General features: G+C 39.0%; 1 protein-coding gene across 3 annotated transcripts; it reads left to right on the forward strand.

Annotated features, from left to right (window-relative positions):
• Window positions 1–377: 377 nt before the first annotated feature.
• Window positions 378–47723, forward strand: sfswap (splicing factor SWAP). 3 transcript variants are annotated; one of them, XM_030742886.1, is made up of 20 exons: window positions 624–742; window positions 1712–1856; window positions 2289–2452; window positions 9911–10042; window positions 11624–11700; window positions 16272–16497; window positions 16696–16796; window positions 17633–17804; window positions 19505–19748; window positions 20008–20160; window positions 20328–20421; window positions 24805–24874; window positions 25694–25797; window positions 25929–26058; window positions 29264–29460; window positions 34264–34712; window positions 37005–37136; window positions 37718–37858; window positions 39792–39864; window positions 47004–47723. In XM_030742886.1, the coding sequence occupies exons 2-20, from the start codon at window positions 1828–1830 to the stop codon at window positions 47067–47069; spliced, it is 2754 nt and encodes a 917-aa protein (XP_030598746.1). In that variant the 5' UTR covers window positions 624–742; window positions 1712–1827; the 3' UTR covers window positions 47070–47723. The 3 variants fall into 3 exon arrangements, with proteins under 3 accessions (XP_030598745.1, XP_030598746.1, XP_030598747.1); XM_030742887.1 differs by having other exon boundaries at window positions 629–742; window positions 1716–1856; XM_030742885.1 differs by lacking the exon at window positions 1712–1856 and having other exon boundaries at window positions 378–742.
• Window positions 47724–72089: the final 24366 nt, after the last annotated feature.

Raw genomic sequence — 72089 nt, forward strand, 5'->3', positions numbered from 1 at the left:
ACAACAGTCTAAATAATTACAAATCTTAACCTTGACCTGTGCTATAAAATCAACCTTAAGATTACAATAAAGACCTGGTCGTATCTTTTAAGGTCACTGACTGCCTAATAACATGATCATAGTAGCCGATCAGTTGAAGAACAGCTTAATTTTAACAGGGGGATTCACTGCAGCACATTCGACAAATTCGGGAACCAATAAAACTGCAAAATGCGATTCATGTACATAATTTATACATTTAAACAAAAAGTATAAAATAGCGGTGGAAATTTTAAATGCACATTAGGAAGATTTCTTATTGAACATGAACATAAGTTGTAAATGTGCGATCGTGAAGTTGCCGAAAGTGCAGACCGGATGTAGAGATATATTCACTGTCTTTTCAACATGGCGGCTCTCAGGGTGCAACGTTTTGTTTTGGTGTAAAACATCTAGGATTAACGTAACATTTGAAGCACCTGGTAGCCACCTGGTTATCAGAAAGCATCACGATACCGTCAGTATTATCCTGTCTTTGAAGCTAATCGATTCCCTCGACTATCTGGGAGATGTATCGTCGCGGAGCTGCAAAGAAAGACAGCAAGCCGGTGAAGAAGGATGTGAGTGACAGCGATAAATACGCCGATCTCTTGGTTTTCGGCTATGCTTGCAAACTCTTCCGAGACGACGAAAGGGGTCTTTACCACGAACACGGAAAGCATCTTATCCCATGGATGGGGGACAAGAGCATCATGATTGATAGGTCGGTTGAACAAACTTAGACCGCAACATTATGCTAACAATCTCTCCTCTCCGTTAGCCTGTCTCAAAATTCAAGGGACCACGTTGGAGTTGTTGCTTGTAGAAGCTTGGAAACACCTGCAACTGGCGGCGATTGTTTTATTTCTTGCCTGCTAACGTGTCTTTGGATGTCCCGAACTAAAAGAAAAAAAAAAGAAAGAAAGAGAAAACACCCGGTTTCTAAAGTTTCTGCGATAACATGCTAACATGCAAATGCCTCAGTCTTCGCTAATGTTAGCCATGACTGGCCTGTCATGTATGCTGCTGCCAGGTTATACACTCCAGCTGCTGTATTATAACACAACACTGAGCAAATGGAGTGAATACATTTATTTAACACACTTTTAAGACCGCTGAGGTCAGTGTAGTTTGCGCTAAATGTAGCACATTGTCCTGATATTTTGCGCCAAATGTACCGCCTAATCTGGCAGTTGAAGCGCAAATTTATATTTCAATATCTACAAGACTACTCAGGTTAACAGTGAAATGGGCTTTGCATCTTACCATGTTATGGGAATTTCCTCTGGAAGCTTTTTTTTCATCCCTTTTATAGTTGGATAATATGGCTGAGCTATGACGTTTTTTCCAGTTCTTTTCAAACTGAATTTTTCCTAATCTAAAGTGGTGAAGTCCCTAGTTAACCTGGTATTTTATGATGCTTTTGTCGTGCCAGAGCAAATTCTAACCAAGACTAAAGTTACTGTCATTAAGGTGATTCAAAGTATCATGCTGACAGGTGGTTTCCACCTTTTCTATAATTTTTTTTTTTTTTTGCTGATTGTGAAGCCATTGTCACCTCCTTATGGAATTTCTTTAAACACATCATGTGCATTTAGTCTTTTGAATCACCTTAGTGTTCAGATTCAACTTATGTTTCATTTGTACAGCCTTTGTTTGTGTGTCTTTATTACATAACCCAATTTTTCCCCAGCAAGGTAGGCTAAGGGGTCCTTCCAAACCCCGAATGCCAACCTCAGCTCCAGATTTCTTTGTCTTCGTGAAGAAAACTGCAAGTGAGAGATGGCGTAGAGGGACGAACCCTGGAAAATGTCGTCCATTTGGGTTCTTACGGATAGGTATTTATGTGCTCGGGTTTGTGTGAATGTAACTTTCTTTGCAGATTTAGAAGTAATGATGAGTGTTACAGGGAATTATTGAACCCTGTAAGGTAAGAGGCGAGTTGCTTTGTTTGTCTTTTTTTTTCAATTTTCTTTTTTTAAATATATATATAATGCTGTTGGCTTGTAAAATTTTCCCAGGAAGAAAATAGAGACAGAAAGCTTGCTAGTTCAGAGCTCTATCAAAAATTATGCCCAATATCTTAATTAGGATCATTATTGCGATTTATGTATTTTGAGAAAACTTTCATGGCAGGCTTACAGAAGTAGACCAATTTTTATATTGTAAATTGTGGGTTTTAGGTTTTGCTTCCTTGGTAAGTAGGTCCATGTTCTGTATGAAAAGCTTGGTCAACTTCCTTTTCTCTAATCCTTTTCATCATCCAACAGATATGATGGGCGTGGTCACTTACATGACCTTTCAGAGTATGACAGCGGGTCATGGAATACATCCTACCAGCTGTCGGAGGAAGAGGCCAGGATCGAGGCGCTCTGCGACGAGGAGAGGTACCTGGCACTACACACTGACCTGCTGGAAGAGGAAGCTAGACAAGGTGAGCAGGATACTGGTTTAAACATTCAGTAATAATGGTTCAATAAAGAGGTAGAAATCTTATGTTTACCCTAAATGTGCTGTCCCTGCTAAATAGAATGTTCATACTTAAGTTTTAGTTTTATTTGTCATGTGTAAGTTAACACAGGGTCAACATTACAATGAAATGAGTTTGACGAGATAAAAAAAACCCAAAACATGATCGGTTTTCAAAAGCTGCTTTCATGCCAGTTCAAAGTTGTTTTCTGTTTGTATTCATGCATTTTTATTCAGTCTGTAGTTGCATGGACTGACATGTCAGGGGGTGCTCACCTAACAGTATATTTACTATCTTCATCTGTTGCTCCAATGGATATTTTACCATAACACCTACTGGTCCCTAAAACGTTCTATATTTAATGTACATGTTGACGTTTCCTTACTGTTGATTCCAGATTGTTGTCAATGTGTAGAGGAGAGATCAGTAGAGAGTTAGAATGCGTACAACACGGTGGAGGCTCTGTCATGGTTTGGGGCTGCTTTCGGCCAGTGGTGTTGGGGATCTTTGATGGAATCATGAATGCAGAACGGTATCTGTAAAACATCTGATTGGCAATGGCTTCATGAGAGTGATCTCAAACAGATTGCCAATGCAGTAAAGCCATATTTGGATAGAAAGCTTGCCTAAGAGAGTTCAGGCTGTGCTGAAGAATAAAGGTGGTCATAACAAATATGGACTTTCAAGCTTGTTTCACCTTATATACAGTATTTCCATGTATGTTTGTGGATGTCTCAATAAATCATTGCACCTGTCCCATTTTGTTTTGGTAGTTAAATATAAAGAAAAAGGAAGGTGCCTCAAAACTTTTGAACAGTACTGGAGATGAATCCCACATGAAATCCTGCAAGCACAGACAATATCATATTTTAGTCCTTTGCAGTTTAACGTAAAGCACATACAGCTGCATGCACTAATGGATGACATTTTGTTTTTAGTTTGACTTAAAGTGGTCAGTTAAAAATGGAGAAATGTGTTGTTATGATGACCTGCTTACCATTTTTAGATTTCTTGACGTAAGGATGGAAAGGTTTAGCCTACTGTGATGAATACAATAGAGTTGAAACTGAAGTGAACTGCTCCTTTGGTCTTTTCTTGTGCTACTTTAACAGAGTGTGACATAAAATATGTATGAAGGAATTGTACAGTTTTTCATTTTATATTCACGTTATATTCACATTGCACAGGTTGGCTACAAAAAATATTACCAAGGGCTGCCATTGTCCCTCAGGCCACAGTGTCCTACTAAAGGAAGTTGCTTTCCAACTTCGATATGTGGTTGCATTCATTGACATTTAATTAATAGTTTTCTAAAGACCACAAATCAACCTGATCTGTTCAGATTCCTTGTTTTGTCTAACCAAGAGTCCAGAATTCAAAGATATTCAGTTTACTCTCATGTGCAGCAGCAAGGAAAGAATTTATTCAGTTTTGGTTGAATTATTACACTGTTCAATATCTATAGTTATATATCTAAAATGCACTATATTGACAAAAGTATTCGCTCGTCTGGCTTCCCATGTGTATGAACTTGAGTGACATCTCATTCTTAATCCATAGAATTTAATATGATGTCAGCCCACCCTTTGCAGCTATAACAGCTTCAGCTCTTCTGGGAAGGCTGTCCACAAGGTTTGGGAGTGTGTTTATAGGACATTTGTGAGGTCAGACACTGATGTTCGATGAGAAGGCCTGGCTTTGCAGTCTCCGCTCTAATTCATCTCAAAGGTGTTCTGTCAGGTTGAGGTCAGGACTCTGTACAGGCCCGTTGCACATCACTGCACAAAGCAAGGTCCACACTTTTATGGACGCAGTCATGTTGGAACAGGAAGTGGCCATTACGACAAAATATGAAATTGTCCAAAATGTCTTGGTATGCTGAAGCATTAAGAGTTCCTTTCACTGGAACTAAGGGGCAGAGCCCAACTCCTGAAAAACAACCCCACACCATAATCCCCCCCCCCCCCCCCCCCCCCCACCACCACCACCACCAAACTTTACACTTGGCACAGTGCAATTAGTCAACTGCCAACCAAGATTTGTCCATAAGATTTCCAGACAGAGAAGCATGAATGATTACTGCAGAGAACACATCTTCACTGCTCTAGAGTCCAGTGGTGGCGTGCTTTACACCACTGCAACCAACGTTTTGCTTGGTGATGTAAGGCTTGGGAAACCTAAAATTTAACTTGATATCCGAGTGTTTCTTAGTTTTAGACTAGTCGTTTTTTTCCCCCTTGTTTAGTCCACTAAGAAATTAGTCACCAGGAACATCCGTACTTTGAACATGACATGGTTGTTAGTGCCAGACAGGTTGGTCTGAGTATTTCACAAACTGTAACTCAAATAAGGATTTGCTACAGCCAAGGTGTGCAGAAGAGCATCTCTCAATGCACAACACATCAAAGATGTGACCACAGATGGACCACAGCAGCAAAACAAAACGCTGGGTGCCACTCCTGTCAGATAAGAACAGGAAATTGAGGCTACGGTTCACACAGGCTCACCAACATTGGACAACAGAAGATTGGAAGAATGTTGCCTGGTCTGATGAATCTCACTTTCTGCTGCTACATTTTGTTGGTAGGGCAGAAACAACATGAAAGCATGGATCCATCCTGCTTTGTTTTAACTGTTCAGGCTGATGGTGTAATGGAGTGGGCGATATATTCTTGGGACACTTTGAGCCCCTTAGTACCAACTGAGCATTGTTTAAACACCACAGCCTACTTATTGTTGCTGACCATGTCCATCTCTTTATGACTGCACCCCTCTTCTGATGGTTGCTTCCAGCAGGATAATGCACCATGACACAAAGCTCAGATCATCTCAGGCTGGTTTGTTGAACATGACAATGAGTTCACTGTACTCAAGTGGCCTCCACAGTCACCAGATCTCAATCCATTAGAGCACCTTTGGGATGTGGTGGAATGGGCGGTTTGCATCACGAAAAACTACTCCAAACTAAGTAGGTTAATGTTTATTGATGCCTCTATCGCGGCTGTCATATTACACTAATGTAATTTATCAGCTTCTCTTTTGAACTCTTGTCATTGCTGTCTTGTTTGTTCACAGTTAAACATTTTCACTCTCTTTAAAGGCAGTGCCAGAGTTTTAATTACTGTGTAGTACATTTTAATTTCAGGCCTGCATCATCTTTTGAGACTTCTGCAGACTGCCGCTGTTCATAAAAACTTGTCATTTTATCCCAACAAAAAATTGGCAAGTCCTATATTTGTTAAACCCCCACCCCCCCACCCACCCCCCCCCCCCCCCCCCCCCGGTCATTCTTCAGAGCAAAATGACCCCACCCCCCACCCTTTTTTTTTTTTTTTTGTTTCAGACTCTAAAAAACACTGGCTTTAGCTCTGAGTTGAAGACCCACAATTTCTATGGAAATCACATTTGGCTCATCCTGGATACTTGTGTCTCGCTCATTTTACATAATATAATGAAACTGGCTGTTTTGATGACAAAGCATCCTTCTAAAAGACAGATGTAATGACTGTAATTGAATTTAATAAGCCACAGTTTTAAGTGAAATATGGTGTCCGATGCTCAAACTGACAGGTCAGAATGAGTCAGCTAATGGTTTGTGTAAAACATACACACACATACTGTAGAAAGTGCATCTCGCAGTTTGGGTTGCCCTTGAATTTGAAGGTCTGACCCCATTTTGCTGAGGCAATTACCCATCTGTCCACTTAAAGGATAGCGACAAGAATAAGAAATATTTATAGAGTTCAATGAATTTCAGTAGAAAACGGTTGGTCACGGGGCCCAGTACGTATAATGTTTAGAAACCAAAAGGTAAGAATCTCCATCCACTTATATACATAACAGTGATAACCATATTGTTATTTGTATATCATAATGATCACAGGTTATTTGAGATTATCTGTGTATTATAATACAGGTGCATAGGGTGAATGCTAATTGGTTGAACATTACCTTCTTGATATTTTAACAGAAAGGATGTCTTCCTATGTATACTTTGTTGCTTTCACCTCAGATACATCTGAGTGGAGTAAATATTGCATTTTAGTTCATGTTCTTATTTTCTGGTTTTCCCTTTTTCCAATGGAAAAATGACAAGTTTAAAAACTCATCCACAGACATTGACCAGAGAAAACAAACATTAGGTTTGAATACGCAATTGTATGAAAAAATTAGTGAGCCTATTACAGTTTTCTATATTTTTGCATGAATATGTCCTAAAACTACATAAACAATTCGGGTGTTGTTATCCAACCTAAATTCTGGAAAAAGTTGGGATGGTGTGTAAAATGTAAATAAAAACAGGATGTTAAGATTTTCAAATTTCATAAATCCAGTTTTATTCACAATAGAACATAAACATCAAATGTATAAAATGAGACAATTGTTAAGACTTTTGCAGTATAATATTAAAAGATTTTCTGAACCTGGAGAAACCTCTGCATGCAAGGGACAGTTGTGAAAGTCAATATCGGATGTCCGTGATCTTTGGCCCTCAGGCAGCACTGGACTAAAAACAGGCATAGGTCTGTCATGGAAATCAATGCATGGGCTCAGGAACGCTTCCAGCAATCACTGCATGTGAACACAGTTCACTGTGCCATCCAAAAATGCAGGTTAAAGCCGTTTAATGCAAAGAAGAAGCCATATGTGAACATGATCCAGAAATGCTCCAGAAATGATCCAGAAATGACCCATTTAAAATAGACTGAGGCAAAGAGGAGAACTGTTCTGTGGTCAGACAAGTTGAAATTCTTTTTGGAAAACGGACACCGCCCTCTCCAGACTCAAGAGGAGAGGGACCATCCGTCTTGTTATCGGCACTCAGTTCAAATGCCTGCATCCAGAGCTTCCACCAGTTGAAACATTTGGTGCATCATGAAATTAAAAATACAACAAAGCAGCTAGAATCCTATATCAGACAAGAATGGGACAAGATTCCTCTCCCAAAAGTCCAGCAGCTGGTCTCCTCATTGCTCAGATGCTTACATACTGTTCTTAAAAGAAGAGGGCATGCTACACAGTGGAAAACCTGCATCTGCCCAGAGCTGTTGCTGCCATCAAATTCAAAATTAGCTGATGTTTTTCTTAAAATGGTACATTTTCTTAGATTAAACATTTAATATTTTATGTTCTACTGTGAATAAAATATGGGTTTATAAGGTTTATAAATCATTGCATTCTGTTTTTATTTATTTATTTTGGAAATGGGGTTGTACTTGGTAATTTATTAATTGAGAAAAATATAATAAAATGACCTACAGGTGCTGGTCATAAAATTAGAATATCATGAAAAGGTTTATTTATTTCAGTAATTCCATTCAAAAAGTGAAACTTGTATATTATGTTCATTCATAGCACACACTGATATATTTGGTTCTTTTAATTTTGATGATTATAACTGAAAACTAATGAAAACCCCAAATTCAGTATCTCAGAAAATTAGAATATTGTGAAAAGGTTCAATATTGAAGACACCCGGTGCCACACTCTAATCAACTAATTAAGTCCAAACACCTGCAAAGACCTTTAAATGGTCTCTCAGTCTAGTTCTGTAGGCTACACAATCATGGGGAAGACTGCTGACTTGACAGTTGTCCAAAAGACAACCTTTGACACCTTGCACAAGGAGGGCAAGACACAAAAGGTCATTGCTAAAGAGGCTGGCTGTTCACAGAGCTCTGTGTCCAAGCACATTAATAGAGAGGCGAAGGGAAGGAAAAGATGTGATAGAAAAAGTGTACAAGCAATAGGGATAACCGCACCCTGGAGAGGATTGTGAAACAAAAGCCATTCAAAAATGTGGGGGGGATTCACAAAGAGTGGACTGCAGCTGGAGTCAGTGCTTCAAGAACCACCACGCACAGAAGTATGCAGACATGGGTTTCAGCTGTCGCAGTCCTTGTGTCAACCCACTCTTGAACAAGAGACGGTGTCAGAAGCGTCTCGCCTGGACTAAAGACAAAAAGAACTGGACTGCTGCTGAGTGCTCCAAAGTTATGTTCTCTGATCAAAGTAAATTTTGCATTTCCTTTGGAAATCAAGGTCCCAGAGTCTGGAGGAAGAGAGGAGAGGCACAGAGTGATCAGTGATGGTTTGGGGTGCCATTTCATCTACTGGTGTTGGTCCACTGTGTTTTCTGAGGTCCAAGGTCAACACAGCCATCTACCAGGAAGTTTTAGTGCACTTCATGCTTCCTGCTGCTGACCAACTTTATGGAGATGCAGATTTCATTTTCCAACAGGACTTGGCACCTGCACACAGTGCCAAAGCTACCAGTACCTGGTTTAAGGACCATGGTATCCCTGCTCTTAATTGGCCAGCAAACTCCCCTGACCTTAACCCCATAGAAAATCTATGGGGTATTGTGAAGAGGAAGATGCGATACGTCCGACCCAACAATTCAGAAGAGCTGTAGGCCACTATCAGAGCAACCTGGGCTCTCATAAAACCTGAGCAGTGCCACAGACTGATCGACTCCACGACACGCAGCATTGCTGCATTAATCCAGGCAAAAGGAGCCCCAACTAAGTATTGAGTGCTGTACATGCTCATACTTTTCATGTTCATACTTTTCAGTTGGCCAACATTTCTAAAAATCCTTTTTTTGTATTGGTCTTGAGTAATATTCTAATTTTCTGAGATCCTGAATTTGTTGTTTTCATTAGTTGTCAGTTATAATCATCAAAAATAAAAGAACTAAACATTTGAAATATATCAGTCTGCGTGTAGTGAATGAATATAATATACAAGTTTCAGTTTTTGAATGGAATTACAGAAATAAATCAACTTTTTCGTGATATTCTAATTTTATGACCAGCACCTGTATATGTGAATAGCAAAAGTAAGATTTTGGATTCATTAACAGCAAAAAGACATTTATGACAATTACTGATTAATTCTGCACATCCTTTTAGAGGAATTTTCACTCAAACCTTTGTGTAGAGCAAACCAGTGTAGTAGTGGGGGTCCCAGGCCCAGGCATCCTGATATTTTTCTTCAGTATTCCTTGGTGATGGGCAGCTGTTCTGGCCCAAATATGAGAAAGGCTCAAACCTTGACACTACCAACACCACCATGTTTCACAGATAAGGTTCTTACACTTGTATACAGTATTTTCTGCAAAGATAATGCTTCTCATTTAAACCAGAATGTTTCATTTGGCCTCATCTGTCAACTAAACAGTTATCTGTTGCAACACACAAGACAGGACTGTCACTGATTTGGCTAATTTCAGAGCTATTGCACCCCTAGATAGTATCTAATTAGCACAACTACAACATCTACTTACTAAGAATGTCAATTATCTTCACAGGCAGGTGTCCTCCATCGAAATCGAAAGTCGTGATCAGTTTGTGCAGTCTGATTTGAAGTGCTCATCAACACTGTAGTCTCTGATTATGTGTGCTTTCTAATCCTTCACAGAGGAAGAGTACAAACGTCTGAGTGAGGCTCTGGCCGATGAAGGCTCTTACAATGCAGTGGCTTTCAAATACAGCGCTGACTACTATGACCCCTCTCAGCCCACTGAGGAGGAGGATGCTAACAAGGAACCTGGTGAGAACTCATCACAACTTGCCAGATAGTTGCCAGCCAGATGTAGTTATGGTGGGCATTGTGCGGTGTCTAGAATTCTAGTTGCTTAAATTTTATTTTGTGTTTTTTGCCTGTTGCAGTCTGCTGTGAAGAACACAGCAGCTCTAATATCTCTTTTTCTTCTTCTCCTTCTTCTTCTCTTTGTCGTCTTCTCCTTCTTCTCCTTCTCCTTCTCCTCCTCCTTCTTCTAATCAACATTTGTTACATCTGTTACTTTTAGTCCTCTATCCATTTCTGACTTCTTACAGATGTTTCCTTTGTGAGGAGCCTCATGGATTGCCTAGTCCCTTGCACAAATCTTTATATCACAACCTTTCCCCTGAATGTCACGTAAACAGATCCTTAGCCCTCAAACAGACCCTTGTCGTGTCATGTCTGAAATGACTTTGAGTTTTCCCCATGTTACTAAAACATCTTCTAAAGCTCCAGATACCTGTAGAGGATGACTTTAAGTCAGCAAGCTCTCACATTTGATCTGCTTTGAGTTGAACTCTATTTAACAGTATCATAAAAATGGTCAACAACTTCTCCCATTTCAATTCACATTCATAGGTACAAAGAGAGCATTTGGGCTGATATCACAATTATTTGCTTCTGATTGATAGCCAAATCAGAAGGTTAATCTCAGCACATTTTATTATGTGGTCTGTCAAAACATGATAAATGCATCTTATTGTTAGTCTCCCTTTTAAACCCCACACCAGTCATTAGCCAGTCATTTTACAGTATACCAATTAATTTCACATCCTGTCAAAATAAGGAGCCTAACTTGAATAAGCAGTATCTCTTTGCTGAAGTTATTTAAATTATCTACTCTGTTTTCACTGAGTAACTACACTGTAAGTAGGAGACTGCCTTCTTTTCTAAGTGTGTGGAGCTGCAGAGTCAATGTGTGAATAAAGATAATGCCGGACTTTCCATTAAAAAATGATCCATTTCAGTGGTTTTTATTGTAATGTGTAATTACCAGTGAGATTTACTTTATTTAACATTTAAGAATTAGTTATATTATCCAATTGCAAGTAGTTTAACCCTGATAATAATGCTATTATATAACTGAAGTGATCCCTAAATTTGAGATACAAGATGGTGTGAGCACACTTTTGGCTTTTTAGCCTGCTGATTTCATATTGCAGGCGAGTGGAGCCCATAGGCATGGCACTTTTTTATTCCATCATAGATGCATTTTATTAAAATAAAGGGCCCTTTATCACTGCAAACTCTCTACAGTGCCACATTAAACATTTAAGATAGTTTCCACCTGACCTGTATGTTGTCATCAAGATGAAGGTAAAGGCTAGAGTGCTATTTTGCTTTGATGTATTTGTGAAGTGTGGGATGGTAGTGGAGGGCATGTGTTTCATCCATTTTTAATATGATTTAGGAATTCAGAATTAATTTTTATTTTGCTGCTCAAATTGGTAGATGTCAGGTAGGGTAGTAGGGTATGGTATGTTAGTTTCTTGCTGCCAATGATTAGCAAAAGTTAATTGTTTTTGTCCTTTTCTTTTTCCCCATCCTCATGCTGCTTCACATGTGTAGAGGAGTCAGAGCCTGAAGAGAGTGAAGAACCATTCGTTGCACCCCCAGGGCTTTCTATCCCTCCTGATGTGGAATTGGTGAGTGTTTGTTAGTTTCTTGAAACTCTTTGTTTTCTATGTCTAACTTTCAGGTGTACTTTTAACCTACTGAGACCTGAGCTCATGTTTGCGATGCAGTTTTAATTTCTCATAGATATTTGTGATTAGATGGACCTGATATGTATATATACTAAGCTTCCTCTTTGAAAAGGAAGTTGTATTTTGTTACATGGTTGTTACATACTTTTGTGGGGAAAAAAAAAAAAAAGTCCTCAGATGTGGAGAATGGGATTATTTTATAGCATAACGCAACAAAAACAACACAACTTAACAAAGTATAAAACATTATTGAGCAAAGTGAAGTATAAGGTGCAGCAAAGCCAAAAATGTAATGTCCCCATATGTGGACGCAGGGTCTCAGGAGGTTTTAAATGGATTTAATTAATTCTTTTTTTCCTTCTCAATTTACACATAATACTCCATAATGACAAACCCCCAAACTGTTTTTTTTAAATTTATTAATATATATAACACATTGTAGGGTCAACTTGAAAGAAAGGCAGATGTGAAATGTAAAAATGAAATGAGAGGTCGACTGTGACCTGATATTTGGCTGCAAACTATAATGTGATATTTAGAATCCCCGTACACCAATATCATTTCCTAAATGTTGCCAGTACATACAAAGGGAGCAGAATTTGAAGCATAGTTTTAAAGATAAGACACTTTAACTATGTTTAACCTGATGAAAGTTTGATTTTATTTGACCTGAAGAAGCGGTAAGCGGTCCAAAGTAACATGATACTTAGAATCCCCATATATCATTTCCTATATAACCATATGTTGTCAATACAGCAATGGCAGGAAGAAACATAGTTTTAAATAGCTCTATTGAGCATTATTATCACTTTGACCTTCAGATCAGTCTATTAACCTTGAAGGAAAGGTCAGAGGTCAAATGTGACATACTTAAAAATTTTATACAATACTTTCTATATGTTGACCACACTTGCAAGAATCTTAGTTTCTAACGCGTAAGGCTTTTTGTCAATTTTTGACCAATAAATGATTAAGGTGACCTTGAAGACCTTGGTGGATGTAAGCCAAATTTTAATGGATTGTTAACATGACCCCACTCTACACCCCTACAAACCTTTATCAGAATTCATTGAAAACTTTTCAAGCTATCATGTTTACAGACAGAATGACAGGCACGCACACACACAAGCACTACCAAAACCTTGTTGGCGGGGTTAACAGTAACAGTGTACATATTTGGCAAATGTTAAAGCTAATGGTCCACATTGTCTAGAGTCAGCTTTGCTCACATGGTAATCTGTCTAGGTTCACAGTTGATGGTATGTCAGAGTGAAAACCAGGCTGTATGGGAATGCAGTGTGGTGGTTCTGCTTTTGGATTTTTAGAAAAGACAACTAATAAGCATGCATATGAGCAACTTATGAGATAAGATGGAAAAACAGAACTGTAATTTATATAATGATTTGCAGCCTTCTGAGACATGATGTCATGGCATTTGTTTGTGGAAATAATCAGGTGATTCACCACTTTGAATTGTGGGTTATCGCCTTTCATTAAAAAATGGTCTTGTGTAGTCTGTGCTAAAGGGGATAATAAAGAAAACACTGAAGCACCTTTCCTTTGTATTCAGAGAATTTAACCATCTTTTATTATTTATTATGGCAGCCACTTACTTACTATTGGGAAACACTTCAAAAAGAAAAGTGGGCCAAGCTTGTAGAATCATTCCCAAGAAGTCTGAAGTCTGTCATTGCTGTCCAGGGTCCTTTAGCTAAGTAATATAAGAATGGTCTGAATACTTCATATAAAGAGAAATTCAGCCATTTATTTTTAATGAATTAACCATCTATGCAGAAATGTGGAAAGCTTAAATGATCTGTAGACTTTCAAAAAGAGCTGCATGTACAGTATGCTCTGTTTAAATGTCACGTGATGACATTCTGCTGTGTATGTCAACTATAGATATGACTGTACGCAGAATTTATGTTGCGGCATCTGCCTTAGTTTTGGAAACACAGATTAATACATTTTCCATATCTATCCATCCTCACGCCTATCCTGTTCTGGGTCACGGGGGGGTTGAGGCGTATCCCAGCTGTCATAGGGCGAGAGGCAGGGTGCATCCTCTACAGGTCGCCATCCTGTCGCAGGGCTAACACAGAAATACAGACAATCATTCACACTCACATCCACACCTATGGGCAATTTAGAATCACCAATTAACCTAACCTCACTAACTGCATGGACTGTGGGAGGAAATCGGAGTACCTGGAGAAAACCCACACTGACACGTGGAGAATATGCAAACTCCACACATAAAGGCCAAGGCCAAGGTGGATTCAAACCCAGAACTTCTAACTGTGAGGCAGCAGTACTAACCGCCACACCACCGTGCTGGCACGTTTCCATGTAACACACAAAACAATAGAAATGACTTGATTAATTGACTCTGCAATCGGTGATTGTCATTTTTAATTTTAGTTGAAAATATTGCAGAGTATTGAGCTGCACAGGGATTTGCTGAAAGGGATTTTTTTTCCCAGCAAAAGTGGAAAGCAGCTGAGATACCAAAATAACTTGTCTAGTGATGATCATATTATTGACATTTGTGTCATTCCCTATGGTGAAAGTTTTTTTTTTTTTTTTTTTTTTATAAATATTTAATTGTATGACTGTCTAACCTTGCACTGAGGCAAAATGCCATATAGTTCTTGTTTGTGAAAAAACACTTCTGTGCTAAAAGCTAACGCGTCACATTGACATACCATCCAAACAGTTGAAGTAATACTGAAATATTTAAATTGCTGTTGCTTTCTTCTGTCTGATGTTCACAACCAGAAGCCTGACGATTCCCTGTAGCCACTTAGTCACTCTCTCCTGTGTTTTTACACGGCTGTTGAGAAGCGATCCATCCCACTAAGGAATTTGTGGGGGTGAATAAGGGGTGGGCGTTAACATTGCTTTATGTTAAAGAAACATAAAGCAATAAGTGCATTTTTGCTGCTTTGCTTCTTTCAAAGATGAATATAAAAGAGTCGTTCTTCCCTGTCATTTTACATGGATTAACACTGGTTGGGAAGCGTAGCACTTCCCTAAGGAATTGCACGTGAAGAAAGGCGAGCTTTAATACCGATGTTATACCATGGTGTGTATAAAAGAGTCAAAACAACTTTGTGTTTGCATACATTGAGATACAACATAACTGCAGTGCATGATTTGCATATATTATCAATTTCTGTTCTTTGGTTTGTAGGGAATACCACCATCTGTATGTAAATCATTGAAATTCCAGGAGATCCTTTTGAATATTGGCTTCAGAACGGAGTCTGATGGGATACTAATAGTTACCTAAAAGTTAGATAAATATGTCATTGACACACTAAAGTAAGAGCATGGCTTAAATTTGACATGCATCGTTTCTCACAGGCTTCTTAATGAAACTACTCAAGGCTCTGGTTCAGAATTATTAAGATGGTAAGATTAAATTATTCATATGCTATGAAGAAACAGCTTTATTATAGCAGATACCAGTCTATTAATTAGGTTTGCCTAATTTTGTTCTGTTTTAGTATTCTTATGGTAGACTTTTTCCATTTTCATTTGCCATTATTATAAAGATTTTTAACCATTATTATTATTATTATTATTATTGTTTGCCCTTATAGCAGAATGATGGGCAGGACTGGGAAAGAGCAGAGCAGGTGCTTGGCCTCAGATGTTTTTGAACATTTTAGATTAACTAAGCCTGTTGAAGTCACATTTTAGCACACCACTAGCAATAGGTCACATAATGTGTAAACTAATCTTTACTCACTAACCTTTCTTTTCCGTAACTGAGAGGTTATAAATGGTACATCTTTCAGAGTGCTCTCGGTATTCTTTGGGCAACACTGTTACAGAATAATAGGTGCGAGGAAGCATTTTTTCCTTGTTTTTATTAAATAAACATAAAATAAGTAAGTAAAGATTTTAGACACCCCTCTCCCCTAATTGTTATGTTCGCAAGTGGAAGTGAGGGGAGTTTTTGTGTGTCAGGAATTTCTTGGCAGCTTAAGAGACAGTAATGGTTTGTTTTTGTTGGACACCGGTCTCTTTTTGGCCGGTGTTCTGAAAGGTAGTATTTATTATGACTTTCAACTTGATGGGATATGTATATTCTTAGGAAGATTGCAGCACTTCTCTGTACTCTCTAGGTATTGCCAATGATTAATCATTGAAAGCACACAAGGCGAACAATAATGAATGAATAATGGACCATTTCTTGTTCCACTGATTTCCACCCATGTGTATTTTCAGAATTAATGTCATCACAATGAGCATAAGAGTGCTGAGCATGAAAATGTTTCTGTAACAAAATTGCTTTTGTCCTTGGTATACTGTGCATTGCATCTTAATGCCCTTTCTATGGTGCTGATGCTTATTTGCCACAAATTTTTCACCATGCTTCAAAAACTATTTGAATGAGATATATTTTCTCCTTTGCAATTTTTTTTTAGAAACTACAACCTAATAATAGAAACAATGTCTACAGTGTAAAAAAAAAAAGTCTTAATTTCTTGACTGTTTTTTAGCCGGCAACCATCAAGACCCACAACATCATTGAGAAGACGGCCAACTTTGTATGTCAGCAGGGGGCTCAGTTTGAGATTGTGCTGAAGGCTAAGCAGGCTGGTAACTCCCAGTTTGACTTTCTTCGATTTGACCATTACCTGAACCCTTATTACAAATACATCCTGCGGTCCATGAAAGAAGGTCGATACAATGTTGCCTCCGACAGCAAGCAAGAGCAGTCACAGGGTGAGTTACAGAAAGCATTCTCTGGATCCACAGCACTCATGTTGACATTAAATTTGCAGAAACAGGAAGTGTCTCTTGATAACACAAAAGCAGTCAAACGGTGTAAAAAATATGCTAAAACCATTAATCATTTGCATTAACTGTAAGGTTAAATATTTTTGTTCAGACGTTCATTCATTATTTTTTCTCTTTCTGCAGAATCTGATTCTGATGATTCAGATGTGGACGGAGATGGGAGCTACCTCCATCCCAGCCTCTTCGCCCCTAAAAAGTGCTCTCGTCTGGAGGAGCTAATGAAGGTACTGTAAACACATATTTTTGTCTCACAGTTCTGTGAAACCTCAAGTTTTCCACAAATGAGCTTGTTACAAGGGCATTTTTTCTCAGCTGGTCCACTGGAATAGTAATAGGAAAACTTCCTCAGCCTAATGTGATGCTGATGTTGAACTTGCTGAAGTTAAACTTTTCCACAGTCTGGCTGAAACGGTTTTGACACGTCATCTTTGTGTTGTGTAAGAGTGCATTTCGAACCAGTAGCACCATCTGGCATCTGAAATTGAATTTACATCGCTTTAATGCTGCCCACGTCTGTTACTGAAACTAATATCTTACAGCTTTATTCTGCTTCCCGGTCTTTATGCTCCTTCAGTTGTTAGTGCTTTCATGTGCCTTGTCATTAGAGCCATTAGTCTTTGTGCAGCAAGAATGGGAGCGTGGCTTTTTAAAGCAACATAATGAGCTCCTTTTAGTAGAAGCTGCCTAACAGTTGTCTCCCATCAAGAGGGATTTTGTTTTCAGATTAGCCGGTGTAATTTTCTACAGAGGACTCATATTTTAATGTTTAATGGGGTTAAAGCTTAAAATCTTGCAGAATTTTAATACTAAGGAAGTATTAAAATAATAATAAGGAAGGTATGTATGAGTTTTAATTTTATTTGAATGTGGCACTATATTTAAATACATGCTATTTTAAAGGGCTTTGAATATTTGTATGAACATATGTATTAATGCATTAAAATGGTCCCGTCTCATATAATACTTGTAAGAGCTCACTTGCTTTAGTATTCCTTTGTAACAAATAACATAATGTGTGCGATATGTTATTTTCACCAGACTGGCCTTTTTTGTCTTATAGCCTCTTAAGGTAATGGACCCAGATCACCCCCTGGCAGCACTAATTCAGAAAGCCCAACAAGAAAGAAATGGGACAGCAGCAGCAGCAGCAGCAGCAGCAACGGCAGCAGCAGCAGTAGCAACAAACCCAGAGGAAGCTCCAGCTAGTCTACCAACACAGTACAGTGCTGACCGTGAGTACAGTCATCCTGATAGAACAACAAATCTGACATTTCTTTTATAGTCTCTTTAGTTGTGGTCATTACTGTTACAATCCATTTTGGGTCCATCTGTATGATTTTGTTCAGCTTCTATCTTAGGCGCTGCCAGTTACTTGACAAAACCCTCTCTGCTAATACTGAGCATAGTCCATCATTGATAAAAAGAGTTTTTCAGCCTTTTAGCAGCAAAGTAATATTGAATTTAGTGGGTTTTTTTTGTTTGTTTGTTTCCTGGAGGAGACCAGGCATCCTAAATGGTGACCCTAACCTGAGCCAGCACTTAGATCCACATACACAGGTCAGGTAGACAGAGCTGAAGGCTTGATAAAATGAGAAACACATAACTGCAGTGCTGGTCAGGATATCAAAACAAAGTATTTGAATGTGTTTAAAATTTTTCATGTGACGTTGAAGGGATTGTTCAGACTTCTTTTCAGTTTTGTATGTCTAAATTGGTATTAAGTATTAACTTGCAGGGATATAAATTTATGAACATTCTCTGAGCTCAAACCACAGCGCTTTAAAACATTAAAGAATACTCAATATAGCCTCTCTCAGGAGTGACACTCGCGTGCTTTGACAAATGCACACAGTAACTGTAAGACAGAGCTCATACAAAACTCTTGAACAATAGTAAATCGTTCAAAATAAAAAAAATGAAAAGGTGTAACATAGTACAGTGCTAGTCTTTGGAACAATTTTTGTACATAACAGCAAACTTTTAATCGTGAAATACCTGTTTACCTAACTTTACCTAAAGAATGAATGCGTGACATGATTTGAGCTGATAGGCTTGCTCATGATAATAATTGGATGTCTCTCTCGAGTGTCTTGAGTTTCTGTTCTCATTAAGAAATTATTTTTTTGGAATATGGCAGTAATGTCAGGGGAAAAAAATCAAGACAGCAACTTTCAGTTTCTAACTCATAGTTTCACTCTACCCAAACTCATTTCAGGAAAACATCAAAACTACTCATGCATATGTTTGTTTTTGCCACACACATCAATGTTTAAGGTCTGAACATCAAAGCCTTTCCACATTTCTGCAGAAAACATCACAACAGTGAGATTGTTGTTATGCCTAGCTACGGTTATTAAAACACGATGTTAAAAAGAGGGGTACCTCTTGGAGTTAATGTGTATGGAGCAGGTCAGCTATCTGATCTGCACTCTCAGCACACACAAACAGGGAGACCCTGCTGGAGACAATGGTAAAGAGAACTAAAGGTTTAAATGTGTGGTTTAAAGTGGAGCAAGAACCCAAACAGTCTATCAAAACTCCTGGCAAGACTTTATATTTTCTTGACTTGAGAAATTTTGATGTGTCATTAAAGCCAACCAGCTTGGTGACTAATGTGTTAATATCACTGTGGCTCCACTTTGACACTGGCCATTTATTTTGTCTTGTCCTTTTATTGCACCTTCTTCTTTCTTTTTCAATAAACACTCTTAGTTTATATCACAACTGTTGATCGAGAAGCTTTTTTTGGACGTGGGACACATGCGGATTTATATAACCCTGTTTCCAAAGCATTTGGAAATCTGTGCAAATGTCAGTTTTTTGTAATGTAACCATATTTACAGAAGTTAATGTCTTCTCATCAGGCACAGTTGAATAATTTGTGGAAGTCACCTGTTGTTGATCTGATTTCTTCCTGAATTGTTTTCAGCAGCAGTGTACTATGGATACTACATGCTACCAGATGGATCGTTCTGCTTAGCTCCGCCTCCCCCAGGTATAGATGCCACCTCATACTATAACAATATGACCTCAACTGTCATGGCGCCACCTGCTTCAACCGAGGTATTGGCTAATTTGGGATCTGCACCTACCCCTGCTGAAACTGTCACAGTAGCATCACCAGCTACAGCCCCCACTCAGGCCTCTGTTCCTCCAGCAAGTGTACCAGAAACCAGGTAGGATGTACCATTGCATTAAGCCTTGATATCATTTTAGTTTAATTTTACCTTAATCAGAAATCATTGTTTTTATTTAGCATATAACTAAAAAGCTAAGTTAGTATCTTTGCTTGCCATGTGTAGGGAATGAGGCCATTTCATTTTAAATAAAATTATTACATGATATATTTAGACACAAGAAAGAACACAACAGTTTAAAAAGGTAAACCTTTAGAAGATAAAATGTCATCACATTTTAAACTTTCCCTTCAAACAGCTCAAAAGCTGAACTTCCAGTTTCTGCACCAGCTGCACCAGCCATCATTCCCCCACCACCTGACATCCAGCCAGTCATAGACAAGCTGGCTGAGTATGTTGCAAGGAACGGTCTGAAGTTTGAGGCGAGTGTCCGTGCCAAGAATGATCCCCGGTAAGTTTTCCTACCAGCAATAAATCTGCTGTTCCAATCACATCTTAGTTTTAGGAACTCTTATCGGTAATTTTGCCATCATACTGCTGAGCCTCTATCATCCTCATCATCATTTGTGAGTGCTCACCTCTCATCGTGGTATGTGTTCTTCTTTCTGTGCACTGTAGGTTTGAATTTCTGCAGTCTTGGCATCAGTACAACACCTATTACGAATTTAAGAAGAAATACTTCATGCAAAAGGAAGGAAAAGGCTTGCCAGAGGTAATATAAGATTTACACTGTATGTTTCTGTGCATATTAATCTAATTCTCTTTAGATTTCTTTGCAGTTTAGCATCACTGTCCCAATTTTGATTCCTTCAGTCAAAAAATTTTTTTTAAGCTGGAAGGTGTTTGATTTAGTGAACAGTACCTTCTTTACAGACATGAAGCTTAGAAGTATCAGAAGTTGTTCCTAGATAATAAATTGTAACAGTTTATAATGACTGTACTGTAGCAGTTTTCTCATTTGCATCACAGCTGCTAGAGATCCATAAATGATTAAGATTACCACATAAAGCCCTTAAGAGCTTAATAAAGCTGTGGCTACAAGGAGCAGTGCTGTCATGGACGTGGGGTACTGGAAGAGTTTTACAAAGATGGTTAAGAACATTTTTCTAATGGAATACTCAGTGTAATTAATTTTGCACAATTTGGGCGCTTCTCTTATATATTGTCATCCTCTTAAAATAATGGCCAAAGACTTTTTAAATTTCAGGAAGGAAAAAAAAAAAAAAAGTGAACCAAACATTGAAAAAATTATGATTTAGCCAAAAATAAAACTTGTTAAAAAAAATGACTTGGGCCATTATTTCAAGAGAGTGATATGTTTTTTAGGCTGCTTTGCCTTCAGTGGGTATAAGACCCAACTGCAGTGTTAAAGTTGCAGCACTGGCGAGTCTTTTCTAAAGCTTCAGCTTGTGTTTCTCGGTGTAGCTCATGCTTGTCAGCTTATTTTTCAGTTTCACTTTCTTAAATTACTGCATTTGCATCCTAAGTTTAGAATGGGAGCAGTTATCTAATCGTTCACTGGACCTACATTCAAGCTCGACTTTAGTTGCTTTTTGTTGTTGATGCATTTGGACCTGCAGTACTAAAATTTGAAAAATCTCTATTAAAACTTTGGCAATGATAACAGGATAACACAGAGAACAAGGAAGAGATCAGATGACAAGAGGTGGATTCAACCGTTTTTACTGAGAAACAAAGTAATAGACTAGCTCGCCAGCTTAACTTGTCATTCAGTCTCTACTTTCAAGACTTTTAAAGCTCAGAGTTTTGCCACTGAAGAAAAACCCCACCTGGTTTACAAATTTGACTCACTTGACTTCATCTGGTATGAGTTGTTATTATTAAATTAATTAAACTGCATAGCATGCTTATGCCTCAGCTTGAGAGCTTTTCAGGTTTCCAAGCTGAGCTTTGGCGTTCTCTCATCTGTTTCTAAGTCAGATCCCTACCAGTCCATTTTTGCTCTCAGGAGATGCGTCTGTGATGCCAACAGTGAAACAGATAGATGAATGAGAGATGAGATCCCTCATACGTATGAATATGGATGCGTATTTCATATTCTTCTATATCTTGCCGTTGTGTCTAGAAATAAAACAGTAAGAAGTAAGTGAATTTTGTAAGGAGCGATTTGTTTTATGTCGAATCAAATTTATTAGCTTGTCAGAGTGGTAGGAAGTGTGGTCCATTATGACAGCTCAGGCTGCTTCAGCAAGCAGTGCTTGGCTTTTTATATCAGAAAAATCTGTCTTGTGTTCATTTTTTTTGTTGGCTAATAGGATGCAGTGTGCTGCTCTCAGTCAGTGCTATTATTTGTAGTTTTATACTTGATGCAAAAAGTTAATGTTGCCTCATATACTACTAGTATAAATACAATTTTTAAAATAATAAATATTCTACATTTTATTAGTGTATAAATGAAATTGGAAAAGGAGTATATTGTAAATAGTCCAGACCTTTCTCACAGTTTTGTCTGTAGTCTAGGTTGAATATGACACTTTCTGAAATCCTGTACCTTTTTTATATATGCTTTCCTTTTGCTGTGGCATCTAATAGTAAACTGTAGTCTTACATCATTTATGGAAGAACCTTTATAATTAAAAAAATCAAATATTGGAGTGTGACAAAATGAGCACCTTAGAAAGGAAGAAATTTTATCCAATCCAAAAAAAAAAAAAAAAAAAAAAGTGATGTCAGATTTGTAAGAAAATTATGAGGGAGACGAGCTGACAGGTTGAATATGGCCACAGCACTACACACACACACACACACACACACACACACACACACACACACACACACACACACACACACACACACACACACACACACACGTGTAAGATATACAGCACGGCTGTTTCCATCCCCTCTAGTTTATATTATCCACAATTAAATGAATTTTGCACATCAAGTACAATGTTCCGTATTTTGCTAGAAAACTGTACTTTAATGTGACAGATTTTCAATTAGATTAAATTGATTTAATTTTCAAAAACAAAATGTCACAATGGCTGTGCCTGTTTTCCAATTTATTTTTATATTGAGCTGACAGTTTAATGTCAGTTGGGGTTAAAGTGTTTTTGGAACAAATCAGGGAAATGAAACAAAGCAGGCACCTCAATCTAATTCGTTTGGCGAAGGGTCAATTGCAGGCTATGGGAAATATAAACCTCTGTGAAATCCAACCAGTTTCCTTGAGTAGCCCAAGTCTGAAGAGCTTGTGATTTCATATCAGCGAAGGAGGTGTTATTACCCTCTTAACTATTCTGTGTTCAAGCGTTACCTGTGAATAAATTTAAGGATTGTACAAGCTAAGCAAAAGGTGTCATTGTGACAGCAATCAGATTCCTACGTTTTACAATTGAGGTCATCCCAGAATGTTGTAGTGTGTTTTTTCGCCTTGCTTCTTCTCCTGTGAGTTTTGACTTTAAAGTGTTTTTTTTTTCCTAGGAGTTTTATTCTCTGGGTGTTTCACAGTACTTTGACTGTTGAAAGCACTGTTCAGTTACAGCTGAATAGTAGATGGTTGCCTTTGAAGCGTTCTTCAAACATGATAAAATGTTTCTCACAATGTTTTTCTTCCCCCCCTGTGGCATTGGCTTCATCATCACTTTTCCATCTCATTCCATCAGCATTTTAAATTTGGGATTGCAGCTAGGAGCACTTGGTCCACAGGTATTACTACAGAGGGTTTCTGTTTATGTGGCCTGTGCACACAAGCCGGTCATAAGGGCTTTGTCAAGATACTTTGTTGATTTGAGGAGTAACAGACTATATAGAGGAATTTTAGAAAGCTTTGTCACAGTCTAATTACAATCCTAGATAAGTCTGGGACTATATGAATTGATCCTGGTAATCATTCAGAGAAATAATTTGTGCAATGAGATGCCAAACCGCTCAAGGCCCCTCACCATGGCGCGTATTTAAACTTTATCATCTTTATGTTACCGCGTTGCCCACAATTCTTCATTTCAGAAATGGTGTGTCACTTAATATTTACAAACCCTGTTTATTTTTCTACTGCAAAACAAAACAAATGTTCAATGAACTTTTCAATACAGAAGATCATTTTAATTTATTGAAAAATTGGGGAAATTAAAGCACTAAAGCAGAAAAGTTCCATCAGATTTTGATCCACCATCTGGAAAGCATCTGATTGGCAACAGCTTCATTTTTCAGCATCACAATGATCCCAAACACACTGTCAATGCAATAAAAGCATACCTGGACACACAATGGAAACATTATCAGTTAGGGATTGGCCTCCGCAGAGCCTGGACCTCAGCATTATTGAAGCAATGCACGATGGTCTTGACAAACTACAGAACAAAAGGCAGCCAACATCCCAAGAAAAGCTTTGAATGTCCTTCAAGAAACAGCAAAACTATTCCTGATGACTACTTAAAGAAATTACAGGAACGCTGCCTAAAAGAGGCTGTGTTAAGATTTAGCCACACAGAAATTGTAGCCGACCTGTGTCTACTTTCTTTTCTTCCTCAACTGCATGTCAGACTTGTCAACTTGGTTTCAACATGTAATATCCTCATACCACTTTGTTTTTTTGTTTTTTTTAAAGTATGTGAAATCCCTGCAGATGGATAATTATAGTAATTGAATGCAAGTGTTATTGTTTCATTGGAAACCAAAGGACTGGAGTGACTCATTCAGTGATCCACCCATCATTGATGTTATACCATGAATATACCATGCAAACACTGAAGGTGGCTTCTTTCAGCTACCTAGCCAATTAAATATTGTTTATTTTTTACTGACAGACAGTATGTCTTTTGAAAACTTTCCCAGCACCTGCTTTTTTAACATATTGCTGCTTTACATCAAATCCACAGTACATGATGTAAAAATGGAGGCATGCAAGTTCCCAAGAAATCTCATTTTCAGCACCATCTGTCTCTTGTTCTACTGGTTTACTCATAATGTGGATTCATTGCTGAAAAATGCCATCAAATTTAGAGTATGTAGAGAATTTGTGTGGCCTCTGGAAAATGTTAATGGTTTAGCTTTTAACATTTTAAAGAAAAGCAGGCTGATCCTTTTTTTTTTCTCCTTTTCTGTCCTTATTCTCTCTTGCTTCATCTAGAGTGAAACAGTAGGTGATTCTAATAAGCTTCAATCAGACATGGCAGCCAAGGAATCCAAGCTGACAAAAGGTAGGACACTAATGCAGGCTGCAATAAACTCATTGTCAGACCACAGGGCTACTTGCACATTTCTTTTCTTTAATTTATTACTTCAGTGAATGGGATGCAAAGCCTTTGGGGAAATATGAGTATATGAACGTATTTGCTCTGCTGTGCATGCGGGTGTTTGTATGTGTCATACTGTTGTCTCTGCATAGCCGCCCATGAGTCTGTTGGTATTTATGCGGGCAATTTCATTTGGTAATATCAGGCCGGAAATGGCTATGCAAAGATGAAAGACTCTGCTTACCACTATGCTGGCGGGAGCCATAAACATGCACACATATTCAAATTGAGGCATTCACACGTACACCTCAGATGCAATATATCAGGGAGTACGCGAGGGAAAACTAATAACTAGCTGGATTAGTTACACAAGTAAACTATCCAGCCTTTCACAATAAAGATCAAGGTCCTATATTAAGGTTACTTCTTAAGGGAATGGGAAACATTGGATCTCTTTCATCTCCAGGAGGCCAGAGATATTTTATTATAAAATAGTACTTTGTATTGTGCATGTCTGTCTTTCTGTCTTTTTTTAAAAAAATAAAATCAGGCATCTTTACTTTCTTCAGTTCTTCTCGCTACTTTTTCATCATCATGTTTATCTGTCTGTTTTCTTATTTTTCATATTCTGTTGTCTCCTGAACCTTTCCAATACTTAAAGCTAAAAAAGAAAAAATGTCAAACAAAAGATTCAGTTGTGGACCTGTTTTGAATGTGCAGTCACCTGAATCCTTTTTTGCTTTTTCTCAATCAATTTAACCTTATGTCTTCATGCCATTACAGCCTCTTTTGCGCCCATCTCTTTTGCCATCAAGGCAAAGGAAAATGACATGCTGCCACTGGAGAAGAACAGAGTTCGACTGGACGATGACTCAGATGAGGACAAGGTCTAGCTCAGCTTTGTCTGTTTTACACTCACTTTAGATCTAGGGTAGTTTTTTTGCAGATACAAAACTAATCTTTGAATATTAATTTATTCTTAAAATGGTGCTAAAACATCTGACATGTCTGCTTGAAGTTGTTAGAAGAGGTGGGACTAGAAGCTGTGATGGGTGGAGCTGAGTTGGTTGACAAGGAGCCTCCTCCAGTTATTGTGCCGGAAGAGAAGAAACCCACCCTCAGTTTGGAGGAGTTGGAAGCAAAGCAAGGTAACAGTCAAAAAAAAAAAGAAAATTAAAATACAATAACAGTATTAAGGAACTGTAGCTCTTTGAATGCTGATTTTAGGCAGGACTACCACAGAAAAAATCTAAGTATATTTTTGATGTGTTGTAAAACATTCTTGTGCTCTGAAACTCCCCCATTCTGCCTGTGCAGTTAAGATATTGGAAAAAACAACTTGTGATGATTTTTTTCAGCTCAATGGCTATTTAATGTGGGCTGGCTAAAACTGAGGTCTTTGTTTCAGCAATAGCAAGGTTCCAAGTCATTTCTCTCACATCTACTGGCTTTCTGGGACGGGGGTGGGGGTGGGGGGTTGTCTGAAGTTCACCATGTCTAAATTATAAATTCCCTCAACAGGGTGTACCCTGAAGTAAGAGATAAAGTAAATGATATACATCTCTCCCAGTGGCATAATGAAGTTATGAATATAGAATGTCATCATGCTGGCTCAGCAGTCTTTCAATAAAAAAATCTGTTGCTAAAAATATAGTCATTTTGCTTGAAGAAAACATAGAAATACTCATATGCATCTTAATGCATATTCAGAAAAATCTTGTTTTGTTCTGTAAGAGCTTTACGCTGTATGCTCAAATCAGGGCTTTGATAACAGTACTGTAATAGTTTTTGCAGAATCTCCTTCACAAAAGATTGAAAGATTATAGGAAAAAAAAAGGTTTACAGATTTTATTTTCGGGGTTAGTCAAGTATTAAAAAACTTTGTATCTACTAGATAATGATTTCAGAAGCTATTTCATTTTCATTATTTTTTAAGTGGAATCTGAAAATTGATGTACTTGAAGTTCATTTTTTTTTGGATCTTGTTATAATTTGACAACCTCAGAAATCTGCAGTTCTTCCCCAGCTTCAAGAAACTGGACAGTTTCAGTGACTTATCTGATAACAAAAACCTGTATTATTAAATGCCTGTCCCCACGCTTGTCACAGACACATGATTGACATGTCAACCTTTTTGTCAGTTGATACCCTGCAGTCTTTAAAAATGCTGCATTGATATCTTGGCTGAGAGAGTAAGAGTAATAATCTCTCCGACCAGAAAGACAGAGGCAGAATGGAGACTGAAACGATACCCGGACAGTCAATCAAAGACAAATGTGTAACTTTCCAGCATCGAAAGGGTTGACAGGTCCTGTTTAGGTTCAGTGGAACACTCTTTGAGTGTAATGGCCTCTCTTGGAGCTGACAGGCGGCCAGAGAAAGACTAGAAGACCCTGATAAAAAGCTGACTGAATTGGCTTTGCTGTACGGCAAAGTGGCTGTCAGTCAGCAGGCCTAACTTGATCAGATAGGTGAAACGGTGGCAGGCTGCAAAACCCTAATCTGTGTTGATGGGCTGGAAAACAGCCACACATGCGGTTTCCGGGGATAACTACATAAATAGTTTAGGCTGCAGACATTTTCCATTGAATTGTGTGTGTTTCATAGCTATGGTAAAAGCACAACTTGCATTAATTTATTCACAATTACAGTGCTTAGCCAGGTTTGGTGTTAACTAAAGATGTTAAGTGAAAAGTTAGTAATCGAAAGGTGTGGGGTAATTTTTATTTTATTTTATTATTTTTTTTTTTTTGATTGAGCTCGATGCATATGTCTTTGTAGAAACCTCCATTTCAGACTAAAAAAGAAAAAAATGAGGGAGGGCTATATGTGAATGAATCATTCAATGTGCTTTATTTATTTTTTATTTTTAATGAAGGCTGCTATAATCGATTCACTGCTAATTACACCATTATTCAACACCCGAAAAAAATATCATGATGTAACCCGTTTTGTGCTTGATACGGGTGCAGCAGTTCCTCTTTGAGGAACAAGAGCGTTTGTGGTGGTAGAAGGAGAATTTTCTCCACTTGTGATACTTTATTTGAAATGCCTGAGGAAGGTGTTTGTCAGAACGTATCGATTGCTGAGACATTTCTTAATTTGTTGGAGGAAATAAAGACGACCTGAAGCCTCCAGCTAGGAGAATTCAGCAAATGCATGCTGCCTCATTTTTGGGGCCTCTAGTTCTTTTCAAGAAGCCAAGAAAGGCTTTAATAAACTTTCATTTTAACAGTCATAAGGCTTCGTCCCTCAAACAACCAGCCAGCAGCACCCCCCCCCAAAAAAAAATCTGATTATCATCTTTAGTGATTAGAGGAAAGAAAAGCAGTTAACCTGAAGACCTGGAGAATGTTCGGCAGTTTGCCTGATACATCTCTAAAATAATGACTTAATATAGCTGGAAAATGATCGTGCATTTAATTAAGTAATTGCGTGTAAAGCAGGTTTATTTAGTTTTATTATTCTATAACATTAGTCAAATTTGTCTATAAATACAGTTCAGTTGTCTATAAATATCAGATTGAGACTAGCCAGGAGTATGTCAGTGTCTAGGATACAGATGGAGTCTGCGCCGCTTGGCTGTTGCTCATTGTCGTCAAATATGATTTGCCTTAGCAGCCAGCCTATTTTTAACCCCAAAGACATAACAGTAGACCCAGCAGTTGCATAACTTATACAACTTGTTTTCCGGAAGCATTTGCTTTTATACTGTCTTGTCTTCCCTTTTTTTTTTTTTTTTTTTTTTTTGTGTGTGTGTTGCTCCCAGTGCCCCGTTTCATTCTTTGTGCTCTTCTTACCTATGTATCCCTATCCGCCTCTGTCACTTCATCTCCTTTCCTCATCTCTCAAACCATGCATTTTTTCCACTCCCATTGTCAGTTAGATGCCCGTCTTCTCTTCTCCACCCACGTTCCCTCCTACTCTGTACAAACCTTGAATTGCATGAAATTATGCATCACCAGGGACTTAGTCGGGCCTTATCTTTTCGAGTAGAAACTTTGTCACTCTGCGGCACTTGGAAAGTCAGAAAAGTGCCAGACATTACCTTAGATGTGACAGTAAGAGTAGAAAATTACTCTTATAATCTTTGCTTGTTTTCCCACTTAGCAAGTGTGACTTTTCCCCCCACGTCTCCTGTTTCTCCATGTTTCCATCTTTTGTTCCTCATTTCTCCCTCTTTCTTTATTAATTCTTTTATTTCCACAGAGAAATAAAAGAATCAGAAGGAGTCGCTCCTTTGTTACCACAATTTAGTAGGTGTATATCTGGCAGTGAGAAAAACAAAAAAGGGACACTGCCTGCAATCCAGGCATGTCTCCTGTGTTTACCCTCTCATTTCTCGTCACTTAGCTAAGCAGAAACTGGAGGATCGCCTTGCAGCTGCAGCCAGGGAGAAGCTGGCCCAGGCATCTAAAGAGTCCAAGGAGAAACAGCTACAGGCAGAGAGGAAGAGGAAGGCTGCACTCTTCCTACAGACTCTCCGCAACCCATTCACTGGAGAGCCTGAGGCCAAGAGAGCTGAGCTAGATGCATGTGCACAACTTGAGGTAAGTGAATGGTTGACATGGGATAGTGTTTTTCATTATCTCTGTATGACACTTTCTCTTTTCTTCTTTTTTTTTTTTTTTTTTTTTTAACTAAGAATAGTGTAAAGTGAAATGTCATTCATTTTAAATTTGATAGATATTCAACTTAGTGTAATATTAATGCCTTTGACCAGATATTTGTATTATTTTGAAACGCAAATGTGTTTTTCTCAAAATAAAACTGACACACCCCCACCATATGTACTCACCATGATTCTGTCATTTACTTTACAGTGACAGTTTTCCCTGCACATTTATTTGGCCAACCAGTCCTAAACTCACAGTTTGGGGAAAATGTGACTCTCACTGCATTTTGTTTCAGAGTCCTTGGATATAAAGAGTATAAATGATTGGAGTGAATCGAGGGTATTTTGTAATATGTGGTTTGGTTTAAAAAAAAAAAAAAAAAAACACCCACTATTGCACCAGTAGCAGCTAGAGAATAGTCAAAAATGTTATCAGATCAACTGAAACATCAAACTTGTTGCAGCAGGCTCTTAAAGGTCTAAATTTTTGGCCAGATCTCCTCAGGCTGTGGTTAGTGGTGAGTTTTACCGATTATCTTTTTAGACTTTACCGCCCCTCATTTCTTTATATTTTGCTAGAAAAATGGGAAATGGATACACTGATTTATTGAAACGTGCAAACATACATGGGAATACAGTTTGTAAGGCCTCCACCATGTTTCACAGATGGCTGCAGACTCATGGCTCAGTGTTCAGTGAGCTCCAAATATACTGAAGACTATTAGAACCAAGATTTTCCAATTTGGATTCATCACTCCTATTGCAACTGATTTTTAAGTCCAGTAGTTGTGTAATCTGGCACCCCCCCGAATATTTCTTAAGGACATACTGATCACCTGTTGATAGTTTTAGGTCTGCTACTTCTTTTTTCTTCCACTTGTTCAGTTTCTTCAAAATTTTTAAGGACACTGCACAGTATGCTGAGAGTTGTCAATTTTTGGCTAATGGCTCTTGGTGAGTCACCTTGTTGGTGGGCAGAAATCCAGTTTTATGCCTGTGAAACTGTGTTTTGGCATTTTTTTCTAGATTCAGCTCAAGAAATGGGAACAAATTATGTGTTTTTGCTGCAGGCTGGTAAAAAGTGTGTAAAGCTATAGTGTAACTGCACTGCTTTTGTCGTGTATGCGCACGCAAAGGTTCAGTGAAACTTTTGAAGAAACATTTTGGTTTTTTTGAGTAGAGTTCTAGCCAGTGGTTGATCGCCTGCCGCTGCGCCAGGCAGAGGTACTGTCACCCCCGGTTGTCCGATCCTCCTTTTTTTTCTGGCTAGATCCCTGTTGCAATTCCATGTTTCCAGTTCCAACTAATTATACCCTAAAATGCTCATAGCTTACATTGTAGAGGGGCAAAGCCTATCACCAAATCAGAGTGGCTCCAAATAAAGAAGAACAGCTGAATTATAGAAAACTTCTTTTCTTTTCTCTGCTGCCTCCCTTGGTCTCTCCCTCAAAGCTCCACACCTAATGTGGGGTATGTCTGTTCTAAAATGATCCTTGTGAAGTTCTATGAGGGTGTTGCAATAATGCAAATTTTTAAAGCCTTTTGTCTGTCACAAAAAGTCAGCAATACTTTATAGTGTAAATAAGTCTCTGATAGTGGTCATTTGATGTGTAGATTGCCTGCCTGTGTGATGGATACAGCGTGTCAGCTCCTCTTGTTAGCCCAACTGATTTGTGGTAAACTGGAATAACGCCTGTTAGACCAGGTGGCAGTGGACAGGCTGCTGTCACTACTGTGCCCACTCTTTCTTTTCCAGATGTTCCCTGTCTTCTGCAGTGGCTATCAGAGCATGCATATCCTAAAGCAAAACTCAGGCCAGTAGCCTGCTGTAAATTAACAGTCTATTAGTTAGATGTAATAGAAGTTTAAGATTGTGGACTTTGTGGGTATTGAGTCTTCAAGGTCTGTCTCAGAGGTGGAAAAAGGTAGTAAAATGATCTAATTAACACTGGTACAGGGTACACATTGGATAGGCCATGTTAAAAGTCACACACCCCCAAGACAGTTAGGAGTGCAGTGTAATTAGTTAGAGTGGATAGGTTTTTCAGTTTGTATTAAAAGTTTTTCACAGATTTTGACCTCTGTTTGCAAGACTTTAGAATCAGCCTTTAAGTAAGATAAATTTCAGGCATGTTCACCAATTTGTTCATCAGGAGGAGCACATTTTACCTGAATTTGGTGCAAGTCAATAGAAATCAGAAGGGCTTTAGGATGATTAAAATAAATTCTGGTGAATATATTGGAGGCAGCAATTTGGAGGGTCACAAAACAGGATCATCCACTACTAGGATATGTTGGGACTCTTGGTAGATTTGAGGACGAATGCATTTGCTGATGCATTGCAAAATGAGCTGACTTGGAAGTGTTGATGTAAGCGCTCCATGTTTCCCATAGTACCCATCATGTTGATTATTCTGCAGCAGTGTAGTGGATAGTGTAAACTGACATGAGTAAACGGAACCCGCTGGCTAAGCTTTTCAGGCCCAGGCAATTTATCCTTTTCCTAGTGACACTTTTAGTGCTCTGATTTGCTGCTGTTTCCTATTACAGTTTTGGCTCATCAAGGTCTGGTGAAGGTGGTGCACTTATGTCTTATGTTTGTAGCAGACTAATAAACTCACAGGTAGATACAAATTTAGCCTGTGCATTGTCTGCTTCATCTGTCTGTTAAATTGATGGGTCTTTCTGTTATTCAAACACAGGCGCCTTTCAATGCGATTGTTCTTACAACTTGCAGTGCTCCTGATGGAACCTTTGGTTCTGTTGGGAACAGGAGTGAAAAGGCAGATAATGATATGAAGCAGTGATATTGTTTTGGGTTCTCTAACCGGCTGCCAACAGAAGTGGATAAAACTTACTCTGAAGTTGACAGCTTAATTAACGACCTTTGTGTGCGTGAGAAATGCTTGACTGTTTCTGATGTGATTCACTTAATAAACGCTCTCATTAATTAGAGATGTCTGCTATCTAGTGGCCTATATAATTACTGTGTGAGATTGTTTTTAGTATTCAAAAATCATAAAGACTGAGAGATTGTAATTTTTCTTTTCCCAGGACAGAACAGCCCCCCCCCCCCCCCCCCCCCCCCCCCCCCCCCCCCCCCTTTTTCCTATACCTCTTACTGTTTGAACTTCTGTATCTTGCCAGAACAGGTGTGAGAGGGCAGACATTTTGTGCGCATGGTGTTGGGATAAGCCTCCCATATGTCAATTCTAATTTGGAACCATCCTCTCATCCTATCAATTCATTATCTTTCCCTTAAGCTTAAGACAGCAGATTGAGTGTAAAAACCGCAGTGTAATAAATACCCCCCTACTTCTGTCTGTTTTAAGACACTTAATTTCTCCTGTCATGAGCACATTTTCCTTTTTTAACACATTTGGCTCCTTCTCTCGTGTTGTTTCATCATCATCTCTCACCCCATATTTCTCTGTGTTCCTCTCTCTCTCTCTCATTTTTTTTTGCAAATTTTAGCAGATGGGTAAGTGTTGGGGTGACTGAATCAGATAGAACAGACAGCTTTGTTGATATTAAGATGAACTTGGGAAAAAAAATGCATTCTGATGGGTATGCTGCAGAACGCATAACCTTGATTTTTTTTTTTGTTTTTTGTTTTGTTTTTTGTCTTACCACATAAAGAATGCCGTTTGATGTTCGTTTTCATCCAGATGCCCCTTTAGTACCGGGAATATACGCAAATTTAAAACTGGTCGTCTCAAGAGCAATTTAAGACCTAGCCCTGTTAGATAAAATCTGTCCTTGGAAGATTTAGTGCCATATTTAATCCACTGATGGACTGAAGCCATTTTTTCAGTGTGAATCCAGCAGCTGACCAATCTAAAATGAACAGACAGACTCACACTGGGGTAATTAGAGGCACTTTGCAGCTGACAGTTGTAACTCAGTGTGTAGCCAGAGGGCTGCACTGTGTTGTGTAACCACAGAGTTTTTCTTCTGTTTTAAAGGAGAGAATATGAGCAATAATTTCCCAGGAGAGTAAGACTTTCACTTTTCCTGAGCCAGCCTGTTACGATCCCATGTCCCTTTTAGTGCGCATATGACTATTTATAGTCCCTTTAAAAAATCTCAAGTACATTTTTCTTCTTCACCTTTTGTCATTGTAGATACTGTACAGCTGTAGCGCTTAGAACACATAAGAAATCAAGCAAGAAAATTAAGAAGTCAGTTTATCTACTTTATGATGATATTCTTAACCAAGGTGTGTAAATACTGACTAAACATATTTTACCTTTTTTAATACAGGAGTTAAAAGTAGCTCCTCTGTCTGAAAAATAGAATAGAATAGAATACAAACGCAGTTTCCAAAAACCTGTAATACTGTGTAAAAATGTAAATAAAAACAGAATCAAGTGATGTGCAAATCTTGTAAACCCATATTTTATTCACAATAGAACATTAGAATAAACTGAGGAAAATGTTCCATTTTAAGGGGAAAAGGGGATTTTGACTTTGACGACAGCAACATGCTTCAGAATCTTTGGGACAGGGCCATGTTTACCACTTTGTTGCATTCCCACTTTGTTTAACCAGTTGCTGGAATTTTGGTAGAGGAATGTTTTCCGATTTTTGTCTAATATAGGATTCTAGATTCTAGATGCTCAGCAGACCTGGGTCTTTGCTGTATTTTTTTGTTTTGTGATGTGCCAAATGTTTTTAATTTAAACAACAAAATAACTGATATTGTTTTGTTCTCTGTTCAATTTTTCTTTGTCTCTAGCTGCAAGAAGTTTTTTCTGCTTTCACCGATCCTGCACCTCCTCAAATATCCCCTGCACCACCTGCTTATCCTCAGGATCCAAGACTGTCTGTAGAGAACCATGGAGCCCACCACAGCAGGGAGGCCCCGTCCTGCTCATCGTCTTTATCCTCCTCTTACATTACCTCCTCCAAAGGTCCAGAACGAGTCAGAGATCGTGACAAAGAGAGAGATCGCGATAGAGAGAGAGAGCGTCATAGAGAGAGAGACAGAGATAGAGACAGAGACAGACAGAGAGATCGAGACAGACAGAGAGACAGACAGAGAGACCGAGACAGGGATAGGAACAAAGGGAGGGACAAAGACAAAAAGAAGAAAAAACACAAGAGGAGGTCAAGATCAAGGTCAAGTTCGAGATCAAAGAGCAAACATTCCCTTCCCAGTGCCTACAGGAGATCCCGCAGGTCCAGGTAAGACACTGTGGATGCAATTCAACGCTGTCACTCTCAGAAAAAAATTCTGAGATTATCATTTTATTTTTGTATCCACCCTGAAAAAAATAAGCTTGAGTACTGTAATGTTGCTGGTCACTCCAGCCACAAGCAACTGGAAGGAAGACTTTTAATGGCTTCTGTTTATTTTTTGTCCTTATGTTTTGCATTGTGTTTATGCTGTCTTTAAGCAGGTTTAGTATTAAGCAATATATTTATATATATATATATATATATATATATATATTAATCAGAGTCTAGCATCAACTCCATTAAACGCCTGTGATATAGATCTGGTCCCTTAAGTAGCAGAAGGGGTTGTTGATCAGCTTCAGATGCTTTAGCAGGGTTCTAGCCACAAAAGATTAACAGATCAGCGATGGGGGTTCCCCAGTTACCACTGACTACTTGCTAGTGCTAATGGCCACACCCACTACCTAGCCCGTACTGGTAGCTAACAGCTAAAATTCACGGCCTGATGAGACCGTACCTCAACTGATAGCTAGAACCCCGTTTAGTGTTAATGAAATTAGGTGCACTAGAGGGACAACAATGAGAGAACTCCCAAAACAGGAATGGTTTTACAGGTGGAGGCCACTGACATTTTGTCCCCTCCTTATTCTTTTCTGACTGTTTTTTCACTAGTTTTACATTTGGCTAGGGTCAGTGTCTATACTGGTAGCATGAGGCAAAACCTGGACCCTACGGAGCTTGCACAGGTAGTGCAACTCCTCTAGAATGGCACATCAATACATGCTGTTACCAGAAGGTTTGCTGTGTCTCCCAGCACAGTCTCAAGAGCATGGGGGAGAGTCCAGGAGACACTAGGTGAGCTGGACAGAGCCGTGGAAGGTCCTTAACCCACAAACCGTACAAAATGATCTCCAGCAGACCACTGGTGTGAATGTCTCTGACCAAACAATCAGAAACAGTCTTCATGACGGTGGCCCGAGGTCCTAACGTTCTTTAGTGGGCCCTGTGCTCACTGCCCGAAACCGTGGAGCACAATTGCCATTTGCCATAGAGTACTAGAATTGGCAGGTCTTCCACTGGGGCCCTGTGCTTTTCACACATGAGAGCAGGTTCACCCTGAGTGCATGTGAGAGAGACATGTCACATTTGGTGGGCGATCAGTGATGGTTTGGGGAGGCATATCCATGGAGGAATGCACAGATCTCTACAAGCAAGGCAATAGTACCCTAACTGCCATTAGGTATTGGGTTAAAATCCCTGGACCCATTGTCAGACCCTCCGCTGGTGCAGTGGGTCCTGGGTTCCTCCTGGTGTACAACAACGCTCTGCCTCATGTGGAGAGAGTACACAGGCAGTTTCTGGAGAATGAAGGAACTGATACTTGCCCCACACTCACCTGACCTAAATCCAATAGAACACCTCTGGGACCTTGTGTTTCTGTTCATCTGACCCTGCCAGGTGCACCTCAGACTGTCCAGGAGCTCATTAGGAGCATGCCTCGACATTGTCAGGCATGCATACGATCACATGGGGGCCATAGACATGCATGCATACATACTGAGTACCATTTGGAGTTGCTGCAATGAAATTCTGGCAAAATGGACTAGCCTGCCACATCATTTTTTCACTTTGATTTTCAGGGTGTCTTTGAATTCAGCCTTCTGTAGGTTGATCATTTTCATTTCCATCAAATAATGTGGCATCCTTTGGTTCCGAACACATTACCCAGTCTATATCAGTGTAGATATCCAGCATGATTTTTTCCCCCATTGAGATCTGGTGTGCTTTCAAAGGGTTCCTTTTAAGTTTTTTAGCAGTATATTATGATAGAAAAGAGACATACACAAGTAGGCTTTGTTCTTAATCTTATCCTGGTCTGTGTTGAGGAATATCTAGTTTAATTTTCTAACCTTGCTGTGTTTGCTACATGTGTGCTTTGCATATCAGCCAGTGGGACAAAATAAATTTAGCTATGCCCTTTATGGAAAGAAATCTGACAAGGTTATTAATTTCTTAAAATATTCATAAATACTTGACCCAGAAAAGAAAACAGTATTATTTAGAAAAAAGCGGTATTTCCATTTTGAGAGTCTGTTTATGTAATTTTTATTAAAGTAATGAACTGAACGGGGTTTTTTTTCCCTGTCACTTTAACTACATTAGGCTTATTCTTTTTTTTTTTTTTCCCCTTCTCCTCTTTTTCCTCATTTCAAATACATCTGCTTCTTTCTCATATTCTGCCTTCTAATATTTTATGATTTCTTACATCTTACATTTTCTTTGTTCTCCTCTGTCCAGATCCCGTTCACACTCCCCAGGGAGAAGGGACAGAAGGGGCAACTCATCAGAAAGGAGACGCGAGGATGAAGAGCGGGAACAGCATTATCCCAGCAGCAGCTCCAGCTTGCCCAGGGGGCATTCAAGATCCAGGTAAACCTAACAGCAGGTGTCATCAAGTAGTGTTGAGAACAAGAGTCATGGATCTTCACATACAGCTTCTTTTTCACACTAAAAACATTGATTGCTGCAGCCTTTAAGGCAGACAGGGGCACTAATGATGCCACACTTGGGTTTAAAGTTGATATTTTCTTGATATTCTTCAGTTTTAATTATTTTTACTAAAGCAGTGGGTCACTCTAAGCAGTGTTCATGGTTTATATTATGCCATTAAGGCCAGCTTCATATAACTAAAAGACATTTTGCCCAAAATAGCCACTGTACTGCAATGATTAGCATGAGCAAGTTTTGCTAAATACACTGAGTTCATCTAATTGAAATACTTGTTCTAATTTATATACAGTACCCGTCAAATGTTTGACACTTACCCATTCATATACTGTGGTACTGTATCCTCACTGATGGTTCACTGCTGTAGGTACTGCGCCACTACTTTTGACATCATTATACAAGCCCTGCCATCAGAAGGGATATGTTGTGTATTGCGCAGTGCTAATGTCTGAATCTGTAATTTTTAGCTACTGCTATTTTTTTTTTTTTCTTGCTTTTGTCAGGTCTCCTGCTGAACAAAGGAGGAGCTCCTTGTCATCCTCAGGACAGATGCAGGCTGTAGCCTCCTCGGTCTCACCATTTTCTTCACCTGGCAGAGTTTTGTCTCCATCAGCTAGCCCTGCCTCCAGCCTAGCCCACTCAAGGTAACTCTCAACAAGCTTGTCAATAATCCAACTAAGCATGTAGATGTATTTCCTAGATGTAATTGAAAGCCTCTTTACTGAAGAATGAAATGTTTTGTTGTTTTTCTGTTTTGTTTTTGTTTTTTTAAGCTTAAAGTAAAAGAGAAAAGGTTCTTTCTGTCACAACACAAACAATGTTACAAAAGCACAAACCTCTTATAATGAAGCACTTTAGCTGCTGGCTATTTAAGTAGCTTGCAGAGGTTATGCTGATGTGCTCTTACACTGACTTGAAATATGTTTTTGTAATTATTTGTTTCTAAAAATATTGATCATTCACAAACGCCTCATAAGTTACTTTTAATTTAAAGATCACAAATAGCTCTTTCAAGCTATATATGACCATTTAACATTTGTGCATGTATATTTTCATTATTTCTTTCTCATTATGTCATTCGACCTCCACCACTGCTTTCTCTCCTCCCTCTTTTCCACCTCATCCTCTTCCTTGTCACCTCAAGGTCAGGGCTCTAATACACACAAAAAGTGCGTACACACGTATGTATTCCCGATATTGTCACAGTAACTTCTTGCCATGCCGCCCTCCAGTCTCTGGACAACTGACAGCTAGCTGGCTAAACAATGCCAACAGCTGGTTATAAGCTAACATTGTGCCAGCTAATGTTAGGCTCCAGTGTCCTAGAAATCACACTGTCCCTGATAGTTTTTTTTTTTTTTTTTTTTTTTAAGTCTGTCTTGTCTGGCAGGTTTTGCAAGCAGAATTATGATCTGAATGCACTGTTATTCAAAACACATTTGCTTTATAGATCCTTTATAGGCTCCTCCTGTTAGTGAATGTTGGTGAATAGTACCTACTAATTACGGATTGAGATTCTGAAATATTCCTGCCTCCTTTATTTCCATAATTCATTGCAAAGTTTCCACATTTTAAGAGTCTTGCCGTCTTTAGTTTGTAAATCAGTTCCAGTGCACTTTTGGATGTTCACTTGTTTTGTAGTTTAGTTTACAACGGTTTTGTTTTCGAATCTGCCATCATTAAAAAATGCTTCTGGGAAGACATGAAACAATGTAAATATTTTTTACTTTTGCAAAACGAAGAACTTAACCGCTCCTTTTATGTTCAAACTTAAGTATTGCATGCACCGCAATTTTGTTTTTAAACGCATCGCTTAGCCAGTATATCAGCCATCTGATGTACTTTGTTACAAAGCAGAATGGTTTTCTTTTCATATGGGACACAATTATTCACGCAGCCACATAAGTCATTCCAGTAGAAGATCAATCCCCCCCCCTTCCTAAACTGTGGCTGAAAGGATGAAAGGTTTTGCTGTTTACTTTCTACAAGGAAAGGAAACTGGATCATGATGCCATATTAATACCAGGAGGGAAAGTAGTACTCTTGACTGAGTGCCATTTTCTCTCTCTCTCTCTCTCTCTCTCTCTCTCGTTCGCTCGCTCGCGCGCACACACACACACACACACACACACACACACACTTGAAATCTTTCTTCCTGAGAGGACAAAAAGCTACAAACTGACATCAGCAGCAGTCTTTTCTGCGGTTTCTTGTCACCTGTTGTGTTCAATAAACTTGGACATGATTGTTACTGTTTTAAACAAGAAAAAAAAATCTCTTGATGAATTATGAAATGCTGGACTGTAGAGATATTTACGCTTTCTACAGAGACACAGAGCTGAACTTTAGGCCTGCAATTTGTCTGCATGATTAAATAGTTGTGTGCGTTTGGTGTTTTAGCACCTCTTTCCATCTTCTCTTTCTATAGCTCTCGATGCCTGTTGAACTTTCAGCATGTCAGAAAAATATTAATATTGTATATCCTCTCTTGTTTACATGATTGGTTTTATGCTTTCTAACTCTTTTTTTTTTGTCTCCTTTTTGTTTTGTTTTGTTTTTCTCCTCTTTTTTTTTCAGGGGTGGTTCTCTGGAGAAAGACAGGGCAGTGTCCTCATCCATAGTATCCTCTGTTCAGTCTAAAATAACTCAGGTATTGTTCTTTGCTTTTATCCCAGATATGTCCTCTACTGAACTTTTACATCCCACCCAATGAAAGTACTTAGTGATGTTCTTTGTTTCCATCATGCAAAGAGGAGGGATGGAAAGTGCTGTTCTTTCATACACCAAAATATAGCTAGTTTTTATAGCTTTTGACTTGAACTCATTTTATATTTATCCACTTCTCCCTGTACCTGCCATGTGTTTGTACAGCACGTCAGTGCACTATATTTGTTTGTTTGAACCATGGAGAGGCTGTTGTCTTTTATATGTGATGCAAATGTGATAAAGTTGCACTCTGTATTCAGTGGCAGTGTAATGCAATCTCATGCATTATACCTGTCTGATTTTAAGCTTCAGAGTTTGAAACTGTCATTATAAAACTGTCTGGACACCGGGTTGAGTCCCTTTCAGACATATTCATGATCATCTGCAGCAAATTGAGTTTGGTCCGTTGCCATGGAACGGCCAATATCAAAACTTCATGATTTTGCTTGCCTCTGGGAGTTTTCATCTATTTTGATTTGGCTGAAAATTTAACTTAACATTTCTTTCATAACCTTGGAAACACTTGTCCAAAAAAAAAAAATAGCAGTGAAAATGGATTTGTAGATTGTACTGCTTTGTTAAAAGGGTCTGCTAAGCTTATATTCAGCTGATTGATGGCTGATGCTCTGGTTTATAGTGGTAATAGTGTTTTATTGGATAACAGTATTGAATCATGTTCCAGAGCTCTTCTTTACCACTGTAGGGGTGCATGTGCTATTGGCCGTGTGCTCCTATTTTAATAAACAAACAGCAGTTCCTAACAGCACATCTTGGCTGTAGAATGCATTTCTGCCCCGTGCATCTCATCCTGGGAGCTTTGCCAAGAATTTAGGATAAGAGACTAAATACTAGTTGGTGCCAGTTGAGCAAGAGGCAAAAACGGAAGCCTCTGCAAACTTGCCAGTGACTGCAAAAGTCTTTTGGGAGATGGATTTCACCCCTCTGCATAGGAAGGAGGAAGAATCAGTGCATGGTCTTCAAAGGGTTTTCTCCCGTGGTGCTTGTAAATTCAGGCAAGAAGGAGCATTATCACTATTGCTGAGGTACACAAGGTCAAGTTCTGTAGGTTGTCATGTTAAGAAAATAGCAAGGTTTCAACATTCTTCAGTGTGGCTTTTCACCCTATGTACAGAGAATTGTTAGTTGGTGGATTTTTTATTTGTTATGAAACTTCATAATTTGTTTTAGCTTATTAACTGTCCAAAGAGTAACTTCACTTTTGTTTTACTGTCACCTCTCTTAGGATTAGCAGGCAGGTGTTTTTTTTTATTAGCATAAAGCTCTAAAAGCTCATCATAAAGTACCTGTTCAGCAGTAATTAGAAGAATAATTAGAATCTTTATTGTCAAAATTTAAAATTCAGTCCTTGGCCATTTCAACTTAAAAGATGGACCTTGTCAGTTTTGTGTCCATAACTTATTCCTCAAATTGCTTAATTTTTTTTATTTTATTTTTTTTTAAGAAAAAACATACTGGAAAGGTTTGGTTTTAATAGCTGCCACTGTTGCCATCACAGTATCCTGTTGAGTGATGAGCACAGCATAGACACTTCCAGCTGTAAAATTGTAGTAGCTGCACGCAGGGCTCTGCATGTAGCCACTTTCTGACAGTTGTCTAAACCAACTATCAAAATATCCCTTTTCTGTTTTTTTTCTTTTTTTTTTTTTTTTACCGTGAACTTTTTATGCTGCTTACATCAGTGCCATGTTGTAGGCAATGTCACCAATGTAGTTGCATTTAACAGTAACCCAGCATTTGCATACAATTATTTCTGATGCAGCCTGATGAGGTGGCACTGGCGTTGATTACAGCAGCTATCCTGTAATTTTCTGGACAGGACAATGTCAGTCTACCTATTCATTTTGTGAATGACAAATACACTGCATGGCCGAAAAAAATGTGTGAACACACAGCACACATAAAATTAGTGCTTTGTGGAACATTTTAGTATTTCCAAAACTGACAGTGTTTTTGTTGCCTCTACATCTCCAACTGTTTTTTCCCCACTCTGTGACACACCCACCGAGGAACAAACTGTCGGCAGTAATGACACTCGGTTGCGCCAATTGGACTTCACTAAAGTTAATATTGAATTGGTGTGCAACTTTGCCAAAGTGCTTGCTCATAGGGGGTCATTATTTCATATTGTCACCCTCCTAAAATAATGGCCTAAGTCATTTTTTTCTTTTTTTTTTACTTACAAAAAACTTCAAATCAAATATTGAAAATTTGATTATTTAGGCAAAAATAAAATTTTCAGTAGGCTCTGCTTTGATTTGCCAAAACAATGAGAAGTACCCCCCAAAATCAAAAAGGAAACAAACATGTTTAGTGGTTTGCTGTTGTATTGTAATGGAGAGTCTGGATCGTATTTGGTCTGTTTAATGTAGGTAAGTGGTCGGCCGTGTTGGTGCTTTGTCTCATTCGGGTGCTAAAAATGAAAACAGTTGTCTGAATAAGTGCTACACACCCATTACTCACAATGTAACCTCACACATAGCTCGTCAATAAATTCTGACCTCGGCAGACACTTTCCCTGTGCCTCCCTGTTTTTGAATTGCTAGACAATTTATAGCTGCTATTCTGCTGCTTTCAGAAATGCACCTCAAACAAATGCATTCACACGTATCAGTTCTACAAGACAGATGAAATGTTATATAATGCACAGAGATCACTGGTTTCCTTAAACTCTGTCCTTATTTTTCTCGATACAATGATTCTGTCACTTCTCCATCAAATTGCTGTAAAATACGCAAATCGATACATTAGCCAAACATTAACAGTTGCTGTTGAGTCTAATCAGTCTTCACTCATTATTATTAAGATGGTGTGCTGATTTAGAGTCATCTTTTTATCTAGCTTGTATCTCTTTCCTACAGCACATATATGGAATGCTGAGCTACACTAAAAGTGTCTGTACTTCCTTTGATTTTTAAGCCTACCTCATCATAAATCTATTTGATTAAATGCCAGTAATTCAGTTTATACTTACCTCTGCAATGCATTATTTTGATACACTGATTCTCCTTCAACTAAGCAAAATAAACCTAGAGTGTGAGTATACATAAAGTGTCAGACATGTGGATACACCTCTGTGCAATATCACTCAAATGACAGATTATTCAGAATTGTGTCATCTAACTGTAAATGGTATTTCTCCTAAGCCGAGAAGGGTATTTATTCACATGTAAACTTATAACCCAACATTTTAGACTGAATATTTAAAAAGTATAGGTCCCACTGTGGCAACTCAAAGCCATAAGTCAGTACTGAGCTAGATCTTTTATTCCTTCAGTATTTTGTTTGTCCACTTATTTAAAATCCTCTTTAGCATCGATTCTTGTGTTGCACAAAATCTGGAGCGATGTCCCACAATTGTTCATAGCTGTTCTTTACTTGAGGGTTTATGTTGCGCTGCCTTTTTTTAAAAATCCTCCAAAGGTATATTGGATTCACATCAGGTGACGGTTAACCATATCCCAGTGTGCTGCAGTATGCTTTCAATGATTATCATGCAGGAATATTCCCTCTGTTGCTGTGCTTCTGTGTGACAGTAATTTATTATATCTTCAGGCATTCTTGGTGACATCTGTGTCATCGTCCAACACCCTTTGTACCCATGCAGCCTTTATCATCTTTACTCCCACCTTCATGCTTCACTGTTATGACTATGCATTCATTCACTGTGGTGGTCCTGGGCAGGTTCATGTGTAACCTGCTGGACTGAAAATATCAATCTCTTGTCATATCTGGTTTAAAAATACTAAGGTGGCGATGGTGAAAATGCTCATCTTGAGGCTTCAAAGCAGTCTTCAGAAACCATCACTGTATCTGTTATTTGTAAGCAGAAATATTCATCTTGTAACTAACAAAGTTAAGAGGTGATACAGTTTTAAATCATTCAACATTTCAGTCATATTTCACAGTGGTGTGCTCATTTTTACTGAATAATGTACATACAAGAAAACAAAAATCACAGTGAATGCAGAGAAGCTGCAGCGTAGATGGATTTCTAGTTTCTGGGAGTAATGGAGGTCGATGGAGTGTGAATGTAGATGCACCACAAGCTGTTCTGTGAACACTGGTACAACTTAAACTGAAGTGAAACTTATTTGCTCACCTGGTCACAGTTGAGTGTGTGTGTGTGTGTGTGTGTGTGTGTGTGTGTGTGTGTGTGTGTGTGTGTGTGTGTGTGTGTGTGTGTGTGTGTGTGTGTGTGTGTGTGTGTGTGTGTGTGTGCGCGCGTGCGCTCCAGAATGAGCATCTCTTGATTCTTCTCTCTCATCAACAACAAAAAAAAGTCCTATTTCGGTTTCTTTCTCATTATCTCGTAGTCTCGTCTCCTGCCTTCATCTCAACATAGCAACATGAGCTAGCTCAAGGAAACATGCTGCTGCAACATGCACAGATTCAAAACCAATAACTACGTATACCCCATCTGTGATCTTTTACAAACACATCTTGAATAATTCAGCACATCCTCATCTGCCTAATGGGCTCTACTTCCCTTAGGGCGCCTAGTTGCTATTTGCCTCATTCCAGCTCTTATTTCTCTTGTGTCTGTGTTACTCTGTCTTCTTTCCCGTCTTTCCGTGCTGTACATTTGAAAGATGCTTTGTTCACCTTTACAGTGAACTCCAGTGGGATTTGGAGTGTTTTAAATTAGGAGTGTGGGGGGATCTTGAACACTATGTGCATATTTTCTGGGGGTTTTGCTGGTGAAATCAACAAGGCTAGACATCACTATGTGTGTCTGCTGCATTGCTCCCGTAAGAATTTCATAACAATTTTTATTACAGTTAGTTGCAATTAATAGCAAATATGCAACACACTTATTTCCTCAGTAAGGGTTAGAGGTAGTGTTTCCGTGAGGTTAACATGTTTCACTGATAGTAGTTCAGTCATAGTGTTTGTAAAATTGGGTTTTATTTCCAAGTCATAACATGTAAATGTGGTTTATCGACGGAGTACGGGGGAAAGCAGAAAACAGAACAGAGAAGAACCTCCGAGTCATTCACAGCTCAGTTTGAAAATGAAACTGTCCTTGCAATATGTAATATTTCCCTCTGTTTGGGTTTGGTGACAGGATTCTGGCACACATTGTATTTCTGACAAAGCAACTGCTTTGTCAGAAATACAACAGAAAAGCAACAGTGATATCTGTTTACAGAGCATCCAGGCATGCTCACATGGGTTTTTTTTTTATAAAGAAGTCAGTCAATAATAATCGCAGTCACAATCTGATTTCAACCTGCACACAACAGTGTAGATGGGGCCGCATTTCTTTAGAAGATGGAGATACAGTATTTTTTTTAAAATGTATAAGTAGGCTGGTAATTTACTCTTATACTCAACTAAAACTTCAGCATTAAAGACTAAAATATGAGCTTTATTAAAAGGTTTCACTTCAAAAATCAGGCGTCGCTTTTCATTAATAATGTTACAGGAAAACATTCCAATTAGACAACTTCTGCTGGTTAAATTTAGCACACCAGATTTAAATATGCCACTGCTGACTTAGTGTTGTGAGGACAGATCAGCTGCGTCTCACTAAGGCTGAGCAGTCTGGTGGTTTTTGGATTAACTCTCCTCAGATCGTTATCATTTTTTATTTATTTATTTTTTCAGAATGTGGATAGTACAGGCAATGTTTAGGTTAATATCGTATTGATTGTGTCTGGGATAGGCTCCAGCCCCCTCTGTGACCCCAAACTGGAAAGGTAGTTAAGAAAATGGATGAATGTTATCGATTGTTTACTCGTGAGTAAACTACTTTTTTTCCCTTCTTCTTCAGTTATGTGACGTAGCCGTCTCTTGTGACAACTGTAATGCAGCACGTGAAGAGCTACAAATTTTTGCTGCACATTAGTTTGACAGGATGCTTGTAGCTGACCAGAATTATGCTGTAATTTTGAGCAAATGTCAAGTCACTTGATAGTAATTTGGAGCATTGTCATATTTTGTGAGCAGTGTGTTTGTGCATGTGTGTGTGTCTTGTCTGTGTATATCCAGGAACATCGGGGTTTTGAGAGAAACAGCCTTTTGAGTGATTTGATATGACGGCTCCTTCCCCCTGTGATTACAGCTGTTAATTTGTCTCATCTGTCAGGAGAGCTCAAGGGTGGATATTTGTCCATGCTTGCATGAATCACTCGTACAATGCGATGCAAATTAACACTTCCTATTCTGCAGTGTAAGCATTTGCCCCCCTGGTGTGCAAAGTTTACATTTCCACCTGAAGAGTGAAGGAAGAGAAAGGGGAAATGGAAAAAACTGCTGTTTGGCACTTTCTTGCACTGCATTTCTGACTCCCTTTGCTTATCTATGCACTCTTGTTGCAACTTATTATTAATTATGGTGTTTTTAGTAAATGACCTGTTTACAGAGCAGTTGATGTGGATATGTATGGGTTGGGTGAGGAGTTATTCTATGTGTTCCCTAATTACCTTTAAGGGGATTCTGTATTCTGTTTAAAAATGTATAGCAGTGCAGCAAAACTTGAGGCTGCTGCAACATTTTGATGGCTATTTATACTTGCCTGCAATCTTTTCTTTTCCTTTCTGCCTTCCTTCCTCCATTTCTTCCTTACAATGAATGAAAGCGTCGCCTTCATTCATCCCACAAGCAAAACTATGCTAAAACAAACGGGTGAACTTGCGTGTCTGTAACCTGCATGGTTGATTCTCAGTTACAAGCAGCTCTTTCACACCTCGGGGAATAGTTTGCTGAAGAATTACAGCAGAAATTATTCCTCTTTAAGGAGCAGTAATGCACTGTGACAAGAGAAGTGTTACCAGATCTACTTTATTCCTTTTGGTAGGCATTTCAAAATAGTGTTTTGTTTTGTCCCCTTTATGTTTATGTATGTTTGCCCCTGGCTCAGTTTCTAATTCTTGATCAGTTCTACTTGTAGATCTGTTTCAATCAAACTAAATGACTGCTAGTTGTATTATTCAGGTACCCACTGAGGCCTAACATTTCTCATCATGCCAGTTGCGATATTGAGCTTGAAGTCTTGGTGAGAGATCTGGACATTAAATCTCATCTCATGCTTTGTTTTTCTGTCTCTTCTTCTTTATGCAGGATCTGATGGCCAAAGTGCGAGCCATGCTTGCCACCTCCAAGACTTTTCAGCCTCCTGATTCTTAAAAAGGACGTCCCTTTCTTCTGGCCGTGACAACTTCTGCCTTTCAGCGAGTGGTATGCTCCGATCTCCTGGAGATTTAGCTGGCCCGCAGTTGTTTCGGCTCCCTCTGTTTATCCACGATTTATCAGTTCATTGAGATTTGAGCATCGACAGTTTCCGTTTGACTACGTTACGTCTTCTGTTGAGTTGTAAGAGTGAAGTATGCTGAAGTGAAGCTTAAGGTCTTCACACCTGATCTCAGAAAACACCTCATAAGACAGGAGATTAAGTCAGTTATGTTTGGTGCAGGGAGAATCAAATGTGGAAATAATCCATATGATTGTTCGCCTCCTGTTTTAAGATACTTTTCTCCTACGGGCCACTCTTTGCAGCATCAGCTGCAGGAAATCTGAAAGCTCTCCTTCTATGAAGGCTTATGTTTTTGATAATTTAATTTTTCTCCTTCACCGTTTTCTTCTGCTGTTTTCTTCCCTCTCTTATTTCCTTTCCCAGCTCTTTTCTTTTCAGCACCTCACTGTACTACATGAGAAGTTTTAACTCTGTCCCTCAGCTGCAGTTTGTGGCCTTTGTTTTTTGTTCCTGGTTTGTACTGTAATTAATTGAATGCAGAACAACTTTCTAATCCAAAATGCCAATAAAATTTCCTTTATGATTTATTTGTGGCCTTGAATCCTTTTCTTTAAAAATCAGATTTGATGCATGGCATTAGACATTGGACACATTGTAAGTGGTTTAAAAGAAAAAATCTGTTTGCTACAAAAGAAGAGTATACAGTGAGATGACATGACAAATATTCAAACAAAATGATTTCAAACCACATAGAAGTATCATGATTTATTCTAGGGGTGTTTTTTCCACTTGAGCAGCTGTGATAGTGTAGCTGCTTTTGTTTCTAAACCAGAGATGCAAATTATGTATGTAACTTCAGTACAAGCATGACTCCCCCTTTAATTTAAGCTTGGACTGTGGAACCTGTTATGTAATTGATTCTTTGACCTGAGGGCTCTGAGTGCTTTAGAAGGGGTTAAGAGTTCTGAGATATAAAGTGGAACCATATATAGTGATTTAAAAGTGATCGATAAAATCTTAAATTGGATTCTGTGGTGAATGGCAAGCCACTTTAAAAACCACAAAGGTGGATGAAGCTATCAATATAGATAGTTTCACAACGCAACATTATAGCCCAAACTGTAAGTGTATTGTATACATGGAAAAATTTAATAATGGTTCAGAAGTCTTTAGAAATTTTTTTCTACACTGCTAACAACCTAAGTAATAACTTGGGACTTGCCTTTTCTCTCTAATGTCTTAAAATATAGTGCTGTGTAAAAGTCTTAAGCCACCCCACATTTCTTTATATTTTGCTTCCTAGGAGGTGGACTTTGTTTTCAGAAAGTCTGGCTCTTTTTGTTTGTTAAGCCAGCCCAAGGGATGAGCCAGTGTTGTGTCTGAACATAACACACAACTTAGCAAAGAGCCAATTTTAAATTGTATCTTTAGGCACTTTGTTACCAGCAGCCTATCACAAAAACACAATTTGTTCACCTTTCTTTAGTTAAATTTATGAAAATGTGAACAATAACAGTTTGTCAGGCATAAAACAGTGTTTGCACCAATAATGTGATTGCCAAAGAGAATGGGACCATGGCGGTGCGGTGGTTAGCACTGTTGGCTCACAGCAAGAAGGTCCTAGGTTTGTAATTTCTTCTTTTCCTTGCCAACTCTAGGCGTGATTAGTTGAAACTGTCTAATTAAAGATGAAAAATGGGTTTTCTTGTTACTCTTTCTCCATTAAAACACAGGTGTGCAAAGCTCAACAACAGGTTTAGACCCCATTTAAGTCTTTCTCTCCTCTTCCCTTCATTTGGGGTGCACAGCTTATAAAAAAAAAAAAAACAACTTTTCCTGCCCTCAAGCATTCACTTCTATTGACTGTGTAAAGTTTACTGTCACAGCAGCATGGCAGCATAAACCTTGAAAACTGTTGATTGCCTCATACCCTGCAGGCAGCTGCTGAGGTGGCCCTTGTAACCCAGTACTCACTTAAACCAGGATGCAGAGGTTGTTGGTAAACTTGAGCTTGAATTACTCAGAGTGCTGGCTCACTGGTAATTAAATGTTCGGAACCATAACCCACTTAAGGCCATGTCTTTCATTACTAAAACATAAAACCCATTTTCAAACAGACAACTAATTACAAAAACACTGATGCTTCTGTTTGTTCTCACATTCAAAGTTTTGCTATGGCACGCTGAACAGAGTGCTGCAGAGCGCTGTGTTCTGTGCCACTGGGTGGCAAGGTGATAATAATCCATTACATCAACTGTAATGTACAGCCATGTGCCAGCATAGCAATTTTTTCCAAGCTAGGCACTTGAGGATATTTAGCACAATAACTCAGATGACCTGGTATGGTAGCATCTGGAGGACAAAACGTCCTCTGTCAGAGAAACAAAGTGGTCTGCCATTCAAAGTCATCATGTTCCTGTGCTCTATATGCACCATCACACACATCCTTAGTACTCCTGCTGATCCAAAGGCTCTACAGAGAGTTATTAAAAACCTCCTCTGACTGCATTAATACTTCGTTCTGCCCTACGACACCAGGGAAGCTCTATAGTAACATAACAAGAATAAAGGAAGAGACACTTCCAGCCTCTGGCTTGAAGTGTCCCTTGCTTTTGATGTTTTGTTTTATTTTTCCTTCTACAGTATTCCCCACTTACGAGAGTTTTTGCTGTAATTTACCTACTTGGTGCTGTTTGCTTCCTGCGGCAGTGATTATATTATAAAAATAACTTATTTGAATAGCATTAAAAAAAAAAAAAAACAGTTGCAAAGTGATTCACAGTTTGGATAAAACCACACATCGAAGATAAATGTGCATATTCAAATATATAAACACACAGTCAAACATATGGTCAAAAATAATACCAAGATTCTTAGCAGATGATTTGATATTGTTGGTGAGGGGGCTCATGTAATCACTGACCACCTTAGAGAAGATGTCAGGGCTGAACACAAAAACCTCCGTTTTGCCAGGATGGAGATGGAGGAAATTTAAAGACATTCAGTTATTAATGGCAGTGAAGCATCCGCTGAGAAGTTGTTGATGCTGTTAGGCTTGACAGAGAAGTACAGCTGTGTATCATCAGCATAGCAATGGTAGGAGATGACTTTGAAACTATTAAGCAGATACCCCAGGGGTAACATACAGTGGGGGAAACAATTATTTGATCCCCTGCTGAGACTGTTTGTTTCATTGATTACAAAGAAATGAACAGTCTCTAATTTTCATGATAGTTTCATTTTAATGGAGAGAAATATCAACCAAAAATCCAGAAAAACCACATAACATAAAAGTTATCAACTGATTTGCATGTCATTGAGTGAAATAAGTATTTGATCCCATACAACCTAGCCAGAATTCTGGCTCCCACAGACTCGCTACAGTATGTGTAAATGTGGCACATGGATTACAATCAATCAGTTGATTACAGATACTCCTATTTTCAACTCATGTGTGTAAAACACACCTGTCCAGAGAACCAATTTCTTCTATTCCAACCTCTCCACCACCATGGGGAAGACCAAAGAGCTGCCAAACGATCTCAGGGACAAGACTGTAGACCCGCACAAGGCTGGAATCGGCTACAAGACCATCAGCAAGACGCTTGGCGTGTCTTTTCTGCATTTTTTTTTTTTTTTTTGGGGGGGGGGGGGGGGGGGGGGGGGGGGGTTGATATTCCATCTCTTTCTATTAAAATGAAACTAGCACAAAAATAAGAGACTGATTATTTCTTTGTAAGTAAGCAAACGTACAAATTCAGCAGGGGATCAAATAATTATTTCCCACCCTGGGGGACCCCACATATGGGAGGCACTGATGAGAGCAAGTGTCTGTGAGATAGGTGTGATTAGAACCATTTGAGAGCTGTGCCAGAGATACTGACACAGTTCAGTAATCTGTCAGTAAAAATGGCAGGCTGTAGTTAAACAAAGCAGAATTAAAATGGAACATTCACCTTTATCTAAGCCATAAGAATATTATTAGTAATTTTCAGTAATATTGTTTCTGTGCTACGACATTGTTAGAATAGAATAGAATAGAATAGAATGCCTTTATTGTCATTATACAGGATGTACAATGAGATTGGAGGGCCACTCCTGTTCAGTGCCATGTAACAGAAAATCAACTCTCTAAATGAAATAGAAGTATTATTGTTGAGAACCAGATTGGAATTTATCAATCCAGGTAGGTGATAAGCAACAGCTTTATCAAGGATTTTAGAAATGAATAGTAGTTTCGAAATAGGTTAGCAACTTTCTAAAAACAGTGGGATCTAGGGAGGGTTTTTTAAGCAGAGGGATGATGCTGGCTGTTTTAAAGCAATGTAGAACGTAGCCAGATGGTAGAGACTGATAATAGAAAGAAGCCATGGGGAAATGATAGGTAGAATATCCTTAAGAAATTTGAGAGGAATAATGTCCTTTGGGCAGGAAGAAGTGCATATGAGAAACTATATTATAACTATATTATATTATTAAGAAAGATTTCATCACTCGTCTCACCTCTTTACCAGTCTCGAAATATGACTGTAAGCAATGATATGATGGCATTATGTCAACACATATGCCTGCTGCCTTCTACAACAAACACCTTTAAGTAAAACTATTAAAAATGTTTTTCCAAGAACCTGGACATATAGTCCAGCCTCAGTAATGGATAAATCTGATTTTAATGCTGCAGTCCCCAAAGAACGTCTGAGGGAATTATTAAGTTTTATCTACTCAACTCAACTACTTTGTCTTGGGTTTTCCAGTAGCTGATGTCAAAAAAAAAAAAAAAAATACAGGGAACTTTCTGGTTTCTCAATCTCAGTTTACTTTCATCAAATTTAACACCTGACATTCAATACTTACTATTTAACATATAGACAATTCATATTTTTTTTCTCTTTCTTCATATAAATAATTTAAATAAAAGTGTAAATTTGACTGCCACTTAGATATGACTCAAACTTTTTCCTTTAGTCTTCCAAAGCAATTTTGCACTGGTCGATAGAAGCAGAGAGTTTTAATCACATTTGTATTGCATAAAGGCCGCAGCAACAGTTGTCTCCTAATGAAGTTAAAAGGCTCTTACTTCTTTCTGTGCAAATGAGACTCTTAAAAGAGAAATCAAATAATCTGTCGATAATCAACTAAATTTAATTTAAACCATGAGTGTCTATTGAACACAAACTCTTGCAGCCCAAATGTTTATGCACAGAAAAAGATTGAAAGGAAATTGGTTTTCTAATAACACCGTGTATCCAATTATGTAGCAGGCTTTATTTTTTTTTATCTAATCATATACAATCTGTAAGGAAGGGGAAAATCATGCATAGTTAAGGCAGAAAAGTTTTGCATCGAAAACAGCTATATAAGAAGAGTTCACATAATTTACAAGAAAGTTAATTAAATCCATTCACAGATGAAGTTGATAATATGTTTAGCAAATTGCAATAGCTAGCAATATATCCATTGATCACTACAGCTACCATTCACACAGGCTGTGGCATGCTGGAGACAGTGAAAGTGCACCAATGAGCTGCAGCATCTGAAGACTCGGGGTCATGGAGCACAGACTGACATAACAAACAGTCATCCTCACAATGACATTTTTTATAAGCATCAAACCTGAAGCCCCCCACTTCACTTTCCCTCAACTTTTTCTGCACTCTGGGGAACTAAAGCTAAACATTTGATAGAAAAAGTCAAAAGGGGAACAGCAATAGGTATTGGAAACCAGCAATAGTCTACTTTCCTTTATTGAAAACAAGCCTTTTTTGCCAAACTGAAATGCTTTTTATTGATTTTAAACTGAACTTTTAGCTAAGTGCAGAGCTCTCCAAGTAAAGCTCAGAAAGTGATAGTGGAACAGGTCCAAATCATGGACTGAAATATGTCAGTGAAGTCTGAGTCTGAAGTCAAGTAGTAAATCTTTAAGGCAAGTCTCAAGTCAAGAGCAACACCCTTCATGCAGCCATGAAGGGTTTGTTAAAACATAAAAAGCAGCCTAACTGTACTGACGTGCAGACTTATTTAGAGAGTTAGGATTTGTGATCACATCCTTCTAATAAACAAATGTGCAGGTTGTGTTTCTATACAATTTATTAAGAAATGCTCTCACAGAATGATGCTGTAGGACTCTTTTTTTTAAAAAAGCTGACACTGTGTAAAATGTTAATAAAAATAAAATGCAATGATTTGCAAATCTCATGAACTCACATTTTATTCAAAACAGAACACAGAACATGTCAAATGTTTAAAGTGAGAAAATGTACCATTTTTACCAAAAATATTAGATCATTTTAAATTTGACGGCAGCAACAAATCTCAAAAGAGTTGAGACAGGGGCAACAAAAGGTTGGCAAGGTAAGTGGTACTAAAATGAAACAGAGGAACATTTTGCAATTGATTAGGTTAACTGGCAAAAGGGCAGTAACATGGGTATAAAAAGAGCATTTTAGAAAGGCATAGTTTCTCCGAAGTAAAAATGGGCAGAGGTTCACCAGTCTCCATGCAACTGCGTCAACAAATTTTAGAACAATTTCAGAATAATATTCGTCAGTGTAAAATTGTGAAGATTATGATGATCTGATCTGTAGAAATCTCTCTGTGTGCAGGGAGCAAGGCTGAAAATCAATATTGTATGTCAGTGATCTATCATACAATACAGAATTATGCCTGTTTTTAATGGCACTGCATTAAAAACAGGCATGATTATGTCACGGAAATCACTGCTTGGGCAGTGATTTCCGTGATTTCACTTCCAGAAATAACTGTCTGTGAACACAGTTCACCGTGCCATCCACAGTTGCAGATTAAAGCTCTAGAAGAAGAAGAAGAAGAAGCCATATGTGAGCACAATCCAGAAACACTACATCTCTGAGCCAAAGCTTGTTTAAAATGGACTCAGGCAAAGTGGAAAACTGTTCTGTGTTTAGATGAATTCAAATTTGAAATTCTTTTTTGGAAAACATGGAGGCCGCATGAACTAAACAAGAGTGGGACCATCTGGCTTGTTAACAACACTCAGTTTAAAAGCCTGCATCTCTGATGGTATTGGGGGAGGGAGGTGGGGGGGGGCATCAGTGCCTGTGGAATTGGCAGCTTGCTCATCTGGAAAGGAACCATCAATGCTGAAAGGTGCATACAGGTTTTAGAACAGCATATGCTCCCATCCATACGATGTCTTTTCAGGCAAGGCCTTGCATATTTCAGCAAGACGATACTAAACTGCATAGTGCATATGTTACAACAACATGTCATCACATTACGTAGAAGAGTCCAGGTGATGAACTGGCCTGCTTGCAGTGCAGAGCTTTCACCAAATGAAAACATTTGGCATGTCATGAAACAAAAAAATACAACAAATTAGACCCAGGACTGTTGATCAGCTTGAATCCTCTATGAGACAAAAACATTCCTCTCCCAAAAGTCCAGCAACTGGTCGTTATGGACTGTTAAAAGAAGAGGGGATGCTAGACAGTGGTAAACATTCTCTGTCCTAACTTTTTTGAGACACGTTCCTGCCATCAAATTCAAAATGTCCTAACATATTTTTTTTAATTATACATTTTCTGATTTTAAACATTTGATATGGTTTCTGTGTAGGTATGCAGAACAGCATCTCTGAATGCTCAACATGTCGTAGCAGATGGGCTACAGCAGCAGCAGAAGACCACATTGCATGCCACTCCTGTCAGCTAAGAACAGGAAACTGAGGAATCGATTCACACGGGCTCACAAAAATTGAACAACAGAAGACTGGAAAAATGTTGCCTGGTCTGATGAGTCTCATTTTCTGCTGTGACATTTGGATGGCAGGGTCAGAATTTGGTGTAAAAGGCATGAATGCATGGATCCATCCTGCCTTGTATCAACACTTCAGGCTGCTGCTGGTGGTGTAATGGTGTGGGAGATATTTTCTTAACACACTTTGGGCCCCTTAGTACCAAACGAGCATTGTTTTAAATACCACAGCCTATCTGAATATTGTTCTGGAACATGTCCATCTCTTTATGACCACAGTGTGCCCGTCTGCTGATGGCTGCTTCCAGCAGTCTCAGATGTACAGTTTATACGAGAGACACCAATTAAGGTAACAACATGGTGTAGATTTGGTCCATTTCTCAGATGAATTACAAGACACTTTGTTGTTGTACTACACAGCTGAGTGATGCAGACATGTTATGTGTGTAAATAAACAATTTTATAAAAACAAATGCATCAGGGTATGACTGAACCAAAGTCTGTAATAACTGATAAATAATTTCAACCCAATTTTTTTGGCATTCTATTATTCCTATCAGCAAGTGTCTTGCCTTGATATTGTACAACACATAGGTCAAAAATTCAGCAAGAAGTTCATCTGGCCAATTCAGTGTGTGTGAAAAGACACTTATTTTATTATTTTGGCTCTTTATCTGCCTGCACAGCTGCAGTGCCTTTGATAAGGAAGGCGAGTGATGCCTTATGCAGCATTTTTCAAGGGGTAATTGTGCGCTACCACTGAGGAATAGATAAGTATGAGTCAAACGGAGTATAGTGAGGAAGATTTATGTGAGGGATGAGCCTGTATCCCTTTATTACTAAAGCAAATAGTCCTATAGTCCTTCTAAGCACGTATAAAGTTTGAGTAAGATTCAGCTCTTTTGGCCTGTATTACAGATGTCAAAAATAGACAAGGAACTAGTTGCTGATACTTTAGACCAGTTTTTGCCCCATCTTATCCCCTCATTTATTTTATATGGTTAGCATCATGCATCAAATAAAGCAGTGCTGGTTGTTCTATTGTAAATGTCATAGTAAATCAGGGCAAATAGCCTACAAGGTTAAAACATGTTTGTATAGATAACTGTCATTCCAGTAAAAGGTTGTAAAAATCACATGGAGTTGAAAATCACCTTGACCACAATTATTCTCTTCAGTGTCATTTTTAACATTTTTTTTTTTTTTAAACTTTGGTTAATTAAAGTGTGGACTATAAAGCATGATAAATAGCTGGAATAAGAAGTCGCCAAACCCCAGAATATACTGCTCAAATCAGTTAAACCTCTGTGATAGTGATCTGCTCAGATAAATAACACAAGGGGTTGTTAATCAGTTTCAGCTGCTTTGGTGTTAATTTCATTAACAACAGGTGCACTGGAGGGGCAACAATGAGACAAACCCCGAAACAGGAATGGTTTTACAGGTGGAGCCCACTGACATTTTTTCCCTCTTCATCATTTCTGACTGTTTTATCACGAGTTTTGCATTTGGCTAGGGTCAGTTTCACTACTGGTAGCATGAGACAATACATGGACCCTACAGAGGTTGCACAGTTCCAACTCCTCCAGGATCGCACATCAATACACACTGTTACCAGAAGCTTTGCTGTGTCTCCCATCACAGTCTCAAGAGCATGGAGGAGATTCTAGGAGACAGGCAGTTACTCTAGGAGAGCTAGACAGGACCATAGAAGGTTCTAACCCCATCAGCAGGACCAGTATCTGCTCCTTTGTGCAAGGAGGAACAGGATAAGCCCTGTCAGAGCCCTACAAAAGGCCACTGGTGTCAATGTCTCTGACCAAACAATCAGAAACAGACTTCATGAGGGTGGCCCAAAGGCTGATGTTCTCTAGTGGCGCTGTACTCACTGCCCAGTACTGCGGAGCCCGAGTGGCATTTACCATAGAGTACTAGAATTGGCAGGTCCACCACTGGCGCCCTGTGCTTTTGATGAGAGCAGGTTCAAACTGAGCACATGTGACACACATGAAAGGGTCTGGAGAAGCCATGGAGAGCCATGGAGAACATTATGCTATCAGTAACATGGTGGGTCAGTGATGATCTGATCAGGCATATCCATGGAGGGACCCACAGACCTCTACAGGCTAGACAACAACATCTTGATTTCCATTAGATATTGGGATGAAATCCTTGGACCCACTGTCAGACCCTACGCTGGTGCAGTGGGTCCTGGGTTCTTCCTGGTGCATGACAATGCCTCTGGCAAAAGTATGCAGGGAGTTCCTGGAGGATGAAGGAATTAATACCACTGACCACTGCATGATCTCCTGATTTAAATCCAATAGAACACTTCTGGGACATTATGTTTACGTCTATCTGACACCACCAGGTTGCACCTCAGTGATGCTCTAGTCCAGATCTGGGAGGAAATTCCCCAGGACATCATCTGTCGTCTCATTAGGAACATTCCCCAATATTGTCAGGCATGCATACAGTACATGCATGTGGAGGCCACACAAACTACTGAGTACCATTCTGAATTGCTGCAATGAAATTTCCTAACACATTACTCAGTCCATATCCATATAAATATCCAGCATGATTTTTTTCCCATTGAGACCTGATGTGTTTTCAAAGTGTTCTTTTAATTTTATTTGAGCAGCATATCATCAGGAACCTGTACACACGTTTTGTGTATAGGTGTATGTCAGGGTTTTTTTTTTTTTATTATTTTGTTTTGCAGAACATTTTCATAATTGAAATTTAGCCCTGGCACATCAGAGGGACAGCTCAGGTTGGATACAGATTTAGAGAGGCAAGGCTGAGATGGTTTGGACATGGGCAGAGCAGAGATGGAGGTGCCAGGTAGGAGGGGAAAAGAAACACCACACAGAAGATTCATGGATGAGTGAAGGAGGAGCCAAAAGAAGAAGAACTGCAGGTAGCTATGCCTGTATGCAAACTTACAGATATGTGTTAGGAACTGTTTGCCAATATGCTGAGATGCTAGTGTTGTGTTTGCTGACTGTTGGCTTTAAATGGCCAAAAATTCATTTCAAAATTCAAATGCAGTATTTTTGATATTTGGTCATAATTTAAGAGCAGCTATAATATGTCACATATTTTTATTGCAATACCGTGATGATATCTTACTCCAAACTTACTACATATGAAAGTTTGTAAAGGTATCCTTGGCATCACATTTAAACTCACAATGTGACACAATTCTTGGTTTTGTTTTTAAGCTGCAGGGTTATTGTATGAAAGGAACATGTTTTAACTTAAACCATGATCTTTTCCAAAACCTAGCCTTTTTTTTCCCCACTTTTGTTGGTGCTTAAATCTCACCAACAAGTATGAATGACACAAAATGGAAAACACAAAACTCCCAAATGGGAGACAAATCGTGGTTTTGTGCCTGGCAGACTCACTACTCCTCCAGTCTCATAAAGCACTTTGTAGCTAAAAGAAGCCTATTATCTTTGGCATCAGGTACCACACATGTCATGTGTATCTCTGCATCTTGGGGCATCACATCCCAGGGCACCAAATACTGACAGAATGGAAGAGCCCATTGAAAAAGATATAGTACTGAGAACTGAACCAATCCAGGTTGTCCTGACATCCCAGAAACTACTAGAAAACAGCAAAGTAGTCATGGTTAATAAAGCTAAGAGCTCATTTTGAGACAGATGCACAACAAAGGCAGAAACTCAAAGTAGTTGTTATTGGAACAAGATATTAGGTTTATATTTATTTTTTCAAACTGACATATTTAGAGGACAATGACAGACTTTCAAAAGCCTTCAACTTCACAAAAGTGGCAATAGTATATTCTTATTACCATGACACATTAGTGCCAATAACCCATCAGAACAAAAACCAATAGTTCAATAAGTCATTTAAATAGCTACTCCAGTCTGCCTGTTCAAACCCCTGTCGGTGGTGCCCATAATAACCACAAGGCCTCAGCCAAACATTAAATCACAATTTTATATGTAATCAAATCAAGCTCATCACATCTGCACTGATTGATTCCAGACTCGATTGCTGCCTGGCATTTGCAATTTCATTAACTCATACTGGCAGTGAGAGATTGTGTGTGTGGGTGCGAGCAAGACACTGAAGCAGAATGAGAGAGTGTGCAGGACAAAGTGACTCAAGCAAGCAGTTAGAGAGAAACATGAGGGCAGGGGAGTGATTTGTTTGCTTTACGGGACCTGAATGCATTGTAATTCAGTGAGACGTGAGAGAAAGGGAGGAGGAATAAAAGAGGTTGGTGGTGAAAAGGAAGTGTTCGATTTCCAAATGCATTTCATGTCTATACTCATAATTTTATGGTAAGCATTAAGATTATTCAGTCTTCATGCAACTGTGACAGGAGAGGATTTGACATGGTGCTGATATACCATATGATTTTTCCAGTGCATAGTGCATAGCTATTTGCTGTTTAATTTTGAAGAAATGCTGCAGTGCTTTAGTGTAATCATAGCTCAAAGTTCCAATATATTTTAGGGTAGGGGTAGGGTGGGGTGGGGGGGTGAAGTGGCTTTGACAGATGTGGCCTGACCGCCAAGTAGAAGGAGCTACAGCACGGAGTCGGGACTTGCAGCACCTTGGCCACAGATCCAGACAGAGACACAGTGGTCTAATTAAGACATGTGGCAAGAAGAAAGAGAGCAGACTGGCTGAAGTCCAGTGGTAAACACAGTCGAGGATGAGACAGATGTAGAGATTTCCTCTGTGCTCCTTAGTCTGTCTGTCTGTCTATCTATCTATCTATCTATCTATCTATCTATCTATCTATCTATCTATCTATCTATCTATCTATCTATCTATCTATCTATCTATCTATCTATCTATCTATCTATCTATCTATCTATCTTATCTATCTATCTATCTATCTATCTATCTATCTATCTATCCATCCATCCATCCATCCATCCATCCATCCATCCATCCATCCGTCAACCCTCAGTCTTTCTATCACTGTGGAAACTGAAAATCTGAGACTCCTTTAACATTCCTCCTTTCCACCTTGTTGCCACTGGACTTAAATAGACCACTCCGTCTTTGTCTGAGACAAACGTGCCCTCACTCTTTACTGGTATAGTGAAGGTGGTGGTGTGTGGGTGTGTGGGTGTGGGTGTGTGGTGGGTGGGGTGGGGTGTGTCTTAGAGTCTGTCCCACTTACACTGAACAGAGATCTGCTTCATGGCCCCCATCAGATCCACCTAACATGATCACTGTCCTAAATGCTTTTCCTGTGTTCACCAAAGATACCCTGGATATTCTTTCATTATAGGCTGAGCTAAAATCCTCATTTTGTTTAAAGTGCACTGAACTGCGGCTAGTCGTCAGTGTAATTAACAGGTTTATTTAAATTATACCTCACTGTTGCTTGGACTATTGGCATTTAAATGCAACAAAGAGAGACAAGCTCAGTCTTGTTTTATTATATGAGGATTGCCAATCATTTTGGGCTTATTGTAATTTGCATTCTACACTACCCGTATCTGTTCAGGGATCTGCAGTAACCCACATGTTTTAAGATGGATTGGGTGGACAAGCAGATGCCTGAGCAGTGCCAATGTGGCATGAAATTTCATTTGTGTTTCTCACCAGATATGTGTTTACCATTCTTATGCACACAGAAAGTACCTTCCTCTGTTTTCATCTCCCACCTTCGTTTCGTTTGCTCACCCTCTCTGACTCTAATTATCTTTTCTGTGATTCTCTCAGGCATTTTTCAATCATGTTATGTGCTGAATGATAGAATAGTTACACAGAAAAGGATCATGCCTAAACTCTTTTTATTTGTAACCAAACAGCAGCTAGTCAGTCCTTCCTCTGTGTTGACATTACATGGCTTCTGACAAAATGTAATGGGTTTTGGGTCTAAACCAGTCATCTGCCCAGAATCCCTCATTTCTTCATCAGCCTTCCAGTATAGACCAGTCATCAGTACCAGTTTGATTCCTGTGTTATCATTATGCCTTATCATTTCAGCTATTCCTGTCTGCTATCTTTTGCAATTGTCAGGAATATTTTTTTCCAGATCTGATTTTGACATCCAGCCAATCTGCAGACATTCTGATTTTGACCTACATGACTGGTCCCAACTGTTGCTGTAAATTGCACCTGCTGCACACCAGTACCTACATTCAGGTCCAAGCACCTCTTGCTAGTTAACCCAGACTGACCTGAGTCCCAGCCAATTTGGAGAACAGACTAAATAAATCATTTTTTTTTTGGGGGGGGGGGGGGGGGGGGGGGGGGGGGGGGGTATTTTGCATCAGGTTTCTGTTTTAAAAAAAAAAAAAATGCACCTATGTGCAGGATTTGTGGACAATGGCGAGTCCTTGTACTAGAATCAAAAATGAGACTCTAAAACGGTACAGCAGAAAATGGTCCTGTGCACTCTCACTAAGAGACCAATATACTGAGAAAGATGGGTTGAAATCAACACATTCCAGCCGACAACACTTCTACACTTCTGTGATTTTTTAGACAGAGAAGTGCACATGTGTCGTGATGGATAGTGATGCATTCTGCTTTTCCCTGCCAGATTTTCTGCCCACTGGGACTGCTCCATACTACTTGGGACCCAAAAGCAAAGGCCTATTGGCCACCCCCATGTTTGTGGTGTAGTAGTGTTTATTTCTATATATATAAATTATTTTCTTCTTTTCAGCAAAGCATTGCACAAAGCTCAAGTAGAGTAACGATCTAGTAGTAATCTTCAGCATGCAGGTTGTGTGCACCATACTGCACTGACCACTTTGCATTATACTTGTCAGAAATGAAAAAGATACATTTTTATGGAAATTATTCACTCAGAGATATTTAGCACCTCAGACTTTTGTGCTGATTATACATTTCACCACTATCAGTTTGACATAAAATATACCCACTGACAAATACATTTGTCATTATATTTAGTCATATCACATCCCTGTCTCCCTGCAGCAACAACAGGATAATAGCCCTGGGGATCTGAAGTCAACAGATCGTAGCTTTTTTTTTTTTTTCCCCTTTATTTTCCAGATGGAAGAGTCAGGAAATAGAGAGAAACCACAAAGGGGAAAAAGGAGCGTCGTTTGCCAAGAATCTAAGTCAGAAACTATCTTATCTTTGAATGGGCGATTCGGAGAACTGTCATCGCCTCTATAGTTCATCGTGTGTGGTGCAATTACCATAACTTGAATCGTGGCCTGAATCCTGTGATCTAATCTTGGCTCTATTTGTGCTGTACAGTTACAACCTATTGTCCACAGAGTCGACCGTTATCATTACAGCTCAATTGTCTGTCTTCACAGCAATCCAAATGCGAACTTGAGCTGTTACCGGCTTCATCCAGGTTTATCCTGGTTATGATGTATTGGTGTCATTGCATGCAAGGGGCACAATACAGTTTGTCAAACATGATAGATGGCTGAGTAGCTCTGATGTCAATCTTATAGCTATTCGCTGCATATATATGTAAATTAAATGAAACACTCCTTGTTATTCTTTTTTGTCCTGTTTATTTGCTCGATGTATAGCAAAGCAGCATGAGTTTAATTCAGCACAATATGCTGCATGTTTGCCAGGGAGTTACATACACAGCATGTACAGTCATGGTAAAAAGAAATCAACATTCTCTGTCAGTTCTAAGGTTTTACATATCAGGACATAATCAGAATGCTCTAGTCCTTAAAATTAGGTAAATACAACCTGAATAAATACAGATAAACAACACATGACATATTACACAGTTTTTGCTGTTTAACAAAAACTAAGTCAAAATGCAGACGCAGTGTGTGGAAAAACTAAGTACCAGTTGGAAGAACCATGACTCAGTAGCTTGTATAACCACCTTTAGCAGTGATAACTTGAAGTAATTGTTTTCTGGGTGACTTTACCAGTCTCTCACATCATTGTGGAGGAATTTTAGCCCACTCTCCTTTACAATGTTGCTTCTGTTCATTGAGGTTTGTGGACATTCGTATGCACAGCTCTCTTAAGGTCCTGGCACAGCATTTCAATCAGGTTGAGGTCGGGACTTTGACTGGGCCATTGCAACACATTGATTATTTTCTTTTTTCAGCCATTCTGTTGTAGATTTGCTGCTGTGCTTGGAATCACTGTCCTGTTGCATGACCCAGTTCGGGCCAAACTTTAGCTGTTAGACAGATAGCCTCTTCGTACTTTGGTATACTTTGGCATACAGAGGAGTCATAGTGACTCGGTGACTATACGTTGTCAGGTCCAGTGGCTGAAAAACAAGTCCAAATCATCACTCTTCCACCACTGTGCTTACCGCATGAGGTGTTTGCACTGATATGCTATGTTTGGTTTTGTCCAATGTGGCGCTGTGTATTTTGGCCAAACATCTCCACTTTGATCTTGTATGTCCAAAGACATTGTTCCAGAAGTCTTGTAGTTTGGTTAGATGCAATTTTGCAAATCCACACCATGCTGCCACATTGTTTTTAGATTGAGGAGACTTCTCCTGGCAACCCTTCCAAGCAACCATACTTGTTCAGTATTTTTCTAATGTTCTGTCATGAAGGTTAACATTTAACTGATACAGCTCTTGGGTTTTTTGCACTTTCTCTGAGCATAGCACAGCCTGACCTCAGGTTGAATTTGTTGGGACACCCACTCCTGGAAAAACTGGCAGCACCTTTGAATGTTTTCCACTGTAGATTGATGGATTTTTACATTGTCTGGAAATGACCTTATAACCCTTCCCAGATTGATGGGCAGCAACAATTGCTTCTCTAAGATAATCACTGATGTCTTTCCTCGTTTGCATTGTCTTAAACAACACATTTTGAAAGGTCCATACCTGCAAACTGCCAAATCTTCTGCTTTCATAGAGGTGGTCACACTTGCTGCTAATCAATTAACTAAGTGCATTTAATTAGCAGCACTTGGCTGCTAATTGCTCTCTTAATTCCCATGGAAGCATGAAGGGTGTACCACATCTGCATTTTGGCTTAACTTTTGTGAAGTCAATAATGACACTGTGTAATATGTCGTGTTGCTAATATGTTATATATAAAGCATAATAACATAATATCTTATACTATATTAACTCTCATTTAATTAAAGTTGGCCCTACATGATCAATTCACACCAGTTATCACAGCTGATTTTTGATGATAGACAAGCATCCCTTTTCTAGAACATGAGATGAAGGAAGGAAGTTGTCAGTATCCTCATCGACTCTTAGAAATGTCTCCAGATATCCCTTTTTTGATCTTTTTTTGCATTACCTCACAATAAGTTTTGCATTAACAAGCATTGGGTTTTTCTCTCTATCACGATAGTTTTTACATCTCCCCTGATACACAGGAACGATTTCTGGGTTGTCTAATCCTTCAAAAGTGTTGCACAGTGCAAGTTTAAGAAAAAGGTTTCTGCAGAACTTAAAACATACAATATTTTGCACGAAGAAAAAAGCTGAAAAAAACATATTCCATCGCAGTCTTTTGGGACCACACATTTACCACTGGGAAATGGTTATAACTTCCCAGGGTAAAGCAGAGTTTATGTTTTAGAAGAACAGTATTCCCATCAATGCCCTCTGTAAGACTAAAAAAGAAAATCCATTCCTGACATTTGAAACAGCAGTCGACAATATAGCACCCAGAGGTTTATTAGTAGCTATTTGTGTTGTCGTCATCATCGATTTAAGAGCTTCATTTTTCACTTTGCGCTTCACGTTTATGTTGGCTGAATGTTCAGCTTGTTGCAAAGCTGAAAAGTGAGTTGTGAGATTTTGTTAAAAACATTTCAGCTGGGTTTGAAATGTGTTTAAAGTGCTGAAAACAACAAAATGTGATCAACCAGTGTAAGAGCGCAGTCAAAATCCATCTGCTGAGAAAGTAGTAGAAAACTTGGTTGGACACATATGAATGTACTTTAATACATACTGGGCACAAGTCTGAAGCAACGTGAGGAGTGTTATGTGTGTCGTTTAGGCACGGGCGGCCTGCAGAGTATAGCCCGGCTGAACTGAAGTGCCTGTGTTTTGGTTTTTGCAGAGCAAAAGACGAGTAAAGGGAAACTATTCTAAACTCATGCCACACCTGGAAGTGTCTTTTGTGTGCAACAAACATAGGAGGCACCGCTGGGATGATTTGTCATATACAACGTGATGAAACACAGACAGGAGGACTTTGATGGATGCTGACCGGAGCTCGTGGCTCAGGGGCATGGCTACAGCAAGCACAATGGACCTGGAGGAGCTGGCAGAGACTTATCCTCAAACAATCTGGAACTTACACCTAACCAAACTCAAAGAGATGTGTGTTGAAGCCAAAAATCCCAAGTGGAAATGCTGCAACCAGGACAAGCATTAATTCAGATTAATTACAGAATCCACCAGCAAGGTTATTAATGATCAAGAACATGATGTTGCCACTCTACCACTTAAGGAAAATGTTAAAAAGTGTCGACCCAACTATGGGGAGCATCAAAGCACAGAAAGTGGAGGAAATACAACAAGCACTGCACAAGAGAGTCAGGAAAGAACATTAGTTAGCAGAGAGATGCTCACAGTTCCAGCCAAACAGCAAAACTCTGCAGGATGAAATTAGGACGCTGAGTAAAAGAGTGGACAGGACACTACCAAGCCAGCTGACAGCTCCACAAAATGTGTTGCCTGTAGCAGCAACAGGCTTCTGGAAGTGACGATAAGGAGGGAGTTCATGATCTGTGGTCAGATTGGGGAGAGGGGCCTGAAGGAGAGACTCTCATACACAAACCTGATGATCAGATTGACAGAGGCTTAACAAAGGACACAGTTGAAGCTGAAGTTATAGAAGCTGCGGGTCAAGTCAGTCAGGCAGTCCAGGGCTGAGTCTCAGAAGGATAAAATGTGACCTCACCCTCTCCCAGTTGAAGGCAGTATTAAAGGGGCATTTTAAAGAGGAAGTCCGAATTTCCACATATCCAGTTATGAGGCACAAGTGAACTCCTGGGTAAGGATGAGGCTCTTGTTGGCAAACCAGACACCCATACCCTTTGCCGGATTGAGCTCAACTTCAGACTGTGCTGTTGCTTGTCTCTAAGGACCAAGAAGTAGCAGAGCCACCAATTATTGGCTACAATGTGATTGAGCAGGTTGTGAAGTACAGTATGGGATGGATCAGCTCCCAGAAGTATGAGGAGGTGGACCAATGGAGTCATGATTTATGGGACCCACCTATGTCAGCTGTTCACCTGACCCCAAATCAGCAGGAGCAGGCGAGAATGATCCTGACGAGCGTGCTTCATTTTCAAAAGATGAGAATAATGTGAGATGCATCCCTTCTAAACGCTAAATGCCACACAACACAACACAAATTGAGCATAGCTACCCACAACATTCCCACACAAGGACAGTCCTGTCTATGCAGTAGAGCCAAGGAGAGCACCAGGAAAGATCAGAGTTCTGCACAGGAACCTCTTACTGTCCTGTGACTTTCTGCCCATTCGGGAAGAGAAGTTGGAGGGAATAAAAGAGTGGGAAGGAGAACATCAAGCAACAAAGAAAAGGAAAGAACCAAGAAAAACAGAAGGTGAGTGACCAAAACAGCAGTTCAGATGAAGGTAACTGGAGACTCATCGCCACACAAGTTGCAGAACCACCCAACAAAGTCAGCCTAGAACAGAGCCTGTGGAGTTCCAGCCATAGCAGCAGCAAAACTTAAGAAAAACAAATTTGAAAGATTATCAAATGCACACAGTATATTAGTATAATAGCTCATGTGAGTCAAACAGTGAATAACAAAACCCAGATCATTTTCATACAGAGAGACCTTGGGATGTATGTGAGACATACAGTAATAGATGTGTATCTATGTAATATTTTACAGGGTAGAGAATAAGTTCCAAACCTTCAGTCTGATACAGAGCACACATGAAGGGTGGAGTTTATAGATATTGCCTGGCCAGTAATGTCTGTTGCTGCCATAAAGAAGGAGATGTAAAGTCACGCCAAAGACCATTGCTGTACAAGAAAGTATCTTCAGAGACTAACTCCCAGATCATCCTGTAACCCTCTGCTGAACATATTTGTATACTGGGAAATCTGTAATGTGGGACATATTTCATTTTGGAGAGGAAAGTGTGGGACTCACAATATGGTTGGAAACACATGAATGTAGTTTAGTACATACCGGGCACTCCCGGTAGGTAATTTCTGATTCCCATGAGTGGAGTTCATTCAGCCACTGGGCGGGGCAGCTTGGGGGGGCCATTGAGCAGCTTGCAGGGGTCCTGTGTTGTTTAGGCATGGACGGCCTGCAGAGTGCAGCCCTGCTGAATGAAGTGCTTGTGTTTCTGTATTTTGCATAGCAGAAACACAAGTAAAGGGACACTATTCTAAACTCATCCACGCCTGGAGTGTCTTTTGTCCAGTTGTGCAACAATAATGTGACTGCCTAAGCTTGATTAAACAGTACTTCTTTCACAGCTAAGCTGACAGATCTTCAGTTAGTGTTACTTTCACTGTGTAAATATGAGAGAAAAAAGAAATTAAGGAATAATTAGACTTTCTCCTCAACAATTTCCAGGAGGGCAAAGTTGGTCAGCCACTTTTTTGTTTTCAGGCCCAAATTTACATGTCAAAGGATTTGGCAGTTGTCCCGGTTTCAGAAAGGTGAGACACAGTGTTCAAAGTCAATGAGCAGAAGGAACACAGAAGAATTTGCTTGCACTGGTCTTTGACCACAATTTATTGACAGGAAGCCAGACACCGAGCACAGGATTAATTTTGCCCGGCAAGTGTCTGACCTTTTGTGGTTTAATTTAAGTCTGCATAAAAGATTCCTTTTCAGACATACAATCCAGGATCCCATAGGTGAGACATTTCCAGAGCAGATCATTATCTCTCTGCTGACCATGCTCACTTTCCATCAGCCATGGAAAATTGAAACTAAAATTGAGGTATCAAAGAGAATTTCAGTCCCATTCACAGATGAAAGGCAGACAGCGTAGTCTAGATTGGTGATTACCCTGGTGCTATTTGTTAATCACAATATACTTGTAGCACTGATGAAGCAAAAAAAAAATTAACATGAATCAAATTTTTAGTCGGTTCTTCACAGCTGAGAGCTTCCTATTATTGAAAGCTGAAAGTAGAAAGTACCCTGAATGGAGGCTTTGGACAAAGCCCTAACAAGCTTTCCATCAGTCGTACGGTCGACTTCCCCATTCTTACTCTTCCTTTTTGAACGTGCTCTGATTTAGGAGTGCAATCAGAATTATGATCTGAATGCACTATTTTGCCAAACACATTTGCTTTTCCAAGATGAATGCTATAAACTCTCTATAATCTCCTCTTGGTGGTGTTTTTCTTTTTCTTTTTATCTTTTTACTAATTTTTATTCTTATTATTCAGATGGTACAGGTGCAATACTGTGAGCCCCAGAGAACCAAGAGGCAACTGAGCAGCCCACCCCACCAGAGGCCAACCATTCCTGCGCGAGCTGAGAACAGGGCCCCAGGCGCCGCAGAGGCCTGAGCACCCCCTGGACTACAACCCCCTGAGGGAGTGGGCCAACAACCACGCCAAAACATCGGGCCACACACCCCAGAATCAACAGGTACCCACATCCCAGCGGAGGCAGCAACAAGTTGTGGGGAGCAGTAGGAAGGGGTAACCCCCACCCTACCTGCCTGAGCCATGTCCTACAGGTGCCATGGCTCAGTAAGCCCCAGACCAGGTGCAGCTGTAACACAATGACAAGAAATAAAAAAGCACAACAACAACAAAAATAAAAAGTCATGATCATTCCTGAACAACAAGGTGGTTAATCCTCTGTGGCACACATTATGATATCAATGGGGAAAAATGTGATGCTTTTTCTGCTTATAATTGGACACTATAAACAGTATGAATAAACACTTTTATTATTTTGAAATGTATTTATTTAGGCAAGGGTGTACAAATTGATATTTCAAGGAGAAGAAAAAAGAAATACTTATTAAAACATCAATTTCTTTAACCAAACACTCAAACAAACCAATTTATCTAACTTTTAATTTCTTATCCAAATGTTTCTCTCAGACATTGTGGAACACAATATGACTACATCATCATATCATCAAATTTTCATACAAACATTGCAATCAGTGTTTCAACCCAAAAATATTTATGTCCAAAATACTGACTTTAAGTAATTTGATTACATGTAGATTTTCTGTGTAATTTTTTTACATATGGACAATGTAAAAACCTTCGGTTTAATGGAATCTGGTGAAATGAAATACAGTTGACTGGGATACATTCAGTTTATAATAAACATTTTTTCCTTAATGATTAATTAGTTGACTAAATCAACATTTGGTTTTATATATTTCAGTTTTATTTTACTCAAAATTATTGTTTTGTGTTTATGAAAGCAAAGAATGATTTTTTTCTTTGTCTTTTTTTTCAGTGCAAGCATACACACACAAACACAAAACCTCCTTCCTCACTAATGTTCCTCCATAAAGTTGAGGAAACGATTCCTCTCAACAGAAATACATATTCACATGTTTTCTATGGCAGTTCAACAAAGGTCTAAAGTACAAGTTGGACTGCCAGTTGATGAGAGGGATGATGAGATATCATAGAGTGATGAGGAACATAAGGTCATAAGTGAGAGTGAGGATGGAGATGAGGATGGAGACGGAAGTACTAGGGTGGTAGAAAATAAAAAAGGGAGAAGTTCAGAGTGAAGATGAGGAACCTGGTGATAATGAAACTGGAGGTACAGTAGCAGAATTTAAGGTAGGGTATTTGCCAAATTCATTCTTAGCTCAGGTTTGCTGTGGCATAGACCTCTGAAAAAAAACAAAAAAAACAATGTGAGGATGTGTGAGGATACTCTCATTCTCCCTGCAAGATTGCCACTATCTTTCCTCATCAAGATATAACATCTCATCACCTGGTAGTGCCACTTGTGTTTTTTGAAGTGCCTTAGAAAATGTGCGGATGCATCTCCTAATACTTGCATATACAGAATGCGAATTACACATTCATGCATGCAGCTTTTTTAATGTCCCATGACCATTTATTAAACCATGAATTAAAGTTATGATTAATTTATACATTTAGATCCAGGTTTGATTTTGCTTGACCAGAAAGATAACTGTCTTTAGCAGTTACCAGGATAGTTGCAGAGTGGCTTTAGTTAGAACAGTTAAAATTACAGTAATTGTAAAAACAACAACAACAAAAAATCGTTCAAATCCAGCAGGTGTTCAGGAAAACATGACTTGCCTTTTTTTTCCCATCCTACCCTGACAATTTATCACCTGCTTAGTTTGTTAATACATTCAGTTATTTGGTGATTTTAATTTTAAAGCATAAAAATATTTAATTTTGGCAATGTGTTTGAAGTATCAAACGGAAATAAAATGTGTATGAAAGGATCGCTTTATAGCGGAATATAAAAGCACTGCTTTGTCTTAAAAAGGCAACCTAAAGCAGATGTGTTGATGATGTTTTAAAACACTAAGACATGATGGGCACAAGTCAGACAGACTAATAGTGCCACTAGACAGTGATTTAATACACAGCTTTTGTTTCTCTAAGGACACAAAATTAAACAACCATCCTTACCACTCTCTCATCATGATGGCCTCAATCTGTTACCCAGACACATTCACACATTCTTATGCATACTATATATGTTAAAAACAATCACTGTCAGCTGCAGTGAACGGGGAAGTGAGCAAGTCACATCCACATGCCAATTTTCACCCTGATTTTTAGAAAAGACTGCTGATTGCAAAGCAGAACTGCACATAATTTCACCCAGGAATGCACTGCATTGTGTATTGATTTCCCCATCTTTAGTCACATATAAGGACAGAAGTAAAACAGAGGAGGAAACAGAGGAAAAGAGAGGTTTTGAAAAAAGGGTGGAGTGGTGGGGGGTGAAGGAGGATGGATGGTGTAGACACAATGACAAGGAGAGAAATTTTCAAAATATGGGGAAAGGACAAAGAAAAAAATACAGCCCTCATTAGCATTACATTAGTACATTAGGCATGTACTGTACCTCATTAGTCAGAATCAAGTTAATGTTCACAATGTACAGTAATTTGTCTTGATGTCATTGTAGCAGTAATTCTGCTTTCCAACTCTGTCCTGACAAGAAACTAAATGTAGCTGTGAAAAAAAAAAATCAACTGTTCTCTCTGGGAAGATATGAGCAGTATGCTTAAAAATAAAATAAAATAAAATAAAATAAAATGTTTTCTTGGTAAGGCTATGTAAGAGTAACTGGGAGTAGCTGTCCCACATGGAAATCTTTTTAGTTAAATTACCCAGAGTTAACTAAACCTAAACCAGATCACAGAATGTGTATGTGGAGCATACACACTTTTTTTGGAACAGGCATATTGTTTTGGAATGCAACAAAAAATAATGTGTTTCATCATGTGCTCCAGGTGCAAGGAGACGTATGTATTTAATTCAGTTCTGTTTTATTTATACAGCACCAATTCACAACAGCAGTTATCTCAGAGAGCTTTACAATATTGAGGTTAAGACCTTAAAATATCACAGAGAGTAAACAAACTATACCTCACTGGTGAGAGTGAGGAGAAAAAAACATTAGTTTAACAGGAAGAAAGGCTCAGGGAGAGCAGCCATCTGCCCCGACCCTTTGGAGTGAGGGAAAAGTGATGAGAGAGAAGGAGTGCATGGAGTAACAACAAAGAATATCATAATGTATACAGCTGTGTCCATAATTTGTTGGATAAAGACACAATTTTTTGTACTTTTGCTTCTATACACCATCACAGTGGACTTTAAATCAAACAACTGATATGTGACTGCAGTGCAGACATTCAGATTTAATTCAGCCAGTTTAACAAAAACTTTTCATTAACTGTTTTGAAATTACAGACATTTTTATATCTAGTCCAGAAGCACAAAATTAATTGGGCAGTTGACTGACAAGCGGTTTCATGGCGGTTTCATGGCCGGTTGAGGCCCGCTCCCTTGTTATTTCATAACAAATGAAGCAGACACAATATCTGAAGTCGATTCAAATGATTGGATTTTTACTTTATTAAGAGGGGCATCATTAGGCTGAACAAATGTGGCAGAAAGACAGCAAAAACTTTAGGAGTGTTCAAATCCACAATATGATGCATTGTTAAAAAGAATGACTGCACCGTTGCAGCTCAGCAACACCAAAAAAGCCTTAAAGATCTTAGAAGACAACTAAAGATGGATGATGCCAGAAAAAAAAAAAAAAAACATCTAT

This window comes from Archocentrus centrarchus, chromosome 12, assembly GCF_007364275.1.
Source record: "Archocentrus centrarchus isolate MPI-CPG fArcCen1 chromosome 12, fArcCen1, whole genome shotgun sequence".
Taxonomy (NCBI): Eukaryota; Metazoa; Chordata; class Actinopteri; order Cichliformes; family Cichlidae; genus Archocentrus; species Archocentrus centrarchus.

Coding starts and splice junctions, on each gene's coding strand:
- sfswap (XM_030742885.1), top strand. CDS start 549: ATGTATCGTCGCGGAGCTGCAAAGAAAGACAGCAAGCCGGTGAAGAAG. Junction 2,453..9,910: donor GGAAGAGGAAGCTAGACAAG/GTGAGCAGGATA, acceptor AATCCTTCACAG/AGGAAGAGTACAAACGTCTG. Junction 24,875..25,693: donor GGAATCCAAGCTGACAAAAG/GTAGGACACTAA, acceptor ATGCCATTACAG/CCTCTTTTGCGCCCATCTCT.